At 45.7% G+C, this 72,089-nt stretch overlaps 1 protein-coding gene and 2 pseudogenes across 1 annotated transcript; 1 reads left to right on the top strand and 2 right to left on the bottom strand.

Moving 5' to 3' along the window:
* Positions 1 to 1,298: 1,298 nt before the first annotated feature.
* On the bottom strand, positions 1,299 to 3,517 carry LOC127210530 (oogenesin-2-like). The gene is given in 3 exon segments (XM_051170178.1): positions 1,299 to 1,860; positions 3,230 to 3,354; positions 3,356 to 3,517. Coding segments are annotated over 3 exon segments (849 nt in total).
* A 20,033-nt stretch (positions 3,518 to 23,550) lies between these two features.
* On the top strand, positions 23,551 to 26,069 carry LOC127210529 (PRAME family member 8-like; annotated as a pseudogene).
* Positions 26,070 to 38,259: 12,190 nt separating this feature from the next.
* LOC127210528 (PRAME family member 8-like) lies at positions 38,260 to 69,548 on the bottom strand (annotated as a pseudogene).
* Between the last annotated feature and the right edge of the window lie 2,541 nt (positions 69,549 to 72,089).

The raw sequence follows: 72,089 nt of genomic DNA, 5'->3' as shown, positions 1-72,089 counted from the left end.
CCCTGTGCTTAGTAAAAAAAAGAGAGAGAGAGAGAGAGAGAGAGAGAGAGAGAGAGAGAGAGAGAGAGAGAGAGAGAGAGAGAGAGAGAGAAAGCCAATGAAGAAAACTGGGCCACTGAATTATTTTTTGCTACCTTGTACAGAAAATGAGAGTGTAATTGGTTGGCTTAGAAATATTAAAAAAATGGGAGGGAGAGGCAGGCGGATCACTGTGAGTACAAGGCCAGCCTGGTCTACAAAAGCAAGTCCAGGATAGCCAGGATGGTTACACAGAGAGATCCTGTCTTGAAAAGCTAAAAAAAAAAAAAAAAAAGTCTGGGTGGTGGTAGCCCATGAATTTAATCCTGGTACTTGGGAGGCAGAGGCAGGCAGATCTCTGTGAGTTCAAGGCCAGCCTGGTCTACAAAGTTAGGCAAAGACAACAAAGTCTACACAGAGGAACCCTGTCTTGAAAGACCAAAACAAAAAACCCACACTATTAATAACTGACCGAGTGTGGTGCCACATATCTTTAATCCCAGCACTCAGGCGGACCTCTGTGAGTTCAAGGCCAGACTGGTCTACAAAGAGTTCCAGGACAGCTAGGACTACACAGAGAAACCCAGTCTCCAAACAAACAAAACTCTGACATCCTTGATGGTCGTGGTGGTGCACACCTTTAATCTCAAAACTTGGAAGGCAGAGGCAGGGGGAAATCCCTGCTGAGTTCAAGGCCAGTCTGGTCTACAACTGAAGACTTCAAATTCAGTTCCTTGGCTGGGCATGGTGGTACAAATTCAGTTCCTTGGTGCAGCAGGTGTTTGAGGCCATCTGAGATGTTTAATGTCTGTGTATTGCAGATCTTTGCATATCAAAGGCTATACAGACTCAGTATAGGAGTCCAGAACAGTGTGGCCCTATAGACATGTGGATGCAGACTGGTAATCTCCCCACTCACATGTATGGAGGCAAAACAAGGCTAACAAAGGCTCAAAGACAGCCTGGACTGCATGATACTTTAAAATAAAAATAACAAGAAAATTGAATGTAGCTTAAACCCCTATCTCTATCAGAACCTGGACATAAGAGAGAGATATAACTACTGGCCACACAAGGGTCACAAATGAAAAAAAGCTGGGTGTGGTGGCAGAGGGATTTAATCTCCACAGTTGAGTTCCCAGGATACCCTGGTCCAACTCAATGCATATAATTGTTTCCAACAGTGCCCGAAGCCACAAATTCTGACCCCCCTCTCTCCTAGATGAGAGAGGTGTCTGAAGTTTCCCATTTCTTCAAATCCAGAAGTCACCGGTTCCTGTTTATTGCCAGCAAGAACAGCCGAACTGCTCGGGGTAGAGCAAGCGCTTGCAACACAGATGGCACATTATCGTCCCAAAGGAGAGGGTCTTGGGCTGCCTGATAGCCTTGAGTGTGTCCATGAGCTGAGCACAAAGTTGGGTAAATCTCTCTATAGAGACGTCAAACATGTAATAGCACTCCAGAGGGGCCGGGTATCGCTCCTCATTCATCTTGCTCAGTTTGGCCGAGTGCTGCAAAAAGTCCATCAGGATGGGCATGGAGAAATAATTGTCATAGAAACCAACTCTGGTGAGCTGGCAGCACTGGCTGAGGGCAGGAATGAGGTCAGCGAGTTGAGGGTCCGTCATCCTACAACCCTTCAAGTCCAGGGACTGCAAAGTGTGTGCTGTATTCTCTAGGAGAACGCAGAGAGGTGTAAGATCCAAATCCAGTAAGACCACACCACTCAGGTCCAGATGTCTTAGCTGAAAGAGCTTCTGACACTGGGAGATGCCATCCAAGTCTGACTGCGAGATTTGGCAGTATGTGATGGAGAGGGTCTCCAAAGGCGTCATCAGGCACCTAGGGGCAAACAAAGGGTTTAGTTCAGACAAAAGGTATTGGCGTGTGTATACTGAGGTTTTACAAGAAGATGGAGACACGTGTCTCAAGATCAGTGTAATTATATGAAGATGTGGGTACCCAGGGTACTACTGTCTGTTGGAATCTGCGGTCAAACCACGCCCACAACTTTCCCAGCTGTGAACTAGCTTGATGCACACTTATTCATTGTTTGTTCCCAGTGACTGGCTGGCCCCGTGCACCACTACATGTTTAAAACGAAAGGGAGAGGTCTGCTCTAGTCGCTGACCCAGCTGGCCATCCTTGCTTACCCGAGGACCTGATTCATGTGGTCTCTGAGAAAGTACATGCCCGCCGTGGAGAGATGCTGGAGGCAGTTGAGACTGCAGAACTGAGAGAGGAACTTGCTGATGTACTTCTCTTCCTTGTCCCTTGTCCTGTTGCTGACCACGTAGTGGCCCGACAGACTGAGCCTTCGAAGATTTCTCATTTTGCCGAAGTAAGGAGTAAAATGGGCCAGCTTGAATACGCTCCACTCCACGTTCACGTCTAACTCCTCCACGTGCTCTGCCGGGAAAATATTCAAGATCTGTCTGATAATGCAGAGAGACACGTGCCAGAGGTGTATCTTCCTACAGCAGAACTCTATGGAGTCCTTCCTCTGCAGGGCCCACTGCAAGAAGCATGTCTGTTCCTTAGCTACGCGGATCCCAATGTGAAAGTCGGCGGCCACCGTCAAGCGCTGCTTCTGCGCATGCGCATGTCGGTGAGAGCCCTTCGCCACTTGCTTCGCCTCATCCAGGCTCTCTGCTGAGCAGCCACCATCCTCTGCCCCAGCCCAGATGCTCCAGAAGTCATGGTGCTCCTTCCTCAGGTTCAGAACCTGAAGTTTTCCCCTCCTGTGGGTAAAGCATGTGAAATGTCAGCTACATGACCAGACCCAACGCTGAGGCAGCCTTTACTACACACTTCTAAACTCTGCTCTTCCGCCTGCCCAGGTGTGTGTTTTTCAGCCCTGAGTGTCTAGCCTACATTCACGCATGCTATGGAAGCTTTCCCTGAGCGCCATGTGCAGACCTGACTACGTCCTTTTCCTAACTTGCTCTCTGTTTTTCCTTAGTCCTGTATTTAGTGGTCATGGGAACGCCAGGGCGGCTCACTCCACTGGGCGGCTGCGGCTGCTCTAAGATCCAGTCTACAGTCAATGTCCTTAGTACAAGCCAAGACTGGCTGTCAAGGCCTCTGCATCCTGCCTGATGATCCCGCCGGAAGCCTCCCATGCACGGGTGAAGAAGCCATTCTCCTCGACCCCACAGGCTCTTCCCTGTACGCCACGAGCTCCATCCTTCAGTTCTGGCTTACTGCTTACCTGGGCTGAAACTTTCTTTTCAGCCGCATGTCTACTCCTGCCAGCACAGCCTGGAAGGTTTCCAAGTCAGGGGTCGTCATCAATGCCCCCACAGGGAGACAGGGGAAAGGCCAGGCTGCCACCATTTGCTGTCGTGATCTTAGTGTGTCTGCCAGTGAAGGCCTCCTTGAAGAGTGCTGGGAAGAGCTCCACAGGCAGGTTCTCCACATGGGAAATGGCCAAGGCCTCATCTCTGAGCAGAGCCTGCCTTGCCAGCGTCAGGAGTGTGGGTGGGATCTGAACACCCATCCTGCAAGGTCTTCTGTCAGAAGGTGCCTGGGGAAGTATTCAGGTAAGAATACATTGTCACAATAAAGCTTAGAAAACTAGCCAGGTGGTGGTGGCCCACGCCTTTAATCCCAGCCCTCGGGAGGCCTTTAATCCCAGCCCTCGGGAGGCAGAGGCAGGCGGATGGCTGTGAGTTTGAGGCCAGCCCTGTGTACAAAGCGAGTCCAGGACAGCCAAGGCTACACAGAGAAACCCTGTCTCGAGAAGAAAAAAGAAAAAAGAGAAAACTTCCTCACCATCACCAGAAGCACTCAAGTCAGAGTTACTGCTCTGGGAATGGCAGAGATGGCAACTTAAGCCATTGTCCTCAAAGACGGTCTCAAAGCCAAACTCCCTCACTGGCATCATGGGAGCCCCTCTATCACCCAAACGAGAACATGATTTACAGGTCAGAACACCTCTGTATGACCCTTCCTCAAAAATAAAGCCGGGCGTGGTCGTACACGCCTTTAATCCAAGCACTTGGGAGGCAGAGGCTGGCGGGATCCTGGTTTCCAGATCAGAATATCTTATATTTGACCCTTTAGACAGGGGCAGGAAGATAATCTGTGAGTTCCAGACGAGCCTGGCGTACAAAGCCAGTCTAGGACAGCAGAGACCACACAGAGAAAACCAAAAATCAAACAACAACAAAGAAAAAAAAAAACAAAAAACCACACAGGAAAACACAAAACCAAAAACAACAAAAAAAGCCATTCATTGTGGCTCGGTGTTCAATTCCCAGCAAGAAGATGAAGACAGTCAGTTCCTACAGGCCTTCCTGGGTCACAGACGCAGACCACATCCAAAGAACAAAACTATTTGTAAAAGATGCAAATCGAAGCCCAGTGTCTTCAAATGTGATCATCTGAAGAGACAGAAATCACAATTTCTGGTTCCATCTTGGGGTATTGCATGCCTTTAATCTCAGCACTCTCCAGGCATGGTGGGGTACGCCTTTAATCCCAGCACTCCAGAGACAAAGGCAGGCAGATCGCTGTGAGTTCGAGGCCAGCCTGGTCTACAAAATGAGTCCAGGATAGTCGGGAGTATTACACAGAGGAACCCTGTCTGATCTATCTATCACTACTCAGGAAGGAAGAGGCAGCCGGATTGCTGATCAAAGCTACACAGAGAAAGTCTGTCTCCAAAGAAACCAACCCCCGCTCCAAAAAAAAACTTAAATAAAATAAAGGTCTTTACATCAAACTGCCAAACAACCCAAGGGAAAATAATTACTTACTAGGTCTGAGCACCGCCGATAGGCCTCTGGATCTCAACAGAACCAGGAAGTTCCTCCAAGTTTCAGGTCTCTGTTTCCCTGGCTTTTATATGCCTTTCTGCCTACCCTCCCTATTGCAGCCACACCTTCAAACCACAAACTGGAATTTGATTGGATGGTTCAAATTCCTCAGGAGAAAAGCCCCCACCACACCTCTCAAAAAACCCTTGAGTAGATATAAACATTCCACTTGTTAATTAATTACACAATACTGATGTGTTGATTTGTTCTTTCTTTTGCTTAATTCTTTTTTTTTTTTTTTTTTTTTTTTTTTTTTGGTGGTGGGGGGAGGCAGGTCGTGTTTCGAGACACGGTCTCTCTGTGTTATCTCTGGCTGTCCCTGGACTAGCTTTGTAGACCAGGCTGACCTTGAAACACACTGTGATCCCCCTGCCTCTGCCTCCCTGGTGCTGGGATTAAAGGTGTGCGCCACCACGCCCAGCTAGTTTCGAATTTGTTACAGGGACTGGGTCTTGCTCTGGAGCTAAGGTTGTTTTAGAATTCTGATTTCTAGCAATCCTCCCGCCTCTGCATCCTTCTTCCTACTATGATTGCTGTTGTGACTCACCACGCCTGACTGAATTTTAGTCATGTGACCAAAGTAAAGTCAGGCTGAGTTTGAGTCAGCTCAGGGTATTATCTGATGATATTAATAAGCATAAATAATTCAGAGATATTATTGTCATTGGACCTTGGGACAAACACCTCATCAGAGTCAGGAGTGTGTTCTGGAGATCAAAGCCTGAACCCGATACTCTGTCTGTGAAGTGCAGCAGCAGCTACTCAAGAGGTTGAGGCAGGAGGATGGCTTGGTTGCATTAATCTTGTGGCCAGGGGTGTTGGGGATGGACTCAGTTGATAGAGAGCTACTCGGCATGCACAGAGCCCTCTATCCCACACTCCTTGTAGCAGACATTGGGGGCCTGCCTGTAATCTCAGAAGTCAGTTGGAGGCAGGCAGAACTCTGAGTTCAAGGCCAGCATGGTCTACAGGACAGCCAGAGCTACGTAGAGAAAATCTGTCTCAAAAAAAACAAAACAAAAAAACAATGAGGCTGGGCATGGTGGTGCAGCCCTTTAATCCCAGCACTCAGGAGGTAGAGGTTGGCTGATCACTGTGAGTTCAAGACCAGCCTGGTCTACAAAGTAAGTCCAGGACATCCAAAGCTACACAGAGAAATTGTCTGATGGCAGGGTGGGGGTAGGGAGGGGGGAAGGGGGTGCAGGGGACACAAGAATCAGGAGACAGGAAGATCAGCTCAAGATCACCTTCAGCCATCTTGTAAACTGAAGTACAGCCTGAGTCATGCCAGACCTGCTTCCAAAATGGAGGAAAACAAAATAGAGTAAAGGAAGCTCTGAGGGCGACACTGCCCTTGGCTCCCTGGAAAACAGAGAGTGCTCCAGGAAGAGTCAGCCCAGCATACTTGCTTTAGGAGATGCAATCTAGAGTGGGCCCTGAGCTAGAGGCGTGGCCTCAGCAGCAATAAGCACACAGAGAGTTGTAGGACAGGTAGGGCTGCTACCCAGAGAAACCCTGTGTGGGAAACAAACAAAACATAGTTAGCCTAGTATGGCACACACCTTTAATCCCATCATTAGGTGGCTCTCTGAATTTGAGGCCAGCCTGGTCTAAAGAGTGAGTTCTGGGATAGCCAGGGCTACACACAGAAACCCTGTCTCAAAAAACAAAAGAGTAAAAAAAGAATTGTTTTGGGGAGTGCCTGGGCTGTTACACGGAGAAACCTTGTCTCAAAAAAAGGAAAACAAAAGCAGAACAACAGCAACAAAATTTATCTTGTTTCTTCCATTTCTTGAGACAGGGTTTCTCTGTGTAGCCTTGGCTGGCCTCGAACTCACAGCAGTCCACATGCCTCCTACTCCTGAGTGCTGGGATTAAAGGTGTGCGCTACCATGCCTTGCTAAAAAAAGGAATTTTAAAGAAAAAAATGAAGAGAATTTAGGAGTCAGTGAGATAGCTCAATGGGCAAGGGCACTCGCTGTGGAGCCTGATTTTAACAACGGGACCTACGAACGAGGTGTAAAACGAGAAACTGACTTCCGGTTCTAGCCCTTCCGCCTCCACGTGCCCTCTGTCCTGCCATCACTTCAAAGCACAAATGAAGGAATGCATTAATCATGGAAAGAAAAGCAGGAGAGGGTGGTGTGGTGGTGCACGCCTTTAATCCCAGGGGAGGCAGAAGCAGGTGGATTGCTGTGAGTTCGAGGCCACCCTGGTCTATAAAGAGAGTCCAGGACAGCCAAGGCTAACACAGAGAGACTCTGTCTCAAAGAAGAAGAAGGAGGAGGAGGAGGAGGAGGGAAGGAAGGAAGGAAGAAAGAAAAGCAGGAGAACTGGTCCAGGTTGCTGGTGCAAGTTTCAAAAGATTGAAGAATTGTTGCCACAAAACTAAGTCTAGCCTAGATTACATAATGAAATTCTGTCCCACCCAACCAAGCACCACAATGGGAGCCTCAGCCACTTGTTTGATGAATGAAAATGGGTGCAGATTAACAGCCGGGCGTGGTGGCGCACGCCTTTAATCCCAGCACTCCGGAGGCAGAGGCAGGCGGATCGCTGTGAGTTTGAGGCCAGCCTGGTCTACAAAGTGAGTCCAGGACAGCCAAGGCTACACTAAGAAATCCTGTCTTGAAAAACCAAACAAACAAACAAACAAACAAAAACAAAACAAAACAAAGGCCCAAAACAACAGACTAGCTGCTCTGTGGGTGAAAAGAAGAGTTTATCCCAAACTGCCAAGGCTGTCTGGGGGGAGAAAGCAACAGGGGAAAGATTATCAGGGTTGATTGCAGCCCAGAGAAGGGGGCTTGTGAGCTGGGCGTGGCTTCTGAGCTGGGCGTGATCTGTGATCTGGGCGTGGCTTCTGAGCAGGGATTGAGGAAGCCTGCAGGCTAGCATTGATCTTGACAAATTAATAGGCACCACACTCTTATGTTAAAAGAGGGGCCAAGATTTCCTCTTGCCAGAGAGAAAGGAATGAGTCCCTTTTAAGCAAGCAGGGATTTTCTTCAAGCCTTGGAGGGAAAGGGGGCCTTTGTCTAAATGCCCGCTGTGGAGTAAGTACTATTTTGGGTGACCAGACCAAGCCAGGCTTGGTGTCACACTCTGAACAGAGATCTATGCGCCCACGCTCCTTGAGTGTGGGAATTAAAGGCTTGTGCCATCAAGTCCATCTTAAAGGTTTTTTGTTTTTTGTTTTTTGTTTTTTCCCAGACAGAGACTCTCTGTATTAACCTTGTCTGTCCTGGACTCGATTTGTAGACCAGGCTGGCTTCAAACTCACAGCGATCCGCCTGCCTCTGCTTCCCAAGTGCTGGGATTAAAGGTGTGCCTGGCTAAGTTTTTTTTAAAGAAATGTTTTAACTATTATATAAGTCTGTTTTTGAATTTTTATATAATTTATTATCTTTTTTATATGTATTGGTATTTTGCCTGCATTTTGTTGTTGCTGTTGTTGTTGTTTTGGTTTTTAGTTTTTCTTTTTTGTTTTGCTTTGTTTTGTTTTTCAAGACAGGGTTTCTCTGTGTAGCCCTGGCTGTCCTGACTTGAACTCATAGAGATCCTCCTGCCTCTGCCTCCCGAGTGCTGGGATCTGCATGTATGTTTGTGTGAAGGTGTCAGATCCCCTGGAACTGGAGTCACACAGACAGTTGTGAGCTGTCATGTGGTTGCTTGGGATTGAACTCAGGACCTCTAGAGGAACAACCAGTGCTCCTCAACCACTGAGCCATCTCTCCAGCCCCTATTACATAAACTTTTTTTTTTTTTTTTTTTTTTTTTTTGGTTTTTCGAGACAGGGTTTCTCTGTGTAGCCTTGGCTATCCTGGACTCGCTTTGTAGACCAGGCTCGAACTCAGTGATCTGCCTGCCTCTGCCTCCTCCTGGGAAGAGTAATTTCTGGCCAGGTGGGCAGGGTGGCGCATGACTTTAATCCCAGCACTTGGGAGGCAGAGGCAGGCGGATCACTGGATTCGAGGCCAGCCTAATCTACAGAGTGGTTCCAGGATAGCCAAGGCTACACAGAGAAACCCTGCTTCAAAGAGCCAAAAACAAAAAACAAAAAGAGTAACTTGTGGTCCAGACATTTACATAAGACTGTGCTGCCTTTTAACTTGTCAAAGTCAATGCTAAACTCCAGAATCCCCCAGTCCTTGCTCAGGAGCCCCGCCCAGCTCACAATTCCCCCTTTCTCCAGGTCCCATTTAACCCGGAAAAATCGTTTCCCTGTTGCTTTCTCTATGCTTTTCCTGGAAGAGAGCCTTGGCAGTTCGTTTTTTGTTTGTTTGTTGTTTTGGTTTTTCAAGACAGGGTTTCCTTCTGTAGTCTTGGCTGTTCTGGACTCACTTTGTAGACCAGGCTGGCCTTGAACTCAGAGAGATTCACCTGCCTCTGCCTCCCGGGTGCTGGGACTAAAAGATGCCACGCCTGGCACCTTGGCAGTTTTGGAATAAACTCTTCCTTTTCACCCACACAGTGGCTAATCTGTTTTGTTTACTGCACCTGTTTTCATTCCTCAAACCCAGGACAAACAGCTGAGGTGCCCATTTAACACCCACCTCCCATGGTTGGTACTTGGTTGGGTGAGACAGAATTTCATTATGTAGTCTAGGCTAGGTCAGTTTTGTGGCAACCCTTGAGAAGTTTTGTTTTGTTTTGTTTTGTTTTGTTTTGTTTTTCCAGAGAGGGTTTCTCTGTGTACCCCTGGCTCTATGTAGGGAATATGTAAAACAAAGAAGAGAAAGTACGGTAAAAGAACATATGTTGGCAGTGATAAGTGAAACGGTGCTTGCTGTGATAAGAAATGACGTAAGTTGCTCTCTTACCCCCTTACTCCTTTGTCTCTGTCTCTGTCCCTCTCTTTCTCTCTCTGGGGTACCCCTCCTCCTTTCCTTCTCCCCCATGCTCATTTAATAAACCTCATATTTTTTTAAAAAATGACATAAGTTGTCCAGCTGAATATAGCAATAAGCATAATGTAAAATGAGTGACAAAACCCAATTCTTGATTGGTTAAGAGGGGGTACAACTCCTCCCAACACAGATAGGGTACATAAGCTAAGTACAAGACCACGTCAGGCTGGCCACGATGGTTAGCAACTAAGACCACACCACTGTGCTCATCAAGTTGGACACAGGTCCCCAAGTCCAAAGACCCATTAAAAACCAGACCAGAGTGCTGGAGAGATGGCTCAGAGGTTAAGAGCACCATCTGTTCTTCCTAAGGTCCCAAGTTCGATTCCCAGCAACCACATGGTGGCTCACAACCACCTGTAATGAAATCTGCTGCCTTCTTGTGGTGGGCAGGCACACGTGTGCGCAGAATACTGTATAAATAATAAATAAATCTTAAAAAAGAAAAGAAAAGAAAAAGAAAACCAGACCAGACCAGACCAGGGCCCAGACCTAGAGAAGGAAGCCTACTGTGGACCCCTCAGCACATGGGGACAGGTCATGAGCTTCACCTGTGAAGCCATCAACCAGGCTACAGCTGTACTCAGCAGACTAGGAGAGGTACTGGGATGTCTAAGCAAAGCGTGATGAGTATGTGACTAATAAAGCACCTGTAAGCCGGGCGTGGTGGCGCACGCCTTTAGTCCCAGCCCTCAGGAGGCAGAGGCAGGCAGATCACTGTGAGTTCGAGGCCAGCCTGGTCTACAAAGTGAGGCTAAGACAGCCAAGGCTACATGGAGAAACCCTGTCTGGAAAAACCAAAAAAGAAAGAAAAAAAGAAAAAAGAAACACCTGTAAAAGCTCAATACTTGTCTCCTTGAGGTTCTTCCCGCCCTTGACTGGAGACAGTTGGCGTAGTCAGCAGGATCTGATCCTTGAGACTCATGCTCAAAAGAAACCCTGGAGCTCCCATTAGTATCAATATCTCTGGCTGGATTTAAGCTACTGCTAAGTCTTTGTTACTTTAATCAGTATTATAGCCCAGTCACTGAGGTGAGCAGAATCTTGACCTCGAGGATCCACCACACATCAGAAGGCAAGAGCAAAGGGGAAAGCCTGTGTCTGAAGACTGAACAAAAAGAGTGGGGATCGGGGCTGGAGAGATGGCTCAGTGGTTAAGAGCACTGCTTGCTCTTCCACAGGACCGGAGTTCAATTCCCGGCACCCACATGGCAGCTCACAACTGTCTGTAACTCCAAGATCTGACACTTTCACGCCAATGCACATAGATTAAAACTAAAATTTAAAAAAATATATTAAAAAGAGTGGGGATCTGGACCCAAGAGTCAAAAAACCAAACTGGCTAGCCAAGTGGCTGGCTCGAGGGCAGATCAAACCTTAACCCAAACAAATAAGGATTGGCCCCCACCCCCACCCCTGCCCCATGGCAATTAGTTTGATACGTTAGAAAGAAGCACGTTTAATTTTTATAGCAATTGCCTATAAAATTGATTGAAAAATGAACAAATTAATGTCTAAACTTAAGAGTATGAACCCTAAAGATGGTCCTGAAGAGATGGGCGCAGATGCTATGGGAAGAGTGCAGAAGGATACTAACACCACTGTTACTAAAAAGACTAAAGCCAAGAAAGTAAAATAGACATACCTTTAACCTCAGTGGTGGAAACAATGGTGGAGAGGGGCAGTAAACAAGAAATTCCCTCTATATTATGAAGACTGTGGTTGATTTAGACGAGAATAGACTAATGGGCAAAAGGCTAGCCTTAAATGCATCAAGGAGGTGGAGAGAAAGCAACCCCTTCAAGGGAATGATGGGTTCCTACAGCACACAGGGTCGTCCCACACCATCACTGCCAGTGACCACCTCCAAATTCACAACTTCCGCAAGGAGAAGTCCCTTTATGGGAGGAGGAGATGAAATTATAGAGATTAGACCATAGACTCCTCATGAGATTCAACAACTCGGGCAAGATTAAGCCCAAAATGGTACGAAGGATGCTTCGTACATCCTTCAAGCTCTGGGAAAAGGGAGCAGATACTATAATGCTAATTAATCTCGAGATGGAAAAGATTAAGAGTATAATTATGATGCACTAGAGCAAGTCCTGGATGCTGGTAAAGGTAACACACATCCACTGATAGACTGGATCGCAGCAGCCTGGAGGGACGCTATTCCATCATTAGATCTAACACAAATCGAGGCCTCAGCAAATAGAATTTATTACACTATATAATATAGTTAGGAAGGAAGTTTGATATATTATGATATATTTACAACCAAGCTGCCACTCAGGCTTCACCCTAGACAGCACAATTCAGGAAAATCATACTCAAAGGAGCATCCCAGCACGTGGGAATAGAGCATCCCAGCACGTGGAAGTGGCCCTATCGGGTCCACCTCAAGGTTGTCAGACAGTGGCAGAGGCCATTGAATTTTTTAAAACAATATAGAGAACTAGACAATGAAAAAAGTGGTTACCTTACAGGTGAGCAGAAAGACACCCAAGCCTAAATTTAGATTTAAGAACTTAAGACCCGGGGTCTGGAGAGATGCTTCAGAGGTTAAGAGCACTGGCTGCTCTCCCAGAGGTCCTGAGTTCAATTCCCAGCAACCACGGGGTGGCTCACAGCCATCTATAGTGTGATCTGATGCCCTCTTCTGGTGTGCAGGGGTACATGCAGGCAGAGCACTGTATACATAATAAATAAATAAATAAATAATTTTAAAAAGAACATAAGACCCTTTGGACAAATGACATAAGGCAATCAGCTGACAGACCTAACACACCTTTCCCTAGGGAGTTTGGTAGACCCAAGTGAAACCCATTCTCAAGAAACTATGCCTAAAAAATCTTTTTTAGGCAGAGGCCTTAGAGCATCCCAAGAGCTTCCACAAACCCCACAAAGACCGCGTTTTATGGAACGAGGAAGGTGGACGCCTCAACCCATACCAAATTGGAAGCAAAGATTTCAGAGAAACGGATATTAGCTGCTACTACTAGACCATGTGTAGCTTTACCACTAATCCTCCCCAATAGTAAGAAAATTTTAGTAAAAAGGTTACTATCACTAAGAAAGTGTCTGACTGATACCCTATGAGCATATACAGGGGGAGGTAACACCCCTCAGGAACAGTCATAAGGGAGGGGAATAATGGGAAAATGGGGGTGGGGAGGGAAGAATGGGAGGATACAAGGGATGAGATAACCATTGAGATGCAACAAGAATAAATTAATAAAAATAAATAAATAAATAAATTATAAATAAATAAATAAAAGAAAGTGTCTGACTCCTATGGGATAAACCTCAGGAGGGAGCCTTATGAACTGTTATTCAGCTTGTCTCCAAATACAAGCAGCTCACTTACCTTAAACCAGAAGACACTGGCATTGTTGTTATTATTGTAAATATCCTATATATGAGTGGCTATGGTAATTGGAATATCTTTACCAAAAATGGATCCCTGACACCTGTTGGGTTCTATTGCCATAAGTTCCCACGGTCAGCAAGTAAGTTCTTTTTGTTTGAGAAGACCGTCTGGACTACAGATGGAGCAGTAAGATCTTGGCGCTCCCTCCTAAGACAGAAGCTGGTGGTACTCAGATCCACCGTACCCATCCTAGAATGGGTAAAGGCACCAGCTGAAGCAGGGGCTGGCATAAGCCATGGGAGGAATGCTACTGCAACGGAAGTGGTACCTCTCTGAGTTCCTTCGAGGCCTAGCCCTGACTGCAAAACGGTCGGTACCAATGATGTCTGAGTTGGTACTACAAAGCCCTGTGACTCAGGTGGACAGATTCATACCCCCACCTCTTAACATGACCCTTCCCCAGAAACAGGCACCAATAGGGCATTGGAGGTCAGGGGAATATTCCCCTTCACTGGTTCATGCCTAGTTCGCTGGTGGTTCTGCAACCACCAAGAGCAAAGTGGTCTTTTGGAAAGCAGCATTCCTGAGGCCAGGGGATGGAATGGTCATTCTGGACCAAGGCGAGACAAACTCAGCACAACATGCTGAAGTAACAGCCACGTTATTAGGTGCCAGACAATCATTAAAGGGAAACAAACCAATACCCTATTTATTGACTCATGGTGCATGGCTAACAGAATTGCAATATGATTAGGAAAATGGAGATTAAATGATTGGGGAAATTAATGGCGAGGGTATCTGGTCTAAGGAAGCTTGGCAAGAATTAGGTACAATTGGCAAACGGATTGAGATTAGAGTGTATCATGTGGATGCACATCAGAAGAAGGATGAGCCTCAGACTAAATATAACAATGAAGATGACAAATTGGCTTCCCTAGCAATAAAGTTGAAGGCAAAATATCAGAGTATGCCAAAGGGAGACATAGAGTGCTGATGAAAAGAACATGGCATAAGGATATAACTGCACCAACAGAAGTGGTACCCATCACCCACTACAGGAGAAACTTTACACATACATAAATTTTTAGGACATACTGGCACCCAAGAAACCAACATATAGTTGGTTCAAGGAAAGGAGCTTGAAGGTAGCTTGGAGTAGGTAGGGTCAAAGCAGCTGTAAATACATGCCAGGAATGTCCAAGAGATAACAAAAGATTTTCACACAATTACAAGGGCACAGGCTCACATAGAATTAGATTCAACAAAATATTGCAAATGGGTTTTATTGGCACACTTACTAAATTTAGAGAAGCATGCGCATTTGCCACAGTGGGTATATGGACTAGACTGAGCCCAGCAAGGGCAGGACCAGCACCCACTCAGAAATTAACCATATTTATGCTATGGAATTTGATTTCCAATTTTGCACACCAGACATCATACAATCCGATCAAGGCTCACATTTTACTGGCAGGTAATACCAAGATTTTGCTAAATTGATGGACATGTGATGGGAATTCCATAAAGCATATAATCCCACAGCTGCAGGATCAGTTGAAAGATTTAATGGTCTACTAAAAACAGAATTAGAAACAGCCCCCAAAGACAATTTGGCACAAATAATATTGGTAGCCTGTCTTGAACTTACTAATAGACCTAGATTAAATAGAGAATCAGCCATAGATGAAATTCTAAGATTAACTGCAGATTTAGATTACCCTGAACCAGATAATAAAACAGTAATTAGACCATATACATGTGTCCACAGGAACAAGAAGAACCAAACACTGGAAAGGGCAGAAATAATTGCTCCAGGACAAGGAAACACCATTTGGCTAACTCAGGGAAGATTGAAAACTATCTAAACTGGAGGACATTGCATAATGTGTCTGTCATGCACCTTGCATAAAGCTGCCTATTACACAGTGCTCAGCATCCTCCTTATTGCGTACCCTATGTTCCCCACAGTCAATTTCACGACAAGCCTTTGCAGAAAGATGTACCAAGCCCACTTGACTGCTGCATCCTAGACTGCAGCCAACTGGACTCCGTATTGGATAGAACATCTACCTCTTTCTGTTAAGGGTAGCCCATAATGCCCACAGTACTCCTGATATTAATTGACTTCACTTGCCTTACTATAGCCAGGAGACCAGTCTTTCAGTCGATACAGTGAATATATTTAAAATAATCACAGAGTGAAAGGGTTTACTGCAGGATGGTAGCTATGCATATTATTCCAACCACTCCACTGCTTAGTGATGGGTTAGAAGAACCCGGCTACCAATACACTGAAACCTCACTCACTGTGGAAGAGCTGGAGTTTGATGCCTCATACGATTGTGATGAGGATGGCGTTGATAGTATTGCTAATAGTACCATTCCACAAACATCCAGAATAACTATTAACTCAGGCAAACCCATGAATTGGACATCATGGCCTGGTTTCAAAACACCCTTGGCGATTGTAAAAGGTATACCATCATTGCCCAAACCTTGGGGGAAACAGATGCCCCATAGATTTACAATCAAATTTTGACAAATTTATTTTATTTATTTATTTGGTTTTTCAAGACAGGGTTTCTCTGTGTAGCTTTGGCTTTACTGGACTCTCTGTAGACCAGGCTGGCCTCAGAACTCACAGAGATTCACCTGCCTTTGCCTCCCCAGTGCTGGGATTAAAGGCGTGTGTCACCACCACCCGGGGTTTGACAAATGTCTTTCTTTTCTTTTTTTTCTTTTTTCCGAGACAGGGTTTCTTTGTGTAGCCTTGGCTGTCCTGGACTTGCTTTGTAGATCAGGCTAGCCTTGAACTCACAGTGATAAACCTGCCACTGCCTCCCAAGTGCTGGGATTAAAGACGTGCGCCATCACACCCGGCAGACAAATTTCTTTTTTAAACACTTTTTAAAAAAAAAAAAAATTATTATTATGTATACAGTGCTCTGCCTGCATATACACCTGCAGGCCAGAAGAGGGCATCAGATCACATTACAGATGGTTGTGAGCCACCACGTGGCTGCTGGGAATTGAACTCAGGACCTGGGGAGGAGTAGACAGTGCTCTTCGCCACTGAGCCATCTCTCCAGCCCCAAATTTCTTTTTCTTTTTATTTCTTTTTTTTATTAATTCATTCATATTACATCTCACTTGTTATCCCATCCCTTATACCCTCCCATTCCTCCCTCCCTCCCGCTTTTACCCTATTCCCCTCCCCTATGACTGTGACTGAGAGGGACCTTCTCCCCTTGTATATGCTCATAGGGTATCAGGTCTCTTCTTGGTAGCCTGCTATCCTTCCCCTGAGTGCCACGGGGCCTCCCCCAGCTCCAACTTTCTTAATGGCACTTTTAATGTAACTAATTGGCTATGTGTTTCTGACTTCCCAAATTTACCCTGGTATGGTATTTTGACCTATTATCCACATATCAATGAGTCTACCAGAGTAATAACCAAACCCTTTCCTTCTTTCAATGAATGGTTGCCTATCTTAGCATTGGGTACTGAACATTACAGATATTTAGTCCTTACAGATATATTACCACAACCATGGCAGATCAATTTAAGTTAAAAAACATAACAACAACAACAAAAGCCCAGATTTAGTGCGCATACCAGACCAAGACACATAACAGCTTTCTAGTTGCGCTGTGTGCATAAACAGGCAAGACTTGGTTTAATTTGGCATGGAATTGCATCTCCAGGCCCTTAAACCCAGTTCTGATTCCCTCAAAGGATTCAACCTCGTCCCTAGGGGGTCTCGTGTTTCAAAATGTTTCGGGTGGCACAGCGTAAATGGGATTATGGCCTGAGGATCGAAATATGTCAGCTGTAGCTAAGGTGACTGAGGAATCCAAAGTCTCAGACACTTGAATTTTTAACTACACAAGAATTCCCATTTTCTTTAATAACCTATGTACCATAGGCCTCTCAATGTTGAGGGCCTATCACTTAATGTGAGGAAGGCAGGAGCCAAACGCCAACTAGGATATAAACCACTGATACAAACAGTCAGGACACCTCCTTTTACCCAGACTATGGACTACTTCAGCCCATATCAACACACAGAGGTTGTTCATAACATAACTGGTGTATGTTTATGTATGTATGTATGGTTATGTTTAACCTGACGATGTGCGCACAATTATCAAGCATTATGCCAATCTGTGATACTATACTTGATACTAACACATTAGACATTACCATACCATGAGCTATGCATGCAATCTCTGGGACCAAGACCATCCCTGAAAAATATATCACATTCCCTGTGTTTGGCACTAACAAATTGAGGGGAACAGTCCCAACCTACCCTACACCAGCATTCAACTTTACTGGATGGCTTAAGGTTACATATGTTAAACTGATATTACAGTCCCATGTCCTATCAACACTAGCTTGACCAAGTGGACTACAGTCTATTAAGGTTCAATATAAAATCCCAGACCTGTCTAACAGACACATATATTGGTGGAAGAAATTGTCTATCAAACAAAATAATGCCCATACCATCCACCATACTAACTTACCTTACTATTTTTCCTACTTGCTACCAAATCCACAATATAAAGACTGGGTAACGTCTGATTGGACAGCTCGTGAGCCTAAGGTTGATGTGATGGGCATAGCTAGAGACACATGGGACCAAATATTATATTTACCCATGTTTAGAACTGACTACAAGCAATCAGCTCACTCAATTGGCCCGTGTCTGGTGGATGGAGATTCCCTACTAGGGCCACATGAAGGCCAGAACCATACAAACAGGTTCATGATGGCCAACTATCCCACGGGATAGTTAAATCCTCCCTGGGGCAAACCAACCCTTAAGTCAACACCATTTATGGTACCAGGCATGACCTTACCGGTTAGTCTAGTACTCACACCTAGACTGAGAAAAATTCAGCTTACCTTGGCCTTTCAGGCCTTTAAACCACCAAGATCCTATTGGAATAATGATTACTATGACTCTGCATTTCAATATTCCTCACCACGGGAAGTTGGCAGAAAACCCTTGCAGTTCTTAGCACTTGGAACCTTCATGCCAGGAACACTTTTAGGAGGCCAGCACCAGCTGCTGTGCTTGTACCAATGAAGGCTGAAATCTGCCATTTGCCAACTCTATCAGCGTCCACAGCTCAGGCCCTACATGCAGCCTTCTTGAGGACTCTGGATTTCTTGCAAGTCAGTTAATACCATACATACAGAACTGGACATATTTCAAAAAAAAAAAAAACCTTATTACCAGGAATACAACAAGACTTTATATTTAATTACTTCAAATCACAATCTGATTATGTGTCAGATGTACAGAAATAATTTGGCTAGCTTGGAAGTAGAATTAACAACACTATTTACTACAGGATTAGGCCAAAGAACCCCAGAATTTCAGACTATACTAGGCCCTGAAAAAGGATCATATTGTACAGAGGCATATGTGAATTACATTTAGCTCAAGCTTTCCTTGACAACACATATACAGTATGCCATGCTAAAGCAATACCACAGGCATCGGATGTTGAATATATAACCTATGATCGCTTCTTGTGGACAGATATAGACACCACTAACTCCCATCCATATATCTCAGTGGATCAGACTCTTAAACTTGGATTTGACACCTATCTGTAGCCACACATCCTTGACATGAGGTTAACACACACCACATTGGCCGAATCATGGTCTGCTGACATAGTTTTGGACTTGGGTAACTACAACTTCCTCGTCTGCACCTCTAGACCACAAACCATGATTCAGTGCAGTTACCTAAAGGAGAAATATTTCTACACAACCTCCATCGACTTTAATATCACTAAACAAGGTTGCTATATTTTGGGCAACTGCTCCCAAGCCATTGCTAGTAATATAACCATAATGACAACATTAGCTATGGAACAAAAACACTACTTCACATCAGATAGCACGTTTGACTTTGAATTAGAAGACGATCGCTGTACAAACTTTATCCAGAGGACACGGAAAATCCTGCGCATAGCCACACATAGGGAACATCAACTACAGGACGTCCATCATTACCGTCCTCGCTCAGGACTCCATCCTCAGAGCGGCAAATGAAGATTTACATAGTCTTGTAGCACCGTTAGAATGCAACGCTTATATACATAAGGATTGGAATCAGAAAATTACCAAATGCCCCATTTGGGATACCCTAAGGTAGACCGGCTAGATCCAATTTTGTATGTACACCAATATATTCATGGCGGCATTGGTTGAAAGAAGTGCTTTGGGGGTTTGTTTGTTTGTTTGTTTCATTTATTTTATTATATTTGTGTTATTTTTTTAAAGTTTTTTTTTTTCTCTGATTATTTGCAGAAAGTATGGGAAGGGTTCCTTGAGTAAAAAAATCTCAAAGAGGAGATCAAGAGGCCGCGACTCAGGATGTGAATGCGACCTGGGTACCACACATGTTGCTCGAAGTTTCTTCTGTAAGTGCTTTATTAAACAATGTAGTGGACTTAATGATATATTCACTAGCGTATGTAGAAATAGATGCTGTGACTCTAGTTGCTTGTATATTTTGTGCCTCTAAACATGCAAAGTGCCATTTGAAGGGCCCTCAGGATGAGGCTCTTCTGGGGGAACCAAGTCACCACCTCTTCTTTCGTGGACCTCTCAACTCTCAGCGCTCACTATATAGAATGCCATTTATCCAAGCTGGAGCATGTATCTCTTCCTAATTAGCAATATTTATAGATAAAGGATCTCATTTTCAATATGGTTTATATTTTTCCCTGTGGATGCATGCGCCTGACACTTCCTTTGCCTTAGTGGAAGGGGACAGGTATACTAGAACAGTTCCAGCTCCCCATAGCCCTTAGGCTTGTAAAACCTTACAATCTTCTGCTGCGAGGATATTACAAAGTTAAAGAATGCATATTCCAACTTAATGCTTATGTAACCTGGAGAGAGTTACATGGAAGAATCCCTTTCTCTCCGACCAAGAATGAGGAAACTTGCAATTGTTAATCCTTGTCCTGCAAGGCCTGGTGAACCTCCCACCCAGCCTTAGCTGACTCAGGGCCCAGGGGATGGAGTGCAGGGAGCATGTGAAACAAAGAGGAGAAAGTATAGGAAAAGGACATATGTTGGTAGTGAAATGGGAAACAGTGTGCTTGCTATGATAAGGAATGCGTAAGTTGTCCAGCTGAACATAACGATAAGCATGATGTAAGATGAGTGATGAAAGCCAATACCTGATTGGTTAAGAGGGGGTACAACTCCCCCCAACATAGATAGGGTACATAAGCCGAGTACAAGACCACGTCAGGCTGGCCGTGATGGTTAGCAACTAAGACCACACCACTGTGCTCATCAAGTTGGACGCATGTCCCCAAGTCCAAAGATCAGTCGAAGACCAGACCAGACCAGACCAGACCAGATCGGGGCCCAGACCTAGAGAAGGAAGCCTCCTGTGGACCCCTCAGCACATGGGGACAGGTCATGAGCCTCACCTGTGAAGCCATTGACCAGGCTACAGCTGGACTCAGCAGACTAGGAGAGGTATTGGGACATCTGAGTGACGTGTGATGAGTGGGTGACTAATAAGGCACCTGTAAAATCTCAATGCTTGTCTCCTTGAGGCTCTTCCTGTCCTCGACTTGCGACACTATGCTGTCAGCAGAGAGTACATGAGGAGGTGGAGGACTAGAACCAGAAGCAGTTTCTCTGTTTGTGCACAGTGGGTCACATTATTGAAGTCAGGCTCCTTGGCTAATAAGCTTCTTTTTAACTTTTTCTTTACACAGGTTTTTTTTTTTTTTTTTTAAGCCTGGCATGGTGGCGCACACCTGTAATCCCAGCATTCAGGGAGGCAGAAACAGGCAGATCTCTATGGCCAGCCTAATCTACAAAGTGAGTTCAGAACAGCCAGGGCTCAATTAAAGGAGAGAAACCTTGTCTAGAAAAAAAAATCCAGACAGGGTTTCTCTGGGTATTCCTGGCTGCCTGGAACTTACACTATAGACCAGGCTGTTGTCAAAGTCAGAGATTTATCTAGTGATGGGATAAAAGGTGTGTGCCAGCATACCCAGATAAATCAGCCGTTTGTTTGTTTGTTTGTTTGTTTGTTTGTTTCCCAAACAGGGAACCTGTCCTGGAACCAGCCTGGCCTCAACTCAGAGATCTGCCTGCATGCCTGTGCTTCCTCAAGGCTGAAATTAAAGGAGTGAGCCACCACACCTTTCTTTAATTGTAGAACAGCTCTGGCTTAATTTTAAAACAGCTCCTCACTGCATATGTTTGACTGGTTTGGAATTAGCTACTTAGATCAGGCTGGCACTGAACTCACTGAAACCTGCCTGCCTCTGCCTCCTGAATGCAGGAACTAAAGGTGTGCACCACTATTCCTGGTACAGATGCCATATTTTTTTTTTTTTTAAGGTTTATTCTAGGTGTTTTGCCTGGGTCAGAAGCAGGCAATCTCCGGGCACTGGACTTGCAGATCATTTCCAGCCACCATGCAGGTGCTGTGAATGGAAGATTAGCAGGTGCTCTTTCCTGCTGAGGCCACGCCTCCAGCTCAGGGCCCACTCTAGATTGCATCTCCTTGAGCAAGTATGCTGGGCTGACTCTTCCTGGAGCACTCTCTGTTTTCCAGGGAGCCAAGGGCAGTGTCGCCCTCAGAGCCTCCTTTATTCTGTTTTGTTTTCCTCCATTTTGGAAGCAGGTCTGGCATAACTCAGGCTGTACTTCAGTTTACAAGATGGCTGAAGGTGACCTTGAGCTGATCTTCCTGACCTGTCCGGGTTTTTGTTTGTTTTTCGGAGACAGAGCTTCTCTGTGTAGCCTTGGATGTCTTGGACTTACTTTGTAGACCAGGCTGGTCTTGAACTCACAGTGATCAGCCAACCTCTACCTCCTGAGTGCCACCATGCCCAACCTCATTGGTTTTTTTTGTTTTTGTTTGTTTGGTTTTTTTGTTTTGTTTTGTTTTGTTTTGTTTTTTTTTTTGAGACAGATTTTTTTCTGTGTAGCTCTAGCTGTCCTGTAGACCATGCTGGTCTTGAACTCACAGAGATCTGTGACAGAACAAATCAACAAACGCAGTGTCTTGTAAGCTAATTAATGAGAGGAATGTTTATATTTACTCAAGACCTTTTGGGGAGGTGGACTGGAGGAAATTCTCTCTAGGAGTTCTTATTCAACCAATGAAATGATGGAATGTTCCACATAGAATTAAAAGGGTGGAGATTAAACTGCCCAATCAAATTCCAGCTTGTCGATGGAAAGTGTGGCTGCAGTAGGGAGGGTAGGCAGAAAGGCATATAAAAGCCAGGGAAACAGAAACTTGGAAACCTGGAAGAATTGCCTGGTTCTGCTGAGATCCAGAGACCTAGCGGCGGTGCTCAGGCCTGGTAAGTAACTATTTTTCCTTGGGTCATACAGTCTGATGTAGAGACCTTTAGACCTCAAGATGGGACCAGAAATTGTGATTTCTGTTTCTTCAGATGAACACGTTGAAGACACTGGGCTTAGTTGCACATGAACTTTTACCTTGGTCTCCAGTGTCTTTCTGAGGTGGCAGGTTGGCTTCACTGCAGTTGTGATGGTTTGACATGGGGCTTCCTCTGTTGGTCATGGTCTCCTAGAACTGGCCATGTGGCTCTGGGTGGCCTGGAAGTCAAGATGCTCCTGACTCAGCTGGCTTCCTGGGTGTGAGCTTGCTAGCGTGCTCCCTCACACTGTGTGTACTTCATCCCCGTGATCGCTTTTGTTGGCTTTTGTGAGACGAGGGCTCCCACTGTAGACCTGTAGACCACAAGGCTTTGCTCTCCTGGTGGCTCCCCTGCTTCAGACTCAAATCAGTGTGATTGCAGTTGTGAGTTACTCAAATATCTCGACTTAGGCTTCGACTTACATCTTTTAAAATAGCTTTACTTTTTGGATATGGTCTGCTTCTGTGACCCGGGAAGCTTCTGCTGTCTTTTTAATTTTATTTTTTTAATTTTTTTTTAAATTTTGAGACAGGGTTTCTCTGTGTAGCCTTGGCTGTCCTGGACTCGCTTTTGTAGACCAGGCTGACCTCGAACTCACAGCCATCCATCTGCCTCTGCCTCCAAAGTGCTGGGATTAAAGGCATGTGCCACCACCGCCCGGCTGTGAGAAAGTTTTCCACTTTATCTTGACTATATACATATGTGTGTGTGTGTACACATGTATATGTATGTATATACATACACACACACACACATATATATATAATTTTTGTTTTGCCTTTTGAGACAGGATTTCTCTGTGTAGCCTTGGCTATCCTGAACTCACTTGTAGACCAGCCTAGCCTTGAACTCACAGAGATCTGCCTGCCTCTGTCTTCTTAATAGCTGGGATTACAGGCCTGCGCCACCATGTGGGGGGACAATGTATTCTTACCTGAATACTTCCCCAGGCACCTTCTGACAGAAGACCTTGCAGGATGGGTGTTCAGATCCCACCCACACTCCTGACGCTGGCAAGGCAGGCTCTGCTCAGAGATGAGGCCTTGGCGATTTCCGATGTGGAGAACCTGCCTGTGGAGCTCTTCCCAGCACTCTTCAAGGAGGCCTTCACTGGCAGACACACTAAGATCACGACAGCAATGGTGGCAGCCTGGCCTTTCCCCTGTCTCCCCTGTGGGGGCATTGATGACGACCCCTGACTTGGAAACCTTCCAGGCTGTGCTGGCAGGAGTAGACATGCGGCTGAAAGAAAGAAAGTTTCAGCCCAGGTAAGCAGTAAGCCAGAACTGAAGGATGGAGCTCGTTGGCGTTACAGGGAAGAGCCTGTGGGGTCGAGGAGAATGGCTTCTTCACCCGTGCATGGGAGGCTTCCGGCGGGATCATCAGGCAGGATGCAGAGGCCTTGACAGCCAGTCTTGGCTTGTACTAAGGACATTGACTGTGGACTGGACCTTAGAGCAGCCGCAGCCGCCCAGTGGAGTGAGCCGCCCTGGTGTTCCCATGACCACTAAATACAGGACTAAGGAAAAACAGAGAGCAAGTTAGGAAAAGGACGTAGTCAGGTCTGCACATGGCGCTCAGGGAAAGCTTCCATAGCATGCGTGAGTGTAGGCTAGACACTCAGGGCTGAAAAACACACACCTGGGCAGGCGGAAGAGCAGAGTTTAGAAGTGTGTAGTAAAGGCTGCCTCAGCGTTGGGTCTGGTCATGTAGCTGACATTTCACATGCTTTACCCACAGGAGGGGAAAACTTCAGGTTCTGAACCTGAGGAAGGAGCACCATGACTTCTGGAGCATCTGGGCTGGGGCAGAGGATGGTGGCTGCTCAGCAGAGAGCCTGGATGAGACGAAGGAAGTAGCGAAGGTCTCTCACCGACATGCGCAGAGGAGGCGTCTGAAGGTAATGGCAGACCTTTGGCTCAGGTTTCACCTGAATGAACAGCAAGAGTGCCTCTTGCAGTGGGCTCAGGAGAGAAAGGGCTTCCTCCTGCTCTGCTGTAGGAAGATGAAGATCTGGTGTCTGCCTGTCCTTGGCATCATCGAGATCTTCAGTGTTTTCCAGGCAGAGCACGTCGAGGAACTGGAATTGAACATGGTCAGTTGGAATGTGTTAAAGCTGGCGCAGCTTGCCCCCTGCTTAGGCCAGATGAGAAATCTTCGCAGGCTCTCTCTGGCAACCACCTACAGGAACTCCATCAAGTTTGGCAACAGGACAAGAGACAGCAAAGGGGAATGTATTTACAAGTTCGTCTCTCAGTTCTCCAGATTCAACTGTCTCCAGCATCTCTCCATGAGTGACATGTGCTTTCTCAGAGGCCACATGTATCAGCTCCTCAGGTAAGCAAGGATAGGGAGCTGGGTCAGCGACCGGAGCAAGCCTCTCCCTTTTACTTTAAGGATTAGTGGTGCATGGTGCCTGCCAGTCACTGGAAACTAATATGAAGACTCAGGCGACTATAAAAGTTACTCCTGTTTCCATGTGTAGCGAGTCACGGTCTCAAATGCCCACTCATGAAAGGGGAGGGCTTGGGTGGGATAGAGGGTACGTCAGATGTGCTAAGGATGGGTTGTGATTCTTAGAATCATGCCCAACCAATCAAAAAGTGACTGCACAGAGGCTATGATGGAACCCAGATTTCATTGAGCCCTGGATCCCTGGATCCTGTCAGAACTCTCATCAGTTGGAACTTCTCCTGTGTGTTTTCTGGGCTTATGAGCTGACCTGGTTGTCTGCTTGAGAGTGAGGCCGGGAGATGAATTGTGGGGTTGACTTGACTGAGCAGATTCCAAAGGAAGCATCTTAGATAATAACATCCTTGATCATTTGGTCAAACTGACCCGTGGGGCACCTGATTCCTTCCACCTCTGGGTAAATCCCACCCCACACTCTCCAACCTCATTTGCCACAACTAACAGCCTGTCTGTCCCTAGGTGCCTGATGACGCCCTTGGAGACCCTCTCCATCACTGACCACCAAATCTCACAGTCAGACTTGGATGGCCTCTCACTGTGTCAGAAACTCTTTCAGCTAAGACATCTGGACATGCGTGGTGTGGTCTTACTGGCTTTGGATGTTGTACCTTTTGGAGTTTTCCTTAAAAAGGTGGCAGACACTTTGCAGTCCCTGGACTTGAAGGGTTGTAGGATGACGGACCCTCAACTCACTGCCCTCATTCCTGCCCTCAGCCAGTGCTGCCAGCTCACCAAGGTCAGTTTCTATGACAATGACTTCTCCGTGCCCATCCTGATGGACCTTTTACAGCACTCAGCCAACTTGAGCAAGATGAATGAGGAGCAATACCCGGCCCCTCTGGAGTGCTACGATGAAATGGGTAATGTCTCCATAGAGGGATTTGCCCTATTTTGTTCTGTGCTCATGGATACACTCTGGACCATAAGGCAGCCCCAGAGCATTTCCTTTGCTGCATACATCTGCAAAACATGCGGTCAGCGCTGTGTCTATGACCTAGAGTTCAGACTCTGTCCTTGCTTTTAGTAAGTAGGGTAACATGACTTCTGGATCTGAAGAAATGGAAGGCTTGGGACAGACTCTAGGAGGAGGGTCCTTGAGACAACTTGTGGAAGTGTCAAGCATTGCTCGCTGAGAACGATTTTTGACCTTGTTCCTATGCCTGAGAAGTGTTTACATATGCTCTTACCAATAATGTCAGGGCTGCAGTATTGACAAATGGTCCCCCCAAATCTATCTCTTGTCTATTTTCTTCTCTCTCCTCTCAGGAATCCATTTCTTGTCTCTGCCTCCCCCCCCCCCCCCCAATCCTAACTCCTCTCTCAAGTACCATTTGATTTTGTTGGCAGGCCCCTGCAGTCTTGTGGAGTCAGAAAGACAAATGTGCGTTTATAAGTGGCTTCTGTCAGAATAGGATAACCACCTGCAAATCTGCATGCTCCCCCTCAGGTCTTTATCAGTTATCATCCTCACTGCCAGGTTCAGGAGAGGTCAATGTCCCCAGGGATGAGAAGAGACTGGTATTCAGGTCAAATTGGCATTCATAAAATGAAAGTTTTTTGTTTTGTTTTGGTTTGGTTTTCGAGACAGTGTTTCTCTGTGTAGCCTTGGCTACCCTGGACTCACTTTGTAGACCAGGCTGGCCTCGAACTCACAGAGATCTGCCTGCCTCTGCCTCCCAAGTGCTGGGATTAAAGGGGTGCGCCACCACTACCCAGCTAAGGTTTGTTTGTTTTTTTAACTCGCTTTACATCCTGGTCATAGCCCTCCTCTGCTCCCGGTCCCACCCTCCCTCTCTACCCTCAGTCCAGGTTAGTTGGCTCTGTTGATCTTACTGTAGAGCTCCTGTCTCCTCTGGGTTCTTCTATCCTTTCCCCCACTCTTCTGCAAGGATCTCTGCGCTCCACCAAACGTTTGGCTATGAGTCTCAGCATGTGTTTCAATCTACAGCCGGGTGGAGCCACCCAGACGACAGCTGTTCTAGGCTCCCATCTGCAAGCATCGCAGAGTGTTCTTAACAGTGTCAAGGGTTAGCTTTCTCCCAAGGGGGTGGTTCTCAGCTTGGACAAGGCACTGGTTGAACAGTCTTTATCCCTGTGCCACCACAGCCGGCTCTATGAAATAGATGATTTTTTTTTTTTTTGAAGGAATGGTTTTTTTTTCTTAAATAAATTTATTTTATTATTTATACAGTATTCTTCCTGTATGTGTGCCAGCAGGCCAGAAGAGAACACCAGACCTCATTATAGGTGGCTATGAGCCACCATGTAGTTGCTGGGAATTGAACTCTGGACCTTTGGAAGAACAGCCTGTGCTCTTAACCTCTGCTCCATCTCTTCAGCCCTATAGGTAGGTCTTGAGGTCGAACTATTTCTCAATTTTCTGAGAAAGCCCCAGATTGTTTTCCAAAATGGTCATACAAGTTTGCACTCCCACCACTTCTTTCATTCATATCTATTGCCTGGGCATTAGTTACAACCCTCTCGTGTGGCTGTTCAGTGATGTGCACAAAAATTTTAAACTAAAACGAGAAACATAGACACATCTTTGTGATGGAAGTTTTTTGTTTTTTTGGTTTTTTTTTTTGGTTTTTTTTTTTTTTTTTTTTTTTTTTGAGACAGGGTTTCTCTGTGTAGCCTTGGCCATCCTGGACTCGCTTTGTAGACCAGGCTGGCCTCGAACTCACAGCGATCCGCCTGCCTCTGCCTCCCAAGTGCTGGGATTAAAGGTGTGTGCCACCACGCCTGGCTGTGATGGAGGTTTTAATGGATGACAAACAGTTAGCATCCAGGACACTTGGGCCACATGTCACCATGGACCCATCAGTGACTGAAGGGAAAGAGAAGGCAAAGTGAACACTGTTTTACAATTTTTTTCTTTTTATTTAACAGAGTCATATACTCCAGCCAGGCACTGAACTCTTGATCCTTTTCTCTCACCTCAGAGAGGTCGCCACCATCAACTACTGTATCCAGCCTGCATGCCACATGTTTATAGGGCCCTATTTCTTTGGATTTTAAAACTCTATGAAGTAGCTGCAGTGTATTAAATGTGTCCCAATAATACATACGTCCCTCTGCTGCATAAAACACTTATTTTACCAAAGAACTGTATGTTAAGTCTTCAGTTGTGGTCTCTACTAATTTTCTTTTTTTTTTTTTTTTTAATCTTCCTAGGAGCTGGGCATGGTGGCACACGCCTATAATCCCAGCACTCGGGAGGCAGAGGCAGGCGGATCGATGTGAGTTCGAGGCGAGCCTGGTCTTCAAAATGAATCCAGGACAGCCAAGGCTAACACAGAGAAACCCTGCCTCGAAAGACAAAAACAAAACAAAACAAAAACAAAAAAACCTCCTTAGTCCTAACCGTTATATGCCCCATTTTCTGTATAGTATGATATCAATAAAGCAATTTTTTATTGCTCTGCTTTCTTCTTTGGAATAATTGTCAAACACATAGAACACGGGCTCTAACTGTCATCGCTGTCGTTCTCTGAATTCCATTAAGTATCTAAATGTGAAGATTTAGATCGTCAACAAATGCTCAGAAGTAAGGTGAACACACTGTGGAGAATAGTGTCAGGCAGGGCCACGTACGGACATCTAGGTCAGCCCAGAACACAGAGTAAAGTGTTGTCTTAAAAACAAAAAGAGAAAACAACCCACAGACTGAGAGTGGTCGCTCACAGGCTAAGAACACATGCTGCTTCTTCAGAGGACCAAAGTCTGTTTTCGGCACTCGAGTGGCTTTCAACTGGAACTCGGACTTCAGGTGACAGGCCCACTTCTGTCCTGCGTGGGTCCCTACCTTCACATCCACAAATCCATACAGTACACATATGTATACACCTAATTTTTAAAAATTGAAATAAAGTTCATGTTCCACAAATTAGAAACAGAAGAAACACTGCCAACTCATTCTATGAAGCCACGGTGACTCTATACCTAACGCACACAAAGACTCAATGGCAGAGAATTTCAGACCAATTTCTCTCATGAATATTAATGCAAAAATACTCAATAAGGACTGGAGAGATGGCTCAGAGGTTAAGAGCACTGGCTGCTCTTCCAGAGGTCCTGAGTTCAATTCCCAGCAACCACATGGTGGCTCACAACCATCTATAATGTGACTGAATGTCTTCTGCCCTGTAAGTATACATGTAGGCAGAACACTATATACATAATAAATAAATAAGTCTCTAAAAAGATACTCAAGGCCAGGCGTGGTGGCACACGCCTTTAATCCCAGCACTCAGGAGGCAGAGGCAGGAGGATCGCTGTGAGTTTGAGGTCAGCTTGGTCTACAAAGCAAGTCAGGACCTTTAGAAGAGCAGCCAGTGCTCTTAACCTCTGAGCCATCTCTCCAGCCCCCATAAAATACCTTTTTAAAAGTGACATCGTAGAGCATAACCATAATTTTTATAAGATAAAACCAAATTTTAACAGTGTAAACAATCCAGTGTCTCTAAAATCAACCCCAAGTACGTAATTTTCATGTTACAAAATTTGGTTGATACAGATGCATGGAAGTATAGCTTTAATACCTCATTAAAAAGCATTGCCTTAAATCTTATTATTTATAAGTCTGGTGTTTGGGCCAGGCATGGTGGCACACGCCTTAATCCCAGCACTGGGGGGGGGGGGCCAGAGGCAGGTGGATCGCTGTGAATTCGAGGCCAGCCTGGTCTACAAAGTGAGTCCAGGACAGCTGAGGCTACACAGAGAAACCTTGTCTCGAAAAACAAAAATAAATAAATAAATAAAGTGGGAAATCAGAATGGTAGGAAACTATACTAGCATGAAGGCTTAGGATGGAGTAATTATTGCACAGCATTGTGCTTGAGGCTAATTAAATAGATCCTGGTCTCTGCATGTTTATTTGGGTAACTGCTGATTTCACTAAAATAATAACTCAATATTAAATATTAATAATCTTTCAACAAAAATGTTAAATGCTAAGGGTAAAAGATAATAGAGAAACTGGGACTCTCTGAGTTTGGCATCCTGCCCAGAATGTTTTTACACACAAGCCCCTGTTGCAAATGCTTTGCGCAGATGCAGCTCCCATAGTGAACTTACGTACAGCCCATCGCCAAGGAGTCCAAGGAGTGACTTAGGACTAAAAGGGACCTTATTGGTGGCTTCATCTGGTTACTACTTACCACCGATCTCCGTGAAAGGCCCACCACACCAGCTCCCACTGCTCAGCCACCTACTCCTCCCCAGTGGGTAGTGGCCCTGCACTCACCATGTTGAGGTTTCTGGGCTTGCTGGAGCTCAGATCACAGCACCCAGCAGCAGAGCTCAGAGCACATCATTCATAGTTCAGGCAGCCCTGGGCTTGCTGCCTGTTTGATCTAGGCAGCCTGCAAGTACCCGGCTTCAAGGGCAGAGCCAGTTTATCAGTTTTTGCTGCCTCAATTTCAGTTGCCTTTTTTTTTTTTTTTTCCTGAAAGTCTTTGAAATGAGTTAGAACTAATGGCCAGCAGATGAAGTTTGCCTTTTTCCTTAGAATACAAAACAGAAAACAACATTTAAACAATTAAACAAAATTACAGACATAGAAACAAAATTCCACAACATGACGACCATAAAGCAGACAAATGGGCAGACAGGCAAGTCAAAACGACATTGTCTCTAGATTTCCACAATATATGGCCTGGCTGAACAGATTCTGATTCTAAGGGTAACACTGCCAGGGTCCCCAAGGAGAGCTGAGGTGGGTACCTACCATGAAAACAACCAGAAAGTTCTTGGGCTAGATGGTGTGTGTTTGAGGATGGCTAAAACAAGGAAGGAATAGACCATGTGGTCCAGCATCTATCTAACCATGGGATGAAGGCCAGTACCCAGAATGACACACTCAGGCCTTCCACTATGTACTGACTGAAGCCTGCCGCCTTCACTGTGGACTATGCTCAGGGCCTTAGGGCCTTTCTTCACTGTCAAGCAAAAATCCAGTGAGACTAGACAAGTCAGCATGAAAGATAGAGGAAGGACTAACACAGGCAAGGTCTGGCAAGATGCCTACAGGCTCACGGGCTCCTGCCATCTCAGCACAGAATCCTTGCCGTCCAGTGCTTCACGCTGACCCTGACCCACAACCCCAATGCCATGTGTTTCCTCCCTAAGCATCCCCTACTGGGTTCTAAACAGACAAAGGTGAGTATGGTCATGCACACCGGTAATACCACACCTGTGGAGCTGAGACGGGGGGATTAAGGCGAGTCCCAGCTCATCCTGGGCTGTACCAGAAGGTGTCACCTGAAGAAGCAATCTAGACTTGATGGGGTTAGAAGTAGGGTGAGCACAGGGCTCTCTGGAGAACTGTGAATGTGTGGGTTCGTTCCCTTCGCCTTTTCCCATCAATCTCCCCTAGCTTACACATCTGCTGAGAAAGAAATCTGAACCCATTCTCACTAGCTGTCAGCCCACAGCTGGCTCCCTGGCTTAGTGCCCCTTTCCAGAGCACCAGCCAGAGCGTAGCTCTATTCTTTTATGCCAGTGGTTATATGTGCCCTCTCACCAGGACGAGCAGACACAAAATAATGTCCCAGTATTCTCACGCATTCAGCACTGTTAAGCCACGAGTGGCTACAGAAAGTGGGTGCCTGCTAATGTCTAAAGGAACAAGGCTTTCTCTGCAGAGAAAAACTGACCACCCTTGCATGAGCATCTGGTCCATGTGACTCCCTGGGGAGTAGGCAGGATCAAGCTGCAGCTTCTGGAGTCCTTCAGAATCGGGTATCTTCAAGAGAGACTCAGTGACGACTCAAGGCTTCTTCCCTGGGGAGATAAAGACGCCTCCCTTGTGTTGGAGAGAAGGGAGCGGGCACACGTGGCTGATGAAAGGAAGAGGTTGAGCAGGGGAGGGAGCGCTGTATAGAATACCCAGCCACTTCCTGCATATATGCCAGGTCCAACCTTTCTTAGAGTTTTCTGTCGTTGTGAGAGGACAGAGCCCAGACCTGATGCTTGATAGAGTACATTCATTGAAGCTTCCATGATATCCCTTACCGAGAGAGGTAGATCAGTCCATCCAGGAGGAATTCAGGTTCATCCCAACACAGAAGGGCTTCTTCCCTCTTATCCCAGGCTAGCCCACCGCTGCTTGATTCTCCCTCCCGGTCTTGAACAGTAATAGTAAGAGAACTAAAGGTCAGTTCCCCCAGAGTCAAGGGGAGGGATGGCTGATTCCCAGGCAGACCATGTCCTGCCAGGTCCTGGAGAGTGGGTGGGGCCCAGTGTTCATCCCTATGAAACTTCGGGAAAACAGATGCTGGGAAAATAATCTTGGAAAAGATGTCCTTTTGTGTCAATGCTTAAGAGACCCTTTATTACCATGACGGGAACTATCTCAGGGCCTTAGTATGTGTTTGGAGGTAGGAGGACAATTAGTAAAAGTAAATTCTCTGCTTATACCATGTGTGCTCCTCAGGTATGAAGCCCACGGCTTCAGGCGTGGAGGAAGTCTTTCACTTGTAGAGCCACCATACAGTCCCTTTATATCAGATTAGCCTCAAACTCACGGCAATTCCTTGGCTTCAGCCTCTACACATTGGGACCAAAGACATTCACCACTGGCTAAAACTGGGTGAGCTTTTACTTACATTTTCAGAAAATCCTTAGGCAAATGTGTAGTTCTTAAAGGCTTATTTTTATTTTAATTCATGTATATTTGTCTGTGTGAGTGTACAACATATGAGTGCCAGTACCTGGCAGCCCAAAGAGGGGGCCACTCCCCTAGTCTTTGGCTTTGTTTTGTTTTTTTGTTTTTTTGTTTTTTTGTTTTTTGTTTTACAAGACAGGGTTTCACACTGCAGTTTGGCTATTATCTTATTTTGCACTTTTCTCCAACTAATTACTTAACCTAGTACATTTGAATTCAGACTCATTCACACTCTTAGTGCATGGGCACAACACAACTGGGTCCTTTGCCTAAATATTACACAAATATCCTCACCTTTGTTTCTGATAGAGTCCAGGTTCCCCTGTGCAACTTCACAGTCTCAGTCTCTACAGTCTGCATTCCCATTAGCATCCTGATCCTTCACACTCCCAACAGAACTGTCCCTTAATCTTCTTACAACATTCTAAGCTTTCCCTGGTTCACTGGTCTATACTCTTCCATTCTTTCTCTGCAAACAAATATGGACGAACAACATGATCGTGTTGAGTCATAGCAACATCCATGATTTTTGGTAAAGATTTTCCCATAAGTATGACCAAATATTTACCTGACAAGGAGAGTGGTGAGGGATTACTTTGGCTAGTGATTTGAGGACATGGGCTACCATCCTGAGAGGCCAGGGCGGTGGGATCATCACACGTGCTTGCATCACATTAGACCCAGGAGAAGAGATAGTCTTTCATCCTTTGTTCAATTAATGTGTAGAATTCATGAATCTTATGATTAAAAGGTTTACATTTGTAATAAACCATGCAAATGCTTTTCAAAGTGGCTACAATACTTAATAATCCCACTGACAACAGGTGAAAGTCCCACACCCATCACACTCTTATACTGTCATTCATAGTAAGTTAAACTCCCTTACTGATGTGTTATAATATTTGTTTAGCTGTTTAGTTTGTATTTCTCTAAGAAACTAACACTTCACGTGTTTATTTACTAATAACATATTTTATGAAGTGTTATTCAAATGTTTTATTCAATTTGCTTCATGTTGTTTTTTTTTCCTTTGTACCAAGGTGGAAGATTCTTTATGTATTTAGGATACAATTTTTTCATTAGGTAGACATATTAGAATTTTTTTGTTCTGTGTGGTTGTAATTTAATTTTTCTAAATGTGATTTTGAAGAAGCGGGACTTTTTAAAATTAATTCAATTCAGCTTCTTGGTTTATGCCTGAATATTTACTGCATTTGATGTTCTTATTGGCCAGGTAACCATTTTAAGTGACTGTCTCAATGGGACTCATTAGTAGAGCTGGAGAGTTTTTCTCTTTGATGCTTTGTAAGTGTAATACTAACAAGAAACTACATCACATTCCAGAATGTTCTCTGTTCATTGTGGGGCTCCTGTCGTCTGACGTTATTTTCTTATTCTTATCTTCAGACAAGAAAATCTGAGTGAATGGAATACTACTCAGCTACTAAAAACAAGATGGAGATCACTGTTTTAAGTAAAATAAACCAGAATCAGTAAGAAAAAATATTTCTGTGAACAAATGGACCATAAATCACTATAAAATAACCAAAATTCTTTACTATTTGCACTTGAAAAAAAAACAAGACAGGGTTTCTCTATGTAGCCTTGACTATCCTGGACTTGCTTTGTAGACCAGCCTGGCCTTGAACTCACAGAGATCCACCCTCCTCTGCCTCCCGAGTGCTGGGATTTAAAGGCGTGCGCTGCCACCACCCAGGCCAGTCCCCTAGTCTTATAGGTGGCGGTGAGCCACCTGAAACGAAGCTGAAAAACTAACGTGGGTCCTCTGGATAAGCAGTAAGTACTCCTAACCACAGGCAGACCTCTCTACCTCCCAGGGCCGATAGCTGTGATCTTTCTGTGGTGCTGAGAAGGAAGCCTCCATTGTCCAACATGCTAGTGAATTTCTTTACTAATGAAGCTCAGTTCCAAACTACCAATGAAATAATTCAACTGTCAGAAAGTAGAATTTCAGCCAGCAGAGTCTTTTTGTGCCTCACCCCTGTACTTAGGATGCTGAAGCAAGAAGACAAAAATGAGTTCCTTAGCTGCTCGGTGGTGACACCAACTTTTAGTTCAGCAATTGGGAGGCAGAGGCAAGTGGATCTCTGTGAGTTCAAGGCCAGCCTGGTCTACAGAGTGAGCTCCAGGACAGCCAGTGCTACACAGAGAAACCTTGTCTCAGAAAGAAAGGAAGGAAGGAAGGAAGGGACAAAGGAAAGAATGAAGAACTGAAGGAAGGAAGGGAAAAAAGAAAGAAAAGAAAGGAAAACAAAACAAAAGAAAATGAAACTAGCTCCCGATCAGCCTGAACTACACTGTGAGTTCCAAGTGACTCAGTGTATCCATATAGGCACAACATTGAAAGTTCAAGGTGACCCACGCTACTGAGATACATCAAGACAAGGCTAGGATTGTAAGACCTGGTTTTCATCAACAATAAAAAGGATACAAACACATTTGAAATGATATCTTTGAGCTTGGCTTGGGGGCTTGCAGCTGTAGGCCCAGGCCTACGAGTGGAAACCTGCCTCTAGACAGATGGGTTGGTAGGTTGTAGAATTTTAATTCAGAACAGGGCTGCTCTGGCAAGAGAGCACATCTAAAGACCTAGGTCTGTGTGGTCTGGCTGGGATACAAACATGCCTTTAATCCCAGGAGACAGAGGCAAGCAGATCTCTGAGTTCAAGAGCAGCCTGTTATATAGGGCAAGTATCAGGTAAAGAAAAGCTTAGGTCCAGGTGTGGTGGTACAGGCCTTTAATCCCAAACTATGAAGGTAAAGTAGTTTGTAGAAGAAAGGTCCCAAGTTTGAAAGTGATGTCTAATTGAGTGGCCAAAAAAAAAAAAAAAAAAAAGATGAGTCAGAGAAAGCTTTGACAGACTAGGGTATGGCCAACTCTCATGAGGAAAAAGGAGAAAGAAAGCTTCTTAAGGGAGCAGCACAGAGAAAAAGGAGAGGAGGCAGTTTTATTGGGAGTTTCAGGGACACGCTGAGGACAGAACACGCTAGACACAGGCGATGACAGAACCAGCCAGAGATGGAGGAGCAGCCGGAAGATTAGAACAGATTGCTGAGGCCAAGCAGAGCAAACCAGAAGTTGAGAGAAAAGCCAGGTTGAATAAGTGATCTGGGAAAGGAGTTTGAGCCTGTTAGTTCAGTTGAACCAGCCAGCCAGAGCTCAGAAAGAGCTAGAAAGGGTGAGCTCATTCAGCAGTAAGTCTCAGAGGCTAGAAACATTCTAGGCCTAGAGTAGATTGTATGGAGGCTAGAAGCTTCCAAGACAGCAATGGCATCAGGTGAATAACAGTTACACTTATATTATATTGATATATGGTAGAGAGATAGAGAGATAGACAGATTGATTCTGAGTAAGGGTTTCTATTACTGCAACAAACACCATGACCATACAGCAAGTTGTGGGTTTATTCCGATTATACTTACAGATCCGCAGTCCATTGTTAGAGGAAGTCAGGACAGAAGCTCAGGCAGGGCTGGGACCTGGAGGCAGGAGCTGGTGCAGAAGCCTTGGAGAAGTGCTGCTTACTGGCTTGCTCCCCATGGCTTGCTCAGCCTAACTTCCTTTTGTTTTTTGAGACATGGTTTCTCTATGCAACAGTCCGGGCTATCCTGCTCTCACTTTTGTAGACCAGGCTGGCCTCGAACTCACAACGATCCACCTGCCTCTGCCTCCCAAGTGTTGGGATTAAAGCAGCCTAACTTCTTATAGAACCTAGGGCCATCAACCCAGGCTTGGTACCAACCATAAAGCCTGGTTCCTCCCATACTGGTCACTAATTGAGAAAATGCCTTACAGCTGGATCTCATGGAGGCATTTCCTCAAAAGAGGCTCCTTCCTTCCTTCCTGGTGACTCTGGCTGGTGTCAGACTGACACAAAACCAACCAGTACAGCTAGCTAGCTAGATGAGAGGCAGGTTAATAAGTCTGGAGACAGTGGTTCATCATGGCAATCTCACTGGGACAAGACAAAAAGATCAGGAGTTTGCTGGGCATAGTGGTGCATGCCTTTAATCCCAGCATTCCAGAGACAGAGGCAGGCATATCACTGTGAGTTTGAGGCCAACCTGGTCTACAAAGTGAGTCCAGGATAGCCATGGCTACACAGATAAACCCTGTCTCAAAAAAAAAAAAAAAGCCAAAACAAAACAAAATCAAGAGTTGAATGCCAGGCTAGAGGACATAATAATAAAAAGAAAATTTTTAAGAGAAAAGGAAATAAATATCATAAGCCCTCTTCCCTCTGCCCTGTGTTGTCTGCTCTTTCCCATCAGCCACTTCTGACAGGTCCACGGTGCCTTGTGGCCTGAGTGTCCTGGATGTTAATTGTCTGTGATCCATTAAAACCTCCATTAGGAAGGTGTATCTAGTTGATTACTTCAGTTGAAAATGTCTGTGCACATAACTGAACAGCCAAGAGAGTTGTGACTAATATGCAGGCAAAAATGAAAAATAAAAGAAGTGTCACAAAAGCTTTCATTTTATGGATGGCAATTTGACCTGGGCCTTTACTTTACTCAATAGATAGCAGTGTTGTTTTAAATGAAAATCCCATATCTTTGTATTTTACCAATAAAGACTTAGGAGTCAGATGCTGGAGTGAAAAACCTGCTAGCTCAGAGGGGCAGAGAAAGAACCCAGCTGACCGTCTTACTCAGCTGACATCTCGATGGAAAAGGCCCAAATGGCTCACCAGATCAGCTGGCAGGCCAAGAGGAAAAGGCCCAAAAACCAAGGCCAAAGGCTTGCTAGCTCAAAGCCCAAAAAGCCAAAGGCCAAGGAGCTGAAGAGCTCAGGAGCTAAAAGCTAAAAGCCCAAGAGCTCCTTCTACTTCTTCACTCTGTCCTAAACACCCCTCAACTCAAAGTCCCTCCTACTGTTTAATCCCTGTCAGCTGGTTTCCTGCTCCACCTCTTGACCTAGGGTGAACTTTATTAAATCCTGTATACAGAAAGCTCTTGGAGTAAGGGTGTGTGCTAGGGCTGGCTGAACCATATCTTAACCACCTGTTTACAATAAACAGAAAAATCTTGGATTAAAGGTGTATGTTAGAGCTCGAGCACACTAAACAAAAGACAGGTTTTTACAGTTCGCAATCTCAGGGATCACAATGGAATCAAAGATTTTACAACATACCAGTTTGTTGGTTGGTTTGTTTGTCTGTTTCCCACTCATGGAGTCATTGAACTATCCTGACCCTGAGCCTGGCAATGAGGTTAATAACTGAAAAAGCCTGAAGAGGGAGCAGATCCAGCTGTGCCGTTGCAAGGCATAGCCACTGGTTATCCTGTCCTGACAGAAGCCACTTACAAATGCACAACTGTCTTTCAGACTCCACAAGACCCCTGTTCCCACAATCCCACTGTTCTTCCCTGTTCACTTCAGCTTCCAAGATCCAACTCAACATACACCATTTTGTTTCCATTCTGAGCAGCGTCTAAAGCCACAAGATCCCACCCCCCGCCCCCAAGATGAGAGATGTGTCCCAAGCCTTCCATTTCTTCAAATCCCAAAGTCATGTCTCCCTATTTATTGCCAGCAACAGAAAAGTCTGTACCGTAGGCTACAGACACAGTGCTGACCGCATGTTTTGCAGATACATGCAGCAAAGGAGATGCTCTTTGGCTACCTTGTGACCCAGAGTGTATCTATGAACACAGGACAAAGTAGGGCAAATCCCTCTATGGAGACATTACCCAATTCATCGTAGCACTCCAGAGGGGCCGGGTATTGCTCCTCATTCATCTTGCTCAAGTTGGCTGAGTGCTGTAAAAGGTCCATCAGGATGGGCACGGAGAAATAATTGTCATAGAAACTGACCTTGGTGAGCTGGCAGCACTGGCTGAGGGCAGGAATGAGGACAGGAGATGAGGGTCCGTCATCCTACAACCCTTCAAGTCCAGGGACTGCAAAGTGCCTGCCACCTTCTTTAGGAAAACTCCAAAAGGTACAACATCCAAAACCAGTAAGACCACACCACGCATGTCCAGATGTCTTAGCTGAAAGAGCTTCTGACACAGTGAGAGGCCATCCAAGTCTGACTGTGAGATTTGGTGGTCAGTGATGGAGAGGGTCTCCAAGGGCGTCATCAGGCACCTAGGGACAGACAGGCTGTTAGTTGTGGCAAATGTTGTTGGCGAGTGTGGGGTGGGATTTACCCAGAGGTGGAAGGAACCAGGTGCCCCACGGGTCAGTTTGACCAAATGATCAAGGATGTTATTATCTAAGATGCTTCCTTTGGAATCTGCTCAGTCAAGTCAACCCCGCAACTCATCTTCTGGCCTCACTCTCAAGCAGAAAACCAGCTCAGCCCATAAGCGCAGAAAGCACACAGGAGAAGTTCCAACCCATGAGAGTCCTGAGAAGATCTAGGGACATTTCCTCTGAGCTCAATGAACTCTGGGTTCCATCACAGCCTCTGCACGGTCACTCTTGCTGTCATTTACTCCCCGACACCATCCCCATTGTCCCAAGCACTCAGCTCTGCTGGGGCTCAAAACATTTCACCCATGGGAAGTTTGGGGCAGGCTGAGGCTGTTCTCACAGATCTGAGCACAGAGCTCACCTCCACACTGGTGAGTCCCTCAGACTCGTAATTGTTGCTCTTCCCTTCCTGTTCCCTTTCCATTTCATTGGTTGGGCACGATTCCAAGAATCACAACCCATCCTTAGCACATCTGACGTACCCTCTATCCCACCCAAGCCCTCCCCTTTCATGAGTGGGCATTTGAGACCGTGACTCGCTACACATGGAAACAGGAGTAACTTTCATAGTCGCCTGAGTCCTACATGTTAGTTCCCAGTGACTGGCAGGTGCCACGCACCACTAATCCTTAAAGTAAAAGGGAGAAGCTTGCTCTGGTCGCTGACCCAGCTCCCCATCCTTGCTTACCTGAGGACCTGATTCATGTGGCCTCTGAGGAAGATGATGCCACTCAGGGAGAGGTGCTGCAGATAGTTTAGTTTGGAGAACCGAGAGATGAACTTCCTGACACACGTCTCTTTTCTCTCTGATGTCCTGTTGGCAATCTTGAGGGCATTCCTGCAAGTGGGTGCCAGGAAGAGTTTGCGAAGATTCATCATCTGGCCTAAGAAGGGAGCAAGCTGTGCTAGCCTTAACGCATTCCACTCCGTGCTCAGTTCGAATTCCTCGATGTGCTCTGGACGGAAAACACTCAAGATCTCAATGATCCCCCGGGCAGGCAGAGCCCAGATCTTCATCTTCCTACAGCAGAAGTGTATGGAGCCCTTTCTCCGCTGGGCCCACTGCAAGAAGCATGCTTGTTTTTCACCCGGGAGCTGAGTCAAAGGTCTGCTGCCACCTTCAGATGCCTCCTCTGCGCATGTCGGCCATTACACTCACTCACGGGATCTGCGGGATCTGCAGCGTCTCTTCAGGAAGTGGCTCCCCCTGCTTCTCCAAAGCAGGGAGGGAATCCGGAGCTTGGAGAGCGCAGAAAGCAGCCACAAAAGAGACAGCTGAAAAGCCAGGAGCTAAACTTTATTGTGCATTCTAAGCCTTGCGCATTTGGTGTAGAAAGGGGGAGTCTAAGGCTAGGCAAAAGCCAAAAGATCAAAAGGGACCGAAAAGGCAGGACAAAAAGGAACGGCTTTTCATCCTCCTCAGAGCTCTGATGCAGTGCACAGGACAGCCCTCTGCTCATCGGTCTGCCCTGGGCTCTCGAGACTGAAGCTTCCTCTCTCTCTGACTATCCTGGCATGGGGGAGGACGGTGTAGAGCAGTGGTTCTCAGCCTTCCTAACTCTGCGACCCTTTAATACAGTGCCTCATGTTGTGCTGACCCCCAACCCTAACATTATTTTATTGCTTCTTCATAACTGTAGTTTTGCTATTGCTATGGATCATAATGTAAGTACCTGATATTCAGAATATCTGACATGAGACCCCAAAGGGGTTGAACCTACAGATTGAGAACTTCTGGTCTAGAGATACAATGACCTTCAGCTATTGGGGGGGGGAGGTTTGAAACAGTGGGTTCCATTCAACTGTCATTTCTCCAGGAAGTGTAAGCTGAGGGAGGGCAAAGGTTGGTGACAAGAAGAATGGCTTTACTTTGGCAAAGAGATGTCAGGTTTCTGACAAACTGTCAGGTCACCTTGCAGGACACATCAGAACACTGGCAGTGATGGTCACACTTGGACCAGTACGCCTTAGATGTGCATACAGTCTGTTCCCCATCCGGGGTGGGCATGCTGGACCAGTCTGTTTTCTGCCTGCCACCGTTTGTCTCTTTAATTAGCCATTGAGACTCAAGGCAACGCTCTTCTTGTCAGGGTCAGAGCCTGAGACCTGGCAGCCTTAAGAACTCAGGGTCAAATTGGAAAAAAACAATGTCTTCATGGGTAGCCAGCTCAGCTCTTCCTAACATGGGCCCAGTGAAATCAGTTCACCTTGGAAGATATTTGCCCAGGCAAAACTGAGGGACTTTCCTGTGAAACAGGGATGTATGCGTTAGGTCCTCAGGTCTCACACCAGCATCTCAAGCTCTGGTCAGTCACCTAAGGACTGCACGCATTACCTTTCTCACTGTGACAAAATTCCTGGCAAAAGTCACTTAAGGGTTTATTTGTCTGATAACCCAAGGGGAGTCTGTCACTGTGGGGAAGGCGTGGCAGTGGGGTGGGGAGGCTGCTGGGCACATCGCACCATTCACTGTGAGGAGGCAGCGTGCTGAAGCTCTTGTTCAGCGAAGCCTCCTCCTTGTCATGCAGTTCAGGGCAGGCACAGGGAATGGTGTTGCTCACATGAGGGTGAGCCTACCTCACTACTGCCTAATCTAGACAGCCCTCAGGCATGTCCACACCATCATTTCCCTGGGGATTTTAGATCCTGCCTGTATAAACCATCCCAAGGGCCAGTTAGCCTCTTAAGCTAACAGCAAGACTGAAAAGCATCCTTCCAGTTGAATAAAGTACAACCCAACAGGCAGCTGCACTGCATTAGGTACCCAGCGCAGCAGTAAGAGAACTAACAAGAGTCAGGAATGAAGGGCTTTGTTGACCCTCATGGCAGGGAAGACGGTGTTTTTTGTTTTTGTTTTTGTTTTTTGTTTTTTTCTTACCTCCACCTATAGACCCCCTACATATGAAAAGAGACATAATAGATAACAACAAAACAAACAACAAACAAACAAAAAAGAAAATCAAAGAGCATCCTGACAGCCAGGATCTGTATACACTGACCACTGTTTGCTGCAACGTGAGGTTCTCTCATTAGGGCTGGGAATTCCTGTTGTCTATGGATGCAGCCACACAGACACATAAAGACTATTCAGCACTAAATCAATTTAGCTAAAATGTATTTATTTGTAATGTGTTTCTCATGTTCTTCTATATTACAATAATTGGTTTTGGTGATTGTTTCTCCAACCCTTTTTTTTTTTTTTTTTTTTGGCACAAATATATAGTATTTATGTATGTGGATGTGTTTTTCGAAAATATTCAATAGGATCACAATTGTACATGTTCAAAGTGTTTTTTCCTGCCAAATTGTCATGAACAATTTCCAAGCCAGTAAATACAGTTCAAGACTTCTTAAAGCTGGGTGGCAAGAACATCACATGATTAAAAATTGTTTCCCGTGTTATGGAGTCTTTAGTGCCAAGCGCTAGCTCCTTCTTGCACAATTCCAATGGAAGGAGTTGTAACCTATACAAGTTTGTAAGTGTTTATTGACAGGTTGTCTAGCAGTGCACTAGAATCCTACCAAAGAAAGGAACTCGGGTCCAGAGGGCAAGACACTTATCCGAGGCCAGATTCAAGCCATAGCTGATGCCAACGGTCATAACCTGCCCAGGACCCACCATCAGCTGCTGTTCTGCAGTTCAGTCAGTTACCAAGGAGGAAACGACTTTTCCCACGTTAGTGTGATTGATACATTGTCTCAGAACAGCGTTCCAAGCGAGGCAGTAATTGCCATGCACTCTCGTTCTGTCACTCTCCTCAGAAATATGGTTCTTAAGTGTCAAGGACAGTTTTCTTGGCAGAGTGAACATTTTCAATATTTCTGCAGAATAGAATTGAGCTCCTGGGACTTCAGGGTCTTCCTTTCCTCCCCTCTTCATTTTTAACTCACTCCTCCGTACGCTGCGAAGACGTTGTTTGAGTGCTCCACCAGCCCAGCCTGTGTTGTGGGAGTACAACAGCACCAAGTAGTGAAGTGAGGAAGTAAATGCTCGGCCATAGAAACAAGGCTGAATAAACAGCAGGGCTACCAGAAACGCACGTCAGGTCCCCGTGGGGATCCACATAGTCTGTGATACTGAGCTGGCCTTGATGGACGTGTAGATATTCACCTAGTGAGGAAAGCTTTATAGTCACAGAGAGCTGTGTGTGGAAGGGCTCAGTGTCCTGCAAATGATGGACGTGGTCAGAAAGAAGTCTTTACCCTGAGGTTGTCAGAAGTTGCGATGGGAAGTGAGGACCAGGTCACAGAAGGCCTGCCCACAGTCACATGTGAGGTTCCTGTGCCTGTTGAGTTACTGGGATAATCCGGATGAGAGACGAGGGCCTCCACTACGGTACAGAGCCATCGTATGTTAGAGAGATACGAAGGTTGGAGCAATGCCAGCTGAACCTTATCCAGGGTCCTAGCTCTGTTGAGCCTCAAGCTAACTAGGAGACAGCTGACAACCAGGAGATGGGGAAGTTGGTGGTTATCCAATTTCTTCCCAGATTCAAGAGTTCCTGAGATTCAAATGTCAGTGACTCAGGGGCAAGCAAAGATTGTTAAGTGTCCTGCTAATGTCTGTGGGTCTAGGTTTCCATATAGGATAGTATGAGAGCGATCAAAACTTTAAAACTACTTTTTTTTTTTTTTTTTTTTTTTTAGAGGAAGGAGGTTACAGGGTAGGAGTGGGGAGCAGACATAGAAGAGCTGGGAAATGAGTGTGATCAGGGTGCAGGGTGTGAAATTCCCAAAGAGTCAATAAAATATTATGTTGGAAAAAAAAACTTACAAGCCACAAATCTAAGGAGATTAAAATAGAATTCAAGGGGCTGAAGAGATGGCTCAGTGGTTAGGGCATCTTGCTGCTCTGCAGAGGGTGCGAGCCCCATTCCCAGCACCAGGGCAGCTCACAATCACCTGTAACTCTAGCTCTGGAGGATCCAACAAGCACTGCATCTCTCTCTCTCTCTCTCTCTCTCTCTCTCTCTCTCTCTCTCTCTCTCTCTCTCTCTCTCACACACACACACACACACACACACACATCTTAATAAAATAAAATGCAAAGTAACTTGTATTCAGTGAAAAGGTACCCATATTAAATGATGGACTTGAGCAGATATTAACCCCCTAAACTACCTCGTTATCTCACAGTCTCACACCCAATGCCATTGGCTTTAATCATTCCTCTCTGGGCTACTTCCCATCCAAAATAATATAAATACTTGCACATGCTTTCCATCTGAGCTGTTTTCCTCCAGCCACACCGCCAATCAATCCTCAGAGTAAATTCCTCCTGGCCACGTGGCTCATCTTTACAGTAAGCCATGGTTAGTGTACACTAACTCCACCCCCCTCACCTCGCCAGTCTCTCCTCTCCCGTGATCCTTCTGTCCTCTCAGCCCTCAAACCTTCACCATGCCTACCTCACTTCTGCCCTGCCCAGGTGTAGGCACTTTATTGGTCCAACAGGGATTATTTGGAGGCAACATTTGGGGTATGTAATAGTCTGCTTTTAAACAGTGAGAACCTGGGGAGGAGGAATGGCAAGCAATTAGCATCTGAATACATGGTAGCTCTAGGTTAACCCCCACATCTAGCTAACTGACATATCTTCCCTTCCTGTTGCTGTGATAAACTACCCTGGAAAAGCATCTTAAAAGAGAAAGGGTTTACTTTGGTTCTTGGTTCACGTTGAGGTGTCAGTCAATCATTATGGAGAAATCACAGCAGAAGGAGCTTGAGACAGCCAGTCACATTTCCTCCATGGTCAGGATCCCAGCCTAGGGAATGGCGCCGCCTATGATGGGTGAGTCTTCTCACCTCAGTTATCCTAGTCAAAATAACTCCCTCAGGTGTACCCAGAGGCTCATCCTAGGTGACTCTAGAACACACCAAGTTGACAGCTGAGACTAACCACCACACAAATTACAAAGAAAGTCCGAGTGAACAATCTCCAATGGGGTGGGCATGGGACCACTGGCCCATGTAAACAAAGATAAATGTTATGTGAGAATATTTCCCTATTTATGAAATCATCAGTTGCAAGCAAAATGTACTTGGAAAACTTTTCAGTCGGAGGAGAGCTGGTGACTCATGAGAACTGACTAAAATTGTCAGTGTGAGGACCACACGCAGCTTGCACTGCCACCATCAAGGTTTGAAGCAAGCAATATCAAGACGTGAGATGTTGGAAAATTTGACCTTCACTCCTAGATGCAGTTGCACTCAACGTCCCACACACAAGCATTTGATTAACTGGGACTGGGCCCTTGTGTCACTTGGACAAGGGGATGTTGACTACATTTTGGGGGGCTTCTACGTTCTATGGCAGGAAGAATGCTGCACATGGGACCCCAGATGGAGCACGGTTAGGAGGACTCCTTACCCAACTAATCCTACATAGAAACAACAAAGACTTCACAGCTCAAATGGACAACCACTGGGGCTGGAGAGACAGACCACTGGCTGCTCTTCCAGAGAACCTGGGTTTGATTTCCAGCATCTACATGGCTCCTCACAACCATCTGTTACTCCAGTTCCAGGGCACATGATGCCCTTGCATGGCATCCACAGGCACCATGCATGTACTTGGTGCACAGACACATACACAGACAAAACAACATACATACAAAATAAAATAAATTTGAAGACCATTGTTTATCCAATACCAAATGGTCATCCCTGAAAACAGACATATGAATAACATTATAGAGATTAGGTTAATTGCACATATACATATGCGTGTGTAACAACAATTGGTGAACAAGTGGCTGTGATTGTGAAAGACAGCTAGAGGAGGGGGAGGTACGTGGGACGGTTTGGAATAAGGAAAGGGAAAGGAAAGTTGATGTAACTTTATTATAATCTCAAAAACAAATCCCCACCGTTTATCATGCTCTGAACAACCCCCCCCCCCTGCCATGTGGTTCTGCTGAATTCTGCCAATCTTGGCTGGGGTCTCCCTTACAGTTGTCTGGCTACTGACTAACTTCAGGTGGCCTTAGTTGGGGTCACTGCCTCTGCTCTATTTGGAGCTCATTCTAGTCTGACTCTCTGGCACAGTTATGGTGGCACCCCAGGTGTGTGATACCCAGACTTGAAACGGTCTTATTGTTCTGTGCCTAATTAGGCTCTGATCCTGATGGATGTGAAGTCACAATCAGCTGACCTTTCGAGCCTTGACTTTAAAAGTCACTACTACACGAATAACCTCAGTTCTCTACTTCTCCTGTATCAACGTCTGTTTCACACTCTGCAAGATGGACAAAGTCTCTTACCTACCCTGTCACCTGGTCATTGGACTTACTTCCTATTCTTTTAGTATTGTCAGAACTATAGTGTGGTCTGAAGTGTCTTCAGGGTAGGATGGCTTTTTATTAATTAGCATCAAAATACATCAGGCCATCTCCCCAACATGACCCTGTGAAGGGGAGTGGGACTTCAGCCCTTTCTCGGCTTGCTGGCTACCATGAAGTAAGCAGCTCTTCCTGCCAAGTGGTTCCATCGTGATATACTGTAGCATCAGAGGCCCAAAACTACAGGATCAGGTACCTGTAGTTGGGAGTCCTGAGCCAACATAAACCTGTCCTGTGTATGATCTCAAGCAGATTCTTCCCAGCATCCTTTGTCTACAACATGCACGTCAGGAATCCTGCACATGGCCTCTTGCTCTCATAGCCATAAGGGAAAGGTAGCTTATGTTGAGACCTGCCTTCTGCTAGTCCAGAACCACAGTGATCTACACCCTAAAGAGAAAGGTACAGTTACTGTGAACTGGGAAACACCAGGGTAGGGTGGGTAAAAGGAGTGTGACTGTTCTTATAAATGGTTTTCTGAAGTACCGAACAATGCTGCTAGGAAATGCCAAAGAGCCAAAAGAAGAAAAAGAGCCAAAATAAAAATGCTGTGAGGGCCAGGCAATAGGCACAGAGTGAAATACTCGGCCCTAAAGGGGATGTCTTCATCAAATCCCTCCCGTCAGAGATTAGGGAGCGCTGCTGAAGAGGAGGCAGAAAGTGTAAGGGTCAGAGGGGATGGAGGACACCAGGGAAACAAGGCTTTCTAAGCACAACAGGGCTGGTGCAGTGATGAACTCAGAGAGACTGAGACACCACACACACGGCCTGCATGACTCTGCAGCAGATGGGGTCCTAGAGCGGCCATCCATAATCCAGAAGCTATCTCCAATTGATAACCACTTGGGAGAAAATTTAGTTTTCTTCAAGAGAGTAGATGCCAACACAAAACGAGGTCTGTGGCATCTTTGGCGGTTTCTTGTTTCATAATGTTCTGTCAGGGCTTTTTCTCCCCCCTTTAAAAATAATTATCCCTTTTTTCTTTTTAACTTTATTGTTTCTCTTTTTTCACCCTACAAGTCCTTTGAGTATATATGATGGCTTCCAGTTTTGTGTTTTCATGGGACTCCCCAGTGTGAGAACAAGAGGGTCTCTGCTTTTAGATCTTGTGTCTTTTCTTGGGCTCTTTTTTCTCTGTTTCTCTTGTCATATTCAGACGTGTTTGTTTCTGTTTTGCCATATTTTATTGTACTTTATTATTATCCCATGGATGCCTGTTTGTTTTCTACTGAGTGACAGAAAGGGGGGGGGTGTGAATCCGAATGGTTGGGGAGTGCAGGAGGAACTAGGAGAAGTAAAGAGAGGGGAAATAAAATAAGTATATATCAAAAGGTGGGTGAGGGGCCTATTTTCAACAAAAGGAAAAATGCTGTGAATTCTGGGCAGGCTGAACAATCTGGAAGACACAGTAGTATATTGTAGCTCCTTTTCCGCGTTCAGAAGGGGTACCCTCACTGCAGACCCCCACCCACCCACCTTCCAGTTCTCTAGTCGGGATGAACATGTTCCCACACATGTAGTTCCATGTATTCAGACGACTTCAAGTGATCACAGCTCAGTTTTTGTTGATGTTGTTGCTAACAAATGCCCATCTGTTGTGTGTGTGTGGGGGGGGGGGGCGGGTTGCAGGGTGGGGGAAGCTTCCCAGTTCAAGCAACAACACAACACAGTCCAACTGCCCCAGTGACCATACAGCTTTGGTGTGTGTGTAGTTGCTGCCACCTGCTGGCCACCATGCAGAACTCAGTCACAGGATGCCTTCCCAACCCTTGGCCTCCTATCCTAGTACTTCTGCACGTGTGTGAACACACACACACACACACACACACACACACACACAGGTAAGAATGGCTACTCATAGCAACCTGTATCTTTAGAGATAGAAAGAGCATAATGGGTTAACAGCTATGTTGCATGGAGTTGAAAAGACCTTGCAGACCAAAGTTAACTTCCTTTACATTAAAAAAAAAAAAAATCAAATGCTCCTCTTATTGGATCTCAGTTGGTCAGCTGCCTGCGCGAAGAAGCTCTGAAAATTCTCATACCAGAAAGCTTAGGAAAGGGCAACGGGACGTACTTGTAGAATTTCAAGTCATGTCTATGACCCACTATAAGACCAAGTGAATATGTGGCACATCATTGAGAGCTGGTGCGTCTTAAAGGGTCAGGGCAAAGTTCGGAAAACAAGAGTGTTAACACAACACCCTGAATGCTTTAGCATGTCCCCAGTCTGGATGTTGTATGTTGTGCTGGCACAAGCTAGAGTTATCTGAAAGGAGGGAACCTCAACCTCAACGGAGAAAATGCCTCCATAAGATCCGGCTGTAAACCATTTTCTTAATTAGTGACTGATGGGAGAGGGTCCAGCCCATAGTGGGCGGTGCCATCCCTGGGCTGGTGGTCCTGGGTCCTATAAGAAAGCAGGCTGGACATGCCATGAGGAGCAAGCTAGAAAGCAACACTCCTCTGTGGCCCCTGCATCAGCTCCTGCCTCCGGGATCCTGTCCTGCTTGGGTCTCTGTCCTGACTTCCTCCAATGATGAACAGTGATGTGGGGGTGTAAGGCAAATAAACCCTTTCTTCCCCAAGTTTCTTTGGTCATGTGTTTGGTTGGTTGGTTGGGTTTTTCGATGGCCATGTGTTGCATCACAGCAATAGAAACCCTAACTAAGACATATATGTACACTGACGAAACAACCATGTGTTACTACATCCGCAGTACAGAGGCCACATGGGTCCAGGAACTAAGGAGTAAGAACAGAAGTGGTCCGACTTTAGCACCATTCTTTGTGAGTCTAGTTTGGTCTGCAAACACTGATTAGAAGAAGGCAGAGCCGGCGGTCCTCTGAGAGCTCACCTTCTCGCTGTATGGGTTTTCTTTTTCTTTCTTTGTTTTGTTTTGTTTATTTGTTTGGGGTTTTGTTTCGTTTCGTTTTGTTTTTTCGAGACAGGGTTTCTCTGTGTAGCCTTGGTTGTCCTGGACTCACTTTGGAGACTAGGCTGGCCTCGAACTCGCAGCGATCCACCTGCTGACAGCTATATGAAATCTCAGAAATGCTGGCGTATGTACAGTATGGTTTAAGGAGAAGGAGGAGGGGCAGGAAGAGGTTGGAGGGGCTCTCTGAGGTGCATCGGTTCAAGCTAGGCTTGCAAGAATCTCTATTTGGTCTGTCACTTCCCTGTTGAGATGAGGAGAAGGTGGTGAGTAAACGGTCTTTTATGTCTTTCAAGGAAAGTTCAGATGTGATTTAAAAAAAAAGACTAACCCAAATTTTCCAGTTCTGTGCCTTTCAAATGGGAAATTACCCTTGCATGGGTGATATAGAAGGATGGTTAGGGCTAACTATTGAGGCCAGAGTCTAAAAGATGACCCCAAAAGAGATAAAGGACTAAAACTAAGGCAGGGCAAAAGCCATGGGAAAAGCCCAGTCTCCCATCTGCAGTTTTGTAAGATAGAGCTTTAAATGTATAAACCAGTAGAGGGCGCCTGGAAACCACCAGGAAAAAGAGCATGTCTGACTGCTAGAGGGCACCTGGAAACCACCAGGGGAAAAAAAGATTATGTCTGACTGCTAGAGGGCACCTGGAAACCACCAGGGGGAAAAAAGATTGTCTGACTGCTAGAGGGCACCTGGAAACCACCAGGGGGAAAAAAGAGCATGTCTGACCGCTTTTGCAAAATAATCTGAAAATTGAACTGCAGTGTGGATGTGCCCCAGGGGCATGCCCTGGGGACAAAGGTCAGAAAAGTAAGATGGTTCTCAGTTTCACAGAGTCAACACAGGTGATCTGTGACTGCCAGCTGAGCTGGGTGAAAACACAATGAGATGGCCAAGCCTTCCTTTGCAGGGCACCAGCCCTCCTCGTCATCACAGCTGTGCACGTCTGCATGCTGTCTCCTAAGATCCCTTGAGGCCTTTGCAGAGTGTCCCCAGGAGTCCCATCGCCACAGTGACTCTTCTCTCAGAGTTTCTGCTGCTAAAGGAGAGTCACATGACCTCAAGTCTCCCAATCAGAAACACCAGAGGGGCAATTTCAGAAAGAACAGGAAAGAGTTGGTGACTGGAGCCCCTCTTAGAGACACCTGTGGCATAACTGTCAAGTCTAATGACGGAGGAATTGGAAAGACCACAAAAGACCAACAGCAAGTCACCAACTCTCCTTGTACAGTAACTTACTGGTCCAGGTTCTGTTTATAATCTAGATAATAAAGGGAAACTAGTTACAAGAAAAGGCAAAGTTAGCTTAGGAACGTCTACGAACACCTGTCTGCCTCCTTCCCTCCTTCCCTCTGCAATATTTGGAGGCCAAGAGAATTTTCTTTCTTTCTTTTTTTCTTTTTTTCTTTTGGTTGTTCCTAACAGGGTTTCTCTGTATAGCCTTGGCTGTCCTGGACTCGCTTTGTAGACCAGGCTGGCCTCGAACTCACAGCGAGTGACCTGCCTCTGCCTCCCGAGTGCTGGGAATTAAAGGCGTGCGCCACCACATCCGATTTGATCAATAGAATTGAATTACAAGCTGGTGGAGAGTTCAGCGGCTTGGACTTTTCAGAGTCTTTCAGCCAAGCTCTGGTTCTCAAGCGTTAGGACAGCAGGTAGCCGGACAATACTCACCAGGAAGACCAAGCAAGCTGCAAGATGGTTACTTGGACAAAAGTAAAGGACATAAAGGTACCAGCTGATAAGATTTAAGAGAAAATAAAGTCATCAATAGATGGGGGTGTGAAGACACAGTCTTAATAGAAAGTGAAGGCTAAAAAGGTCAGGAGGGTGAGTAAGACAACTGGGCCACTTGGGAGGGCAATGCCCAAGGCATTAACCACAGATCAAAAGAAAATAGACTAGAAACTAAAGACGGAGCTAACATGTGCCAGCCGGTCTGATGTATTCGGGAGCGATTAACATGCACGTAGACTGAAAATGCTTACAACACCATGGGGAAGAGACTGAACAGTGGTTTTGAAGCAGAGTTAATGGTTTGCCTTTGGAACCAGATCTGGGGTTCAAATCCCGGGACCTCTTCTTTGTCATCTACAGAAGTACCTCAGATTGAGTAGTTGAGATGCGCCTTATTCCTTACATGCTATCACCGACATCAGACACAGTAAAGTGAGTTTCAAGTCCTGGGTGACCCTACTCCACCCTGTGATGTCTTTATTGGTCATTGAGACTGATGCAAACACAGGCGTGAGTCAGCTTGTGACAATCTACGCTGTTGCCACACCACACACTTGTGTCCACACAGTGGAAACCCTCTGGTTTCCAGTTGACGTAAGAGTCAGCATTTATAATAGTCAAGATAAGGGCGTCTGTGCCACGGGGAAGTGAGTGTTTCCCTAATGCACCTAGCTTCCTGCTGAGCAAGGTAAGAGTAACTTCTGCCTGACTGCAGTTAGGGGGTGTAGCTTCTTGCTATTTGAAAATGATACTTAACCCTTTGCTGCTACGTTAGGTAGTTACAACCAGAGAGAAGCTGAAAGGCCACTTGAATTGGATACAGAGCTATTTCAAAACGATCTGAAAATGAACAGTTTCATAGGCAGCGAGAATAGGAAAGTGACCTAACCTGTGACTCCCATTTTTATCTCTGTGACAATACCTACCTTATATGATTGTTCTAGTGAAAATACTGATGCATATATCAAAGTTCAGATTAAGAGCACACAAGAGTAACATCTATTGTCTATTGTTTTTTCTTTCCACACACATGCACTTTATACCATTAGGCGTGACCCTGATCTGCTACCACCCCCTTCTCTCTCTGAAACAGGGTTTCTTTGTGTAACCTTGGCTGTCCTGGACTCACTTTGTAGACCAGGCTGACCTCAAGCTCACAACAATCTGCCTGCCTCTGCCTCCCAAGTTCTGGGATTAAAGGCGTGCACCACCACTGCCCAGACTTTTGAAACATTTTTACATCCTCAGATCTTACAAATACTTGGAGTTAAGAAACAGACTAGTGAGCCTCGCGGTGGTGGTGCATGCCTTTAACCCCAGCACTTGGGATAAACGGACTAGCACACAAGCAGTAAAACCATTTCTGTAAAATGATAGTCCATTCATTGTATTTTTTTTTCAACCTGTGCCCTGTAGCTTGTGGTTGTGATTTTTAGTTATCTATAGAAGAATCCACTCACACAAGTTTTCCACATTCTTAGATAAAGCAAAATAGCAATTGGATCATTACGGCACCAGGTAACAAGCTGACAGCCAAGAGAGCAGGTTATATTTCTTTTTTTCCGAAGCATTGAGCTGAGTCAGACTCCATGTGTTGGTGCTTTGACTACTTCTCAGCATATGCATCGAGACTGGCTTTTCCCACAGAGGACAGTGCTCACACATGAGTCAGTGGAGAGCTGTCTTCCTCAGCAGGTCACATGTGGGCAGCCAATCTTTTAGACCATCTCTCTTTCTCTGAAGTGATATTTGTGTGCCTCAAGAAGTGATGATTGGCATCTGTAGATTAATCTTAAATAAGAATTTTTTTTACTTGAGTGGTGGCTCAAAACTTAGCTTGAGTGAAACACTGAAAATATATCTTAAAAGTTGAAGGGATTATATAGGTTTGTGAGATTTGAACCTGTCCCCACCTCCAAAAAATCTACAAAATATCTAAGAGTTTTACCTATTAGAAATAGTAACTTCTGAATAAGCCTGAATTTACTAAGGATTCGGCCACCAGGACTAGACATGAGATTGCAGTGGGTCAACATCCAAGCTGTTGGCTCATATTTATGACTGCCCATGGCAGCAAGCCCTCCCATTTAAAGTATCTCCATGGGCTGGAGAGATGGCTCAGTGGTTAAGAGCACTGTCTGCTTTTCCAGAGGTCCTGAGTTCAACTCCCAGCATCCACAGGGTGGCTCACAACCATCTGTACTGGGATCTAGATGCCCTCTTCTGGCCTACAGGTGTACATGCAGATAGAGCACTCATATACATAAAAGTAAATAAATAAAAATTTTTGAAAGTATCTCCGGGGCTGGAGAGATGGCTCAGAGGTTAAGGACACTGACTGTTCTGCCGGAGGTCCAGAGTTCAATTCCCAGCAACCACATGGTGGCTCACAACCATCTATAATGTGATCTGATCCATTCTTCTGGCCTGCAAATGTACATGCAGGCAGCATCACATACATAATAATAAACAAATAAATCTTTTTTAAAAAGATTTATAAAAGTGTCTCCATTTATCTTTGGGTCTCAGTCATGTCTAACTGGCCAAGAGTCCCCGAGGAAGCTGCCTCAGCAGAGACATGAACCTAAGTTTAGTACTTCTGACATTTGTAAGTGTGACAAAGGGTCTGTGTTCTGTCCAACTCACCTACGGAGAACCAACTTGCGGCTCTTCACTAGCACCTTGCTTCCCTATGACCTCAGTTACTGTGAGCTTGCTTGGTCCTAGCATTGGTGTTTTTCCTGTTCTTCATGCTCCCCACAGCTCTGAAGCAGTCCACAGGAGAGACGCTCAGCTCCTCTGCCCACCACCCTGGGCTCTCAAGACTGGAAGCCTCCTCTCTGTGACTAGAAGAACCACTTGTCTTTGTCAAACAGATTTCACATGTTTCGGATAGCTTGCCAGAACCCTTGTATGACACACTGGAACACGGGCAGGGAAGAATCACACACAGACCAGGAGGCCTCAGTTGTACATAGCTTTTGCCCTTCATTTATATTTAAAACAAAACTTCATTTGAGTATCACAAAGATAGACTGGGAAGGAAAAAGGTGTGTCCCTCATCCCAATGTGGCCAAGGCCCTCGCCTCCAGCCAGAGAAGTGTGTCCGTGGGCCTGCGGTCATGGAATCCACTGGTCTTGCCGTGTTCCCCACCGTCGTAAAGCAGCTGGCCTCATCGAAAGATAGAATGACCTTCTGAAGACACGGTAGCAGTGTGAACTAGGCGGCAGAAGCCTGGAGGACCAGGACAGTGTTCTCCAGAAGGTCAGGATCACTAACACGGGTCCCTGAATCACTATCACCCCTAGCAGCCCACCAGGAAAATATTTGCTTCCTGTTCCTAGAGCCTTAAGTTCCGTTGGTCTAGAAGTTTTGATTGCAGAGTTTCTGCCAGGATCCACAACAAATACTCCATTGACCTGGAAACCAGGACTTCCTGGCCACTTTGGGCTTCTAAAAACAAAAACAAGAACAAAACAACAGCAACAACAACAACAAAATCCAGCCGGGAGGCAGAGGCAAGTGGATTTTTATGAGTTCGAGGCCAGCCTGGTCTACAAAGTGAGTCCAAGACAGCCAAGGCTACAGAGAGAAACTCTGTCTCAAAGGGGAAAAAAAAGAAAGGAATAACACTGATAGGAAGGGTGACTGGCCAGATTCCCATGGAGAAACTGGATTGCTTCTCACACCGGAAGTAAGGAAGATCATGTGCTTCGAATTAAACTCAGGACCTCCAGAAGAACAGCCTTTGCTCTTAACCTCTGAGCCATCTCTCCAGCCCCCTTGTGCATCCTTAACACTTTCAGGTTTATTACGTAAATGGATATTTAGAAATGGAGACACCGGGGTTGGGGTAGTTAACCCGCAAGGTGCTGTATGGTAACTCAGCCACCCCATCTGGATAATGAGCATGTCCATCCTACAGTGTGTTCTTAAGGAGCCTGCCAATTTCCGGGCGCAGATTTTCCCATAAGGCCAAAGAAGTGCTATAACGCTCACATGCGCTCCAGGTTACCCCACCTGTTGAACCAGTAGGAACTTCCTCACTATCCAATCCACCTAAGGCTCTGGTTCGTGGTTCTCCCTCTAAGTGGGTACTTCTGTTCAGATGCATTGAACAGGTTAAATAGGCGCACGACTCTTGGCTAGCGAGTCTCTTGCCATAGACTCTCTTGGATGAGCCGGCCAAGGACCGCACAGCCTAAGACCAAATAAATACGTCTCTGCTACCTTCATGTGGAAGGTGTCAGCCGACAGCTTATATAATTAGTATTTCCAGTCAGACATCTGCTTTCTTTTGTTCTGCTTTTGTTTTTTTTCAAGACAGGGATTCTCTGTGTTAGCCTTGGCTGTTCTGGATACCCTTTGTAGACCACACTGGCCTCAAACTCACAGCGATCCACCTGCCTCTGCCTCCCAAGTGCTGGGATTAAAGGTGTGTGCCACCATGTCCTGCACCAGACATTTGCTTTCTAAAATAAAAAAACAATGAACTCTAGAGGGAAGTTTAAAAGTGCTGGAAGAGTTCATTCTTCAGACATCACAGAGGACATGACCTTCCCTCAGGATAATGTTTCTCTCCCATGGCATCAGGCTGGTCGCTGAAGGGCAGAGGCGTTGTTAGCGGTCAGACACTTTCTACCATCATCCTAGCCTTTAACAAAAGGCTTTACGATTCCAAGTGCCCAGTGGAAACCTGGCCACAACCTGGTCCAGAACAGAGGATAAAGGTTGCTGAGCTTGCTTTCAACATAGGATCTCTAAGCCTGTTTCGTATGCAAGTTTGAAGTTAAACAGAAGTAGGAAAAGCTGGTAGCTTCTCCAAGAGCCAAATCCTCTCAGAAGCCGCAGTTTCTAGGGACTTTCCTCTATCTGCACTTCCAGAAGAAGAGTGCATACCTAAAAGACTGACTCCAGGGAGCTGCTGTGAGCTCCTCCTACAGGGTATTTTCCATAGCCACAGTGACTAGTTTCCCTTCTCTTACGGGGCCCTTAACCTTTAACCCTTGCTTGCTCAGGTTCCCCTCCCTCTTTGTTTCACTTCTGCAAGTAAGCTGGTCAAAGCTTTCCTCGAAACCGACCAAGCTTGGTTCGTCCCATTCACTCCTCCTAACTAGCAGAACAGAGGAGCCTCTCAAAGTTACAACTACAGCCAGGACCACCCAGACCAGCCCACGCCCACCAGCGGCGACAGTCGGGCCCACAGGACTCCTTCGGACACCCGGACACCCGAAGCACCCCCTTCTTATCCGTTCAGACCCATCAAAAAACTCCACAGTTGGCTCCGCTTCGGCTGCCAGGGTGAAACCAGGATTCCAGAAGTACAGGGCCTTGCCCTACAGGTTCATGGTCTCAACAGACGTGGCTGTCTCTTCACATGCGCGCAGCATGGTAAAATCTGCTGAGGTCTTAGAGATGTATTTTAAGGGAATAATTCAGTCACTTTAAAAGGTTGTGGGTGGCGATGGGATGGCCCGCAGCGGCAACACATGCCTTTAATCCCAGCACTAGGGAGGCAGAAGCAGGTGGGTGTATCTCTGAGCTCCAGGCCAGCCTGGTCTACAGAGTGAGTTCCAGGACAGCCAAGGCTACACAAAGAAACCAGGTCTCAAAGAAACAACAACAAACCAACAAAAACAAAAACAATAAATGGTTACTGAATGAAATTCCCCTCTATGCAAGTCGTTTAGTGTGCCCTAAGAATTTCAGAAGAAGTTCTTTCTATTAGCCAAATCCTGGTGTTGAGAGTTAAATGTCCTTAAACCCCAGACAGTGCTGAAGGACACTGTCATTCACCCGTGGGTCACTCATCCACTGATGGACTCAAAGGTATTATTGATTCTCGTGGTTCAGCAAGGAAGGAACCTAGTAAGACTTGGGTCTTGCCTGCTTCCAAGACAGCATGAAGGAAGTCTGAGAGCTTCTGAGACGGCAGTCTGAGCATCCCCAGCACACACAGGATGCTGAAAAGCTGGGTCCTGAGAGTTCGTGTGAAAGTGAAAAACACCTGGTTGACATTAAGGCACTATGCCTCCAAACCACTACAAAGAAATAATCGAGCCGAGCATGGTGGCGGACACCTGTGATCCCATCACTTGGAAGGCAGAGGCAGGCAGATTGCTGTGAGTTTGAGGCCAGCCTGGTCTACACAGCAAGTTCAGGACAGACAAAGCTACATAGAGAAACCCTGTCTCAAAAAAGCAAACAAACAAACAAAAAAAAAAAAAAAAAAAAAAAAAGAAAGAAAGAAAGAAAGAATCTAGGGAGCTGTCAAGAAGGCTCAGTGAATAAGAGCACTCCTTGCTATTGCAAAGGACCAAGGTTCAATTCCCAGAACCTATGTGGTAGCTCATAACTGCCTATAACTCCACTTCAAGGGGATCTTCTTCTGGCTTCTGTGGGCACAAGGTATTCACACTTGGTTCACAGACACATATGCAAGAAAAAAAAACCTACCCATACACATAAAATAAGAATTAAGTTTAAGGGCTAACAAGATGGCTCAGTAGTTAAGAGCACTGTCTGTTCTTCCAAAGGTCCTGAGTTCAATTCCTAGCAACCACATGGTGGCTCACAACCATCTATAATGAGACCTTATGCCCTCTTCTGCCATGTAAGCATGATACTGTATGAATAAATAAATTAATTAGTTAATTAAATCTTTTTAAAATTAAGTATAAAATGTCTTTTAAAAGGAAGACTCTTGTTAACAAAGAGAATGCGTATCAGGGGACTTTCAAAACAATATATGTATGTACCTCCTCCTTGAGGAGGTAAAATTTAATTCCCCGCCCTCTCAGTATGCACAGGTCTTAGTGAGTCACAACAAAACATAATTTTAAAAAAGGAAAAAACCACCTTACAGTGAAGAAACCCAGCAAATCCAGTAGCCAAGTGACTCAGGTCAGCATCACCAGTGACAGCTCTGTTGTTATGTTCTCCCTGACAGGGCATAGCAAGAAGAATGCCTCACCCTACAGTAGGCTTCCTATCCTATCAGGAGAATCACCGGACAGAATCAAAGAGAGGGACCAGATACAAGTTCCTAAACAGCTCCCTTTAGTGAAGGCCATTGAAACTTGGGTGTGGCAGCATGCCCTGAGATCCCAGCACTGGGGAAGCTTAGCGAGGAAGAAGACAGCAAGTTCAAAGCCAGACTAAGTTGCATAGTGAGACCCTGCATCAAAAAAAGAAGTAACTGAGGTCACGAAAAATGAAGAAAGGTAGAGTAAATGAAACACGGCAAAGAGACTGTGCTAGCTAGTTTTTTTTTTTAAAGATTTATTTATTATTATGTATACAGTGCTCTATTTGCATGTGCACCTGCAGGCCAGAAGAGGGCATTAGATTAATTATAGATGGTTGTGAGCCACCATTTGGTTGCTGGGACTTGAACTCAGGACCTGTGGAAGAGCAGTCAGTGCTCTTAACCTCTGAGCCATCTCTCCAGCCCTGTGCTGGCTAGTTTTATGCTGACACAAGCTAGTCATCAGAGAGGAGGACGACTCAATTGAGAAAATGTCTCTGTAAGATTGGGCTGTAGGCAAGCCTGTAGGACATTTTCTTAATTAAAGATCCATCGAGAAGGGCCCAGTCCATTGTGAGTGAGGCTACTGATGGGCAGGTGGTCCTGGGTTCTATAAGAAAGCAGGCTGAATGCCAGGTGTGGTGGCGCACACTTTTAATCCCAGCACTTGGGAGGCAGAGGCAGGCAGATCACTGTGAGTTTGAGGACAGCCAGGGCTACACAGAGAAACCCTGTCTCAAAAAACAAACAAACAAACAAACAAAAGATGACAGTCTAGTTCTTAGTATGGAACAAGCACAGATGTCTCGGGTTTGCAAACGATCCTGGGGGGGCTCAGATGCCAACATTACGGTTAACTGGTAAAGGAGGTATGGACTTGTCACTATCCCTGGAGCCTTTCTGTGACTCAAAAATTATCCCAAATTACAAGCATTCATTTCAAACATTAAAATTAAAAGATCCCTGTCCCCCGCAGGCACAGGAGTTGCACATATGAACATGCATATACATTCAGGCAAAACACTCATAAAATAAAATAAATACAGAAAACCAAATACACGATAAAGGCTGCATGAAGTTTAAGCCTTTAATAAACCTTATGTGTTTAGCGGACTGCCTTACATGACACCTCCTCGTTAGGCAGTGATGGCTCACGGCTTTAGTCCCAGCACTTGGCAGGCAGAGGCAATCTAGTCTACAGGAGTTCCAGGACAGCCAAGGGTACTGAGAGAAACCTTGTCTCAGGAGGGAAAAGGAAAAAACAAAACAAAACAAAAACAAAAAACCAAAACCACCACACCACCTCCTGCAAGTGTCCCGGGTTTCCATTCTTAGAATCAATTAGAACAAAAGTTCAAAAAGCTGCAAGTTGAGCTGGGTAAGTCTCAGCCTGGAGGACAGAGGCAGGAAGCCAGCTGGCGCTCAGCCTAGCACCAGTAAGCCTAAGCCTGGGTGCTGGTGGATCTGGTTTGTTCTTGAGACGCCACTGGTGCTTTCTGGAAATCCTCTGGTCCCAGGCTCTCACTTTCATGTTGAGTTTCCACCTGGTCCCAGCCCCTCACTTTCATCCTGAGTTTCCACCTGCCTGTGCTCAGAGAAAGGGGATTCTTCTTTGGAAGTCGGGTGATATCCACAGGACTGGCAAAGAAGAAAAAAGAAAAAAGAAATGCTGGAGAGGCATGCGTTCCAAACAATGTCATCGACGCATTTTAAAATCACCCACTTACAGGAGAGACACTGTAAGCTGTGGTTAAGAACATGAGATTTGTAATGGGAAAGAAAAAAAAAAAACCAAACCTGTCTTTAATTCTGGCTTCTCTTAGCTTCTGGCCGAGTGCCCTCAGGCAGGTTTACCAGTCTAAGCTTCATTTTCACCATCTATAAAATGGGGATTAAAAACAGGGTTTACTCATAGGACTGTGGCGGGGCCTGCGGTTGTGGAACAGCTCACAGAACAAACAGAGCTCTTACTATTACCCAGGCCTAGGTGCCGTACACATCCTGACGCAATGCAAACAAATCGGAGGCACAGGGGGATGAATAACTAGCTAGCTCAGGGCAGCAGAGCCTAAACCCAAGCAGGCTGGTTCTGGGTTTCTCACTCTTGGCAGAACGCATGGCCTTGTGACTTCGGTTATCGGGAAAGAAAAGGAAAACGAAAGAGGGGAAAGAATTCCCAAAGGTTAAACAAGAGGGCTAAAGGTCAGCTCTCCCGAGAGTTCTAAGTGGATAATAGTTTAGAAACGAGCTTGGAACAATACCAGATTCCTGAGTGGCTGCCAGGAGCAACCGCATTTGCCTCTGCAGACCAAGTGGCAGTGAGAACTATACACCTGAAAATCACGTAACCGCTCCACATAAGGAAGAGAAACCCACTCTCATCTCACTTAGTCCAGGATTTTCTCAGTTCCCTTCCTAGATAGAAAGCTCAAAGACCAGATAGGCTGGCTCAGAACAACACAGTGGACAAGCCCTCCTGTAGAGGAGCCAGGAAGCATTCCACAGTGAGTCATCGCTCTTCAAGGCCAAAGGTCAGGGCACTAGAAGCCTGAGGCAATGTTCTCGAAGGTTCCGCAGCCTCCCAGCCTAAGTAGGTGGTTTATACAAGGTACGAACTTGGCTTGGGTCCCTCATTTGACTATCCCATCTCCAATTTGCTGCTTAAATATTCAAAGTTGTCACTCGCTGAAACCCTTCACTCGGGCCCCTTCCGCTGTGTCAATGGTCTGACAGCCAAAACTCTGATGCAGAGTGACAAGGTAAACGCGTAATGGTTACTACTGGCAACAAAACAGGGTGTAGACTCACCTTAGGGAGTTGGGCTCCTAGGTATGTCTGTGGGGATCGCCTGCATTAGTTTATTTAGGTGATGGGGGTGGTCCTAGAACTGGAAGGCACCGGTCCAAGAGCTGGGGGCCCAAGCACAAAGAGAAGCAGATGGCTGCATCCTGGCTGCCATCACAGCTCCCCACTGTGTGTACAATGTAACCATCAGCCTCAAGCTTCCTGCAGCTGATGCTTCCTGTGATGGACTGGTACCCTCAGACTGTGAGGCAAACAAGCCCTTCCCTAAGTGCCTTTTATCAGGATAGTTTATCACAGCAACAGAGAAAATAACTAATGCTGGCAAGACAAGAGTTAGGACCCAGCCCCTGTTTGGCAGAATTCCCAAGTCCTGCTGGCGCTGCCAAGAAAGTCAGTGTGGAAGATGTTCTTGCCCTGGGAGCTGTCTAAGGAATAGAGGCACCAAGACATGTGGGGAACCAGTTTTTATTTCATGGCTTCGAGCCAAGGCAAATGCTTCAAAATACTAAATCTAGCCATCTTTTCCCCCTGTCTTCCCTCCCCCCTCCCCCCAACCCCCCTCACCCCACCCCACCCCACCCCACACACACACCGGCATCCTCCACCCCAGGGATCTGACCACTGAACACTGAAGGAAGCAGCAGGGAGGAGGATTGTGCTTCATGGACAGTTCTGGTTCCAGTTTCCTTCACTGGGTCTGAGCGGGACTGATTCTGGGAGTCCACACTGTGTTCTGATGGCCGCCGGATCCTAGGCCTGCTGGCATAGCCCACAGCAGCCAAGGGGGCAGGTGGATGGCAGTCCTGCCCAACACAGCAGGGGAAAAAAAAAAAACACTGCCTGGCTCTGCCCATTGGAAATCACGACGCATCGTGGTTCAGTTCTCTATTTGGATGAAGCCGGTGTGTTACATATGCAGATATGTAATCATATTTATTCTATCTTAGAAAGATGGTCTGAACTGCGGAATGTGTGCGCCTGGTTAGAATACACGAGCTAGAACTGCCCCCCTCCTTTTTTTAAAACTAAGGATGTATTTTTATATCCCTGTTTCAAATGAAAATAGCTGTTGTACGTCCTACAGCAACGATGCAACCGAACAGAGACTGTCTCATGGTCCTTCTTGCCTCAGCACGCGCTCTGCAGGTGCCCTCGAGTATGACTCTATTTCCCACCTGTCCCTTTGCTCTATCCTCTTTTGTCTTCATGGCCTTCTGGGCTAGCTTTCTAGACCATTGTGTGTACATTGCCTCTGAGAGACCTTTCTTGTTTGTTTGTTTGTTTGTTTGAGACAGGGTTTCTCTGTGTAGCCCTAGCTGTCCTAGAACTCTCCCTGTAGAGCAAGCTGGCCTCAAATTCAGAGATTTCTGCCTGCCTTTGCCTCCCAAGTGCTAGAATTACAGATGTGTGCTACCACCCTGGCTAGAGAGACCTTTCAAAAAGACAAAACCCTTCCCTGGCTCCCATCACGTTCCTACAACTCATCAATAAGCGATCATTCAAACGCCATCAAGGCTCGGGACTCTTTCAGTTGACCTGCCTTGCACCTTTTTCAGTGTGCATCCTCCTGTGAATATAGCCTTCCCTTCTTATCTTTCCCTCCTATCTGGCTAGTTCCTACTTGTATTTCAAGGGCCAAATCAAGCTTTGTATTCTTTGGAAATCATTTCTTTACATAGAGTCCATGTCATAGTCCATTTGGCTACTACAGCAAACACATGCTACAGTGGGTGGCTTATAAATCGTGTGATTTTATTTTCCACAGTTCTAGGAAGACTCGGAAGCCCAAGGTCAAGGTACCATAAAAATCATTTTATAGTCACTTTATAATGACGCCTCAGATGCTAAGAGCTCTGGCTGCTCTTGAAGAGGACCTGAATTTTGTTCCCAACACCCACATGGTGGCTCACAACTGTCTGTAAGTCTAGTTCCAAAAGATCTAGCACCTTCTTCTGATCGCCTCAGATTATTAGGCCTGCACCCATGAGATGATATGCATGCATTCAGACTAGCAATAATATACATAAAATACAAATACATGTCTTTTTAAAATACAAGCAGACCCTCACATTTCACTTTGAGGAGATGGTTCAGTGATTAAAGCTCTTTCTGGTAAGTGTGAGGCCACACAGAACCCCTGTAAATGTCAGGTGGGTGTGGTGGTCTGCCTGTAATTCTAGGCTAGGAATGCTGAGAAAGAGGATTCGCCAGAGTAGGTGGGCTAGCAAGACTGGTCACAGCAGTGAGCTCTGAGTTTGATTAAAAGACCTTGCCTCCATGAATAGGGTGGATCCACAGCACCAAATAAACTGAGTGTATCAGCAAATGGCCTGTAACCACAGCACTTGGAAAGTGAAAGTCAGATCAAAAGTTCGAGGTCATCTTTGGCATACACAGCAAATTCTAGGGCAGTCTATGCTACATTGTACCCTGTCCCAAATTTTTTTAAAAAATGTAAAAAAGCCAGTATGGTGATACAAATCTTTAATTCATCACCGAAGAGGCAGATGATTCTTTATAGAAGGAATTCCCATACAGCCAGGACTGCATGATAAGTAAGACCTTGTTTCTAAATAAATAAATAAATACAGAATACAAACAGAAGAACATAATTATCTTCTCAGTGGCTGCTAAGCAGCTTGGTTCTAGGAGAAGGGCTTTGGTCCCCCAACTGTGATAAGGAAAAGAGCCATAGGGCTGGCACACAGTTTTCTTGTATAATAAGCACAGTTCAGGATCACAAAGGAGGAAAGTGAAGGACAGCAGGGTTGAGTGCACTCTTGGGGTAACGTTAACAGTGGGAGAAGGAGCCAGGTGCTGAGGCACACGCTTGTAATCCTAGTACTCAGGGAGGCAGAGGTAGGTGGACCTCTCTGTGAGTTCGAAACCAGCCTGATATACAAATTGAGTCCAGGACACCCAAAGCTACAGAGAAACCCTGTTTTTAAAAAAATAAAAACTAAAAGAGTGGCAAGAGGGCAACAGCTAAAGACCAGGAAAAAGACTTAGGAGAAAAGTTCAGGAAATGAGCTTTTCCCTGTGAAGAATGGGGCATTCCTTAGGGCGTTCCATCTCCCTCTGCCTATCCCAAGCCCCAGTAAGAAAGAAAAGGTAGGGGGACTGGAGAGATGGCTCAGCGGTCAAGAGCACTGGCTGTTCTTCCAGAGGTCCTGAGTTCTTATCCCAGCAACCATATGGTAGCTCATAACCATCTATAATGAGATCTGATGTCCTCTTCTGGCACACAGACAGACCACTGCATATGTAATAGATAAATATTTATTTAAAAAGAAGGAAAGAAAACACTGAGCCTACCTCAAAGAAGATGATCAACATCAAAGAACCTCCTTATGGAGGAGATGGCTTCAAATGTGGCAAACAAGCCACTGGGTAAAATGTCCTCGTTTCTGTCACAGACAGAATTCTGCCTAAAAACGGGCAAGTTTGGATGCAGGCAGAGTCGATGGCCAAACTCAGCCAAGACAGGGTAAGCAAGTCCTCAATAGTTCTTGCCTCACAAATATGTCTGGCAGAGATAATGGGCTAGAAGGCCGAAGATGCTGCTGCAATGTTACAGAGAGTGTTGGGTGACTGTTCAGGTAGTAAACTGTCTCAGTCATTTTTTCATTTTGGAAGCTGCTAACCTGCACTTCTGGTTCACTCAGGCATTTAACTTTTATTCTTTCTCAGGTCTTTGATGGGGTTGAAGACTGGATAGTTTAGTCTTACAATCAAGTTTTGTTGATTAGGGGATAAGATCTTTTTATATCAAGATAGATGACTTAAGTTAATAGAGATGAGATATGATAGATATTGACTTTCATTCAGAAATTTGGGCCCAACAAAGTAGGAAAGATAGTTGCTTCGGGCTTGACAAATGCAAATGGCCAAATCACTATGAATGTAGCATTCATGTAACTCATGATTGTCTCATGGTTCTTCCTGCTGTACGCAGTTTGTCTTATTCATGTGTAGTAATATAAATGTATATACTTTAAAAAAAAAAAAAAAAAGAAGCTGGGCGTGGTGGCACATGCCTTTAATCCCAGCACTCAGGAGGGAGAGGCAGGTGGATCGCTGTGAGTTCGAGGCCAGCCTGGACTACAAAGTGAGTCCAGGACAGTCCAGGCTACACAGAGAAACCCTGTCTCGAAAAACCAAAAAAAAAAAAAAGAAAGAAAGAAAAAGTGGCATGGTCAGTGGTGAGGTGAATTTCTAAGCGAAGCTAATGAAGGGGATTGAGGTTAATGTAAGCGAGGGCACAGAAATGATTGAACTAGACCACTCTGTGGGTAGAAAGAAACATTTATTGGGGAATCAAAATTGCCAGGCCTGTCTCTCACTGTGTTTGGTGAGGCAGAGAGAACAGCAAAAGGCAGGGGCAGCTTTGTCAGTTTTATGGGGACATTGTTGCGATGCGATGGAGGAGGGGCACATGAGCCGGTCCAGCCTGGGAACTATCATAAGAACTTTGATCTGTTATAACCTTGTTTGAGTTAATCAGGAACTAGATTCCTGTTGCCCAGAGAGTTGACTGTAGGGGGCAGATAAGAGAAGTAAAAGCTTTTCCCGACAAATAGAAATTCGTCGTCTCATGAGATTTATGAGGAGTGCTGAATTTATGTCTTGTTTATCTGCTAGCAATATTTCTGTTTACCCAGTCAGAGTCCAGGCTGAGCTGAGCCCAGACTACGTGTCATTAAGGGCATTGTCAGCAGCGCCACCATTTAGGGGCCTGACTGTGGACCTAACAGTTACATCAATAGTACTCCTGGGCAACCAAAAGCAAGGGTCCAACAGAAAGGGTATTAAATAGAAAAGCTACTGGAGTTCCGAGATAGTAAGTGTCTTAAATGAAGTCAGACACTAGAAGGGACGGAATCAAACCTGATTCTCTGAGTCCAGTAAAGGAGGACTTCATCTGTCAAGCTGCATCCTGCCACGACATCTTTAGCAAGGGGGCGGGTGATGGCGGGACTAGTGAGCGTGTACCTCCATAAATATATCAACTACAATTCTGTAATTCTTGTCTTTTATAGACTCAGACAAAGGCTACCATTTACAGAGCACACACTGTATATGCTGCAGGCCTTGTATGGAACAGCTCATCCAGTCAAATTCCAGATAGCTCCTATTTAAACTCCCCCACTATATGGACAAGGAAACTGAACTTATCAGAAAGAGGAAGCAACTTTCCCACTGTTCTAACGCATATGGGGGAAATCAGAATTCAGACTGAGACAATTCAGCCATCCCGAACACTTGTTTTAAGCAATTGGTGTCAGGGGCTCAAGACAGGGTTTCTCTGTGTAGCTGTCCTGACTTGCTATGTAGACCAGGCTGGTCAGGAAATAACAGAGATCCATCTGCCTCTGCCTCCCGAGTGCTGGAACTGCAGGTGTGCATCACCACACCCGCCTTGCTCTAAGCATTCTTGAAAAGGGCGTGGACTTAGCAGTGGAGACGGCTCTGAGAGTAAAACGCTTGCTGGACAAACAGGAGGATCAGCTTGTGGATCCCCACCCAGCACCATGTAAGAGCAGGGTACAATGACCCACATCTGTAACCCTTGCCCTGGAGGGGGAGAGATAGGCAGCTCACTGGAGTTCAGCCAGTATAGCTGTAAGAAAAACTAGGCAGACAGGCCTGATCTCAACAGGCTGAGACTGCTTTATTGGACCAGCAAGGGGCCCCAACCTTTACTCTGGATGAAGGTTGGGGCATGTTCAGAAGGGCTGGGGGATATGTCTATATACACAGGTAGCTATGAGGAATTTACACCTAGTGTGTGTGAGTGTGTGTGTGTGCGTGTGTGTTTGCGCTCCTTGACTGGGAGCAGGGTTGTTGTTTTTTATTTCTGCAGGTGGAGAGAAACAGTAAGGCTGGGGTTAAGCCAGTCTTTATGGCTGAGGGTTATCGCCCAGAGATAACTTGATTCAATTTTCCATGACCTGAGGTTATTACCCAATACCAGCCCATAGGTGAACTCCAAGTTTGCTGAGAGACTTTGCCTCAAAAAATAAGGCGAAGAGCAATAGAGGAAAACACTCAACATCAAACACACACACACACACACACACACACACACACACACACACGCACCCATAAATACATGCACATGTCAACACACATATATATTCACTGAAACAAAAACAAAAATTTTTTTTTCGAGACAGGGTTTCTCTGTGTAGCCCTGGCTGTCCTGGACTTGCTTTGTAGACTAGGCTGGCCTCAAACTCACAGAGATCTCTGTGAGTTAGCCTCCTAAGTGTTAGGATTACAGGTGTGCACCACCATGCACGGCACAAAAATGTTTTTAAGGGGTGGGGAGAGGATTTATACCTTCTAAAATAACCTACAATTGGAGGGCTTGTTTGACGCAGATTGCTTCTGGCTCCAAAACACAGGCACCTGTCATCCTGAGTCTGCCTGGCTCTCAGTCCAGGCCCCCAGGCCTAGGACACAACAACTGCTGTTAGAGCTGTTTTTCACATTTTCTCTTTGAAATGAGACATCCAGTGACGGCTTTGAAGGCTTATAGAGTACCCTGTGGACAGCACATGTCTGCAGCGGTCCACAGCTGTGAGCTCAGCAGTCTCTTAGTGGCCTGCCACCCCATCCTTTCAGCAGGAGAGCTGCGGCCCAGCAGCTCTAGAGGCTAGGGGGAGGACCTGCTAAAGGGCTCAGGTGAAGAAGGCATTAAGATTCTTGCAGTTAACGCCCTTAGTGTGAATTTCCCGACACTTAGCTGTTATACTGCAGCCCACTGTTGCACCATCCCATAGGAATAGTGTTTTGCCTCATCCAGAATGCTTTTCATGAGCTCTATGGTTTAAAATGCTGCCTCAACCATCTTCAGCTTTCCCCTAAAACACTTTTATCCATAGATAGCAACCATCCTGGCTGCCCTAGACTCACTTTGTAGACCAGGGTGGCCTCGAACTCACAGAGATCTGCCTGCCTCTGTCTCCCGAGTGCAGGGATTAAAGACATGCGCCACCACACCCGGCTTCAATGCATCTATTAACATGGTTACTACATTCGTGAGTTTTGGGAAGGTTTTGATATTTCATATTATGGATAGTAACAAGGTTAAGCTGGGGTGGGGGGTGGGGGGGGTTGCGGTGCATGCCTTTAATCCCAGCACTTGGGAGGCAGAAGCAGGTGGATCACTGTGGGTTCGAGGCCAGCCTGGTCTCCAAAGCGAGTCTAGGACAGCCAAAGATATACAGAGAAACCTTGTCTCAAAAAACCAAACCAAAACAAAACAAACAAACAAACAAACAAACAAAACAAAAGCAAAAACAACAACCACAAAAACAAGGATATTACCCAACAAAGTGCATAACTTAGATAGTCCAATCCCCAGTGCTCCTGAGTCCCAGTGAAATAAATGATCTCCCAAAGATACCTTGTTTTCTTGTCCATATGGCTGAAACTGGCCTTATCTACAAGATAATCTACCAGTCTTAATGCCACCTACTGAGTATGAAACCAGCAATTCCAACCCTATTAATTCGGGGCAAAAAGAGGCCAAGTTGAAACCACAGTTCTATATCTCTAAGCAGCTACGGATGCCTGGATAGATCGCTTTCCATGTCTGAGTCTTAGTTCTCTGTAAGACGATGATGTGCTGGCTGCCTATCTGAGTAGCTCCCTTTTCTGCCCCCTACAACCAACATGGCTCGTTTCTGGCCATCACCTGCCCAGACAGGAATACCTACCTGCCTGTCCAGGCTCTCCAAGTTGTGGCAGCGGCTCCTGCCCAACAAGTTAATAAAGCAGAGCCTGAGGGGTCTGGAGAGCTTTGCTTCCCTTGGCCGGTGCCCACCACCTCCTTTCTCTTTCCACCTTGTACCCATTTGCCACCTCTCTCTCCCTCTCAACCTGAATTCTTCTTAGATCCCCACTCCATTACTTCTTAGAAGTAGTTAGCTAGTGAAATGGGAGCCCACCTACCTTTCCTTCCTTCCTCCCTCCCTCCCTTCCTATGTGTTCAAAGACTTGTTTCCAAATACATCCCAAAGCATCATCTCCTCAGCAGCAAATACATCTCAGCATCCCCAGGGAAGCCTGTCCTACCCACTATGTACGCCTGAATTTTGCTTTATTTATGCGTTCAGAGTCTCTCAGTGATTTCTGAGTGACACACCATCTGAAAATGGTCCAGACCCAAGTTCCTTCTCTCTCTCTCTCTTCTCTTAGTCTTAGAGACGTCTGGTGTCATCTCTACAAGAGGAAACACAAGAAGGGTCAGGATAACTTGTCTCTCCTTTTGATCCACTCTGCTCACCTGCTGGGCTTTCCTGTCAGCAAGCTGATGATAGCCCTGGCTGCTGTCTCTAACTTCTGGCCGGAGGAAGACAAGTGAGGTCCCTGTGTCTGCTCCCCAGGCTCCCCCTCATGCAAGTTGTGTCTTCTCAAATGAGCCTCAGAGCTTCCCACTGCTCTACTGTTCAGAACCCAGCAACCTGACCCTTCCTCTTTCAAGTCTTTGAGCCTACTCTGATTATGGGATGGCGGCTTCTAGCCCTGCCTCACTGCATTGTCCCTTAACACTCCCTCCATCTCCTCTGACCTTTGGAAAAGGTCATTCAGGGGCTTTAATGGCTATTTGAGTAAGCCATATTTCTGGAAATACTGATACAGACGCTCCAAATACTCCATTGTTTCTAAACAATGCTCTACAGATGCCCTGGGCCCCCAAGCTCAATCTCACACCATACTTTCTTCTCCCGTGTTTAAACTTACCTGTTCAGAGTCATTTCCCATAAGTCTGTCTTGTTCTGAAAATGACCTAGTGACATTGTGGATACTTAATGGAAGAAGACTGGCACATTGATAGTTTCCATAAATAAATTACATCATCGTCCTGGATGATGCCATTGACCCTAACAGTCTAATATTCCATTGCTGTCTCCACAGACGATATTAATCAAACAGAGACGATTTGCCTGATAAATACATGCTCAGCCCCATTATTTCACTGAAGGAAAAACAAGGATTACAGGATATTGATGCTGACCAGGCCACATAACTTTAACTTTGCCTGAGGCTTAAGTAAATGCAAAAACTTCTGCCTCAGACTGAAAAGCACAAGTTTATGGAAGGCCCCGAGAGAATACAAATGGTCACCCTTCGCACGGCTAGTGTTTAGCTTCTCAGGCCTTAAGTCTGCTTTCTTGGTACCCTGAGTAAATACTGATTTCACAAGAAGTTGAGATGTAAAGCAGAACACCAGCTTCCTAAATTATAGTAAGATGTATCACATGGGACCATGCACGACACTATGGCAACCAAGCAGTGTATGTCGAACTGGCTAGCTGCAAGAAACAAGGGAGCGGATGAATAGTAAACCATGAATATTCTTTCTTATTTGTTTACCAAGAGGGAGGAGCTGCATCAATGTCACCAAGGAATTACGTCTTTTGATATATTTACCTATGGCCTCAAAGGCATAATGCGGCTGCTATTCTAGACATCAAGACTGCATTCAAAGTCAGAAGAGAAATACCTGCATGTGGGGGAAAAGGAGTGAGACCATGCTCACTTCCTTTTCCTACGGTTTTACTTTTCATCCAGACAGCTTCTCATAAGCCCTATTAGCCAGAACTGCGGTTGTTCCAATTGTTAGGGAAGCTGGGAGCAGCTCAGTAACTCTCTGGCTCCTATCCTATGGGACCAAAAGCTTGGCAGAAGCTTTGGATAGCATGGCATACAAAGAGGCAGACTACACAGACACCCTGTTGAGGATGAGGAGTAGGGTTAGCTGAAAAGCCTCTGCCCACAGAACCATCCATCATCCTCCAGGGTGTTCCTCCAGAGTGTTCCAGAAAATACTGTGTAACTAGGAACATGGACCTGGCCACATCAGGCCATGTGAGGCTCCTCTACAAGGCCAGTTTCATTCCAGATCTTGAAGACACGCACACAGGCAAACCCTGGAACTCTCGCTGCCCAACCCTGCATAGTTCTTTCTCCTTTTACAGGCATCTGAGCTGTAGCTAGTATGAGGACTTCCTCAAGCATTCCCTTTTCCTCCCTCTCATTCACGGCCGTTGCATACCCATGGGCCTCTTTATCATGTCAACATCCATTTCTCAGCAGATCTGGATTGACAGCAGCCATCAGTGCATTTGTTCCCTGCAGGTCAGTATCCATGGAAATAAGTAACATTTGTGCTGACAGCATATAGGGTGAGATGCACCTTAAAGGCTCAGATATCTCTGACTCATCCCTTTGCACAATGAGGATGCTCCCAACCTGGCTGTGCACCTCTTCAGAGCCTGCATCCATGTCCCAGCCTCCCTTCTCTGGTGAGCTGTTGGGAGTTATTTTTAAAAAACTGTATTTGTTTCTCTTAGTTTATTTCTTAACCGGGCTTTCACGCAAATAATTGAGGCTCTTTTATATTTGTTTATAAAGCTTTACAACACAACCTTGAGCAGTTTCAGTCTGTTCTTAACCCTCTATGCTATCCTGATTCCACCTTTGTCAAAATCCCCAAGTTACTTGCTTTTTAGTTCTTTCTTTGCTCCTGCTAAATCTTCTTCAACTCCCCTGCACCTCTGCTAGTGGCCAAATCCTCAGGCTCTATCCCCTACTTCCTCCTCTAACTTCTCCTCCCCTGGCTGACAGGAAGTCCAGCCCTAGTCCCACCCCTGCTCAACGACTGGCTGTAAGGTTCTTTATTGGCATATCAGGGAACAGTTGGGGAGCAGTGTTTACACAACACTGAGACAAAAGGCAGCATTTAAACTACACAATATTTGATTCCATTGGTCAACCAGCCTATTGCTGTGCCAGTACCATGCCTACAGACTGGGAAAAGATCTTCACCAACCCTACATCTGACAAAGGTCTATTATCCAAACTATATAAAGAACTGAAGAAATTAAACACCAGCAAACCAAATAACCCAATTGAGAAATGGGGCTCAGAACTAAACAGAGAATTCTCAACAGAGGAATATCAAATGGCTGAGAAACACTTAAAGAAATGCTCAACGTCTTTAATCATCAGAGAAATGCAAATCAAAATGACTCTGAGATTCCATCTTACACCCATCAGAATGGCTAAGATCAAAAATTCAAGCAACACCACATGCTGGTGAGGATGTGGAGAGAGAGGAACACTCCTTCATTGCTGGTGGGAATGCAAACTAGTACAGCCATTTTGGAAATCTATCTGGCACTATCTCAGAAAACTGGGAATAGGGCTTCCTCAAAACCCAGCTATTCCACTCCTTGGAATATACCCAGAAGATGCTCCAGCACACAACAAGAAAATTTGCTCAACCATGTTCA

The sequence above is a fragment of the Acomys russatus genome, chromosome 28, assembly GCF_903995435.1.
Source record: "Acomys russatus chromosome 28, mAcoRus1.1, whole genome shotgun sequence".
Lineage (NCBI taxonomy): Eukaryota > Metazoa > Chordata > Mammalia > Rodentia > Muridae > Acomys > Acomys russatus.
The sequence above is the reverse complement of the archived record's forward strand: the minus strand, read 5'-3'. Positions and strand labels throughout refer to the sequence as shown.